The 57,987-nt window shown below is 30.4% G+C and overlaps 4 protein-coding genes, 1 long non-coding RNA gene and 1 pseudogene across 6 annotated transcripts; 3 read left to right on the top strand and 3 right to left on the bottom strand.

The window, feature by feature from the left end:
- Positions 1–4,305: 4,305 nt before the first annotated feature.
- On the bottom strand, positions 4,306–5,100 carry LOC121173443 (uncharacterized). Its single transcript, XR_005888339.1, has 2 exons — positions 4,889–5,100; positions 4,306–4,754 (listed from the first exon to the last, which is right to left on the bottom strand). It is a non-coding gene; the product is annotated as an uncharacterized lncRNA (long non-coding RNA).
- A 3,230-nt stretch (positions 5,101–8,330) lies between these two features.
- On the bottom strand, positions 8,331–11,314 carry LOC100785571 (protein trichome birefringence-like 33). The gene is made up of 6 exons (XM_014769996.2): positions 10,938–11,314; positions 10,328–10,547; positions 9,421–9,592; positions 9,128–9,327; positions 8,865–9,023; positions 8,331–8,718 (listed from the first exon to the last, which is right to left on the bottom strand). Exons 1-6 carry the CDS (start codon positions 11,128–11,130, stop codon positions 8,379–8,381), a joined length of 1,284 nt encoding a protein of 427 aa, XP_014625482.1. The 5' UTR covers positions 11,131–11,314; the 3' UTR covers positions 8,331–8,378.
- A 6,718-nt stretch (positions 11,315–18,032) lies between these two features.
- Positions 18,033–27,076, top strand: LOC100786099 (cytosolic endo-beta-N-acetylglucosaminidase 1-like; annotated as a pseudogene).
- A 1,907-nt stretch (positions 27,077–28,983) lies between these two features.
- On the top strand, positions 28,984–37,271 carry LOC100786609 (cytosolic endo-beta-N-acetylglucosaminidase 1). Its single transcript, XM_003518375.5, has 11 exons — positions 28,984–29,460; positions 30,867–31,004; positions 31,489–31,598; positions 31,697–31,808; positions 31,897–32,004; positions 32,422–32,534; positions 32,845–32,926; positions 33,690–33,770; positions 34,692–34,744; positions 35,216–35,351; positions 36,156–37,271. The coding sequence occupies exons 1-11, from the start codon at positions 29,083–29,085 to the stop codon at positions 36,954–36,956; spliced, it is 2,112 nt and encodes a 703-aa protein (XP_003518423.1). The 5' UTR covers positions 28,984–29,082; the 3' UTR covers positions 36,957–37,271.
- A 2,421-nt stretch (positions 37,272–39,692) lies between these two features.
- On the bottom strand, positions 39,693–40,671 carry LBD9 (LBD domain-containing transcription factor). Its single transcript, NM_001353963.1, has 2 exons — positions 40,428–40,671; positions 39,693–40,040 (listed from the first exon to the last, which is right to left on the bottom strand). The coding sequence occupies exons 1-2, from the start codon at positions 40,581–40,583 to the stop codon at positions 39,732–39,734; spliced, it is 465 nt and encodes a 154-aa protein (NP_001340892.1). The 5' UTR covers positions 40,584–40,671; the 3' UTR covers positions 39,693–39,731.
- Positions 40,672–54,051: 13,380 nt separating this feature from the next.
- FER2-1 (ferritin) lies at positions 54,052–56,540 on the top strand. Of its 2 annotated transcripts, NM_001354910.1 has the most exons (8): positions 54,064–54,422; positions 54,520–54,603; positions 54,708–54,768; positions 54,873–54,960; positions 55,784–55,845; positions 55,980–56,045; positions 56,183–56,246; positions 56,350–56,540. In NM_001354910.1, the coding sequence occupies exons 1-8, from the start codon at positions 54,151–54,153 to the stop codon at positions 56,400–56,402; spliced, it is 750 nt and encodes a 249-aa protein (NP_001341839.1). In that variant the 5' UTR covers positions 54,064–54,150; the 3' UTR covers positions 56,403–56,540. The 2 variants fall into 2 exon arrangements, with proteins under 2 accessions (XP_006575550.1, NP_001341839.1); XM_006575487.4 differs by having other exon boundaries at positions 54,052–54,422; positions 56,183–56,398.
- Positions 56,541–57,987: the final 1,447 nt, after the last annotated feature.

Consider the following 57,987-nt stretch of genomic DNA (forward strand, 5'->3'; position numbering starts at 1 on the left):
AAATATATTCAATAATATCAAATTATATTAAAAATCATTTAATACCTGATAAAAAATATTTAATAGATGTGTCTTTGTAATTAATAATTCATGAAATTTAACCACAAATGCCAAAAACTTAATAAAAAAAAGTGTTTGACTCCTTTAGCCTCGGTACAAGTCAAAAACTCTTTTTTTTTTTTTCAAAAGCTAAAAAAACATGGGTCAAATAAACTCTTGATATACTTTATTGTTAACTAATTAAAATTATTAAAACTCGTGATATTATGTGAATCTGAGTTTTTATTTAATAAGTCTTTTATACTATTTTGTTATTTTTTTTTGCAAATAATAAAAGATGTGTTAAAAAATGGTATTGCTAATTGTAAAACAAGAAACTACAAGAATGGGATTAAATTATATTTCGAAAAGTATTTTTGCAAATTCTTTTGAAAATGGATGAATCTTTGTAAGACGAAAGATGAGCTTTAACATACGACGAAAGTACATGACGAAAAGCGTTTATATAACTTGAAATGTTAAAACTTAATTGATTATGTTTTCTTTTAAATATGCAATCAAATCCCAAGAGTATGCACATGCAATCCTTGGTACACCACAAAATAATTCACAAACAGATTAAACCGTTATAGATATTCTTTAACACAAGTCTATGCAAGCTCACTAATAAATATTCTTTTTACAGTACTTTTTTCAAGCAACTTATTCAAGTACTGTTTTCAAACAAGTTTTTCCATACTCTAAACCTAAGTATTCTTTTAAACAAAGTCTCTTTAGGATTCATGCGATTAATTCACAAAATTAAAAAGGCTTAAGAATAAATCTCATAGACTATTATTTTTTACATTTGAAAGTAGTTATTAAGAATATTTTATTGAAAAAAAAAACTTTTTTTATATGTAGGAATTGAAGACACTGTTAACAAATTTACAATAATTCATATATCATGTTTAATTAATTATCATGTTCAATTAATTGAATTAGATTCACAAAAATAAATAAATAATATTTTAGCAATTTTATACAACATAAATAATATTTGCTTCGCTAATATAAAAAACTAAATTATTAGTTAAAATGTGTATAAATTGAAATATTTATGTACCTCTATCTATCAATTAAAAATCAAAGGAATAAAGTTTCAAATTTTAATCACATGAGACAAACTATGTCGTACATATAATGATATAGTACATATATTTGATTTTTTTTTTATAGATCATATACATATATCTTATGTGATTAGAGATTAGTTGTGTGAAATAAAATTATTATGTATGATAAAATTTTAAAATATTTTATGCAATTGACTTAAATTCGAAATTACTTATTAACTGAAATAATTCTAATTAAGTTCACTAATTAATCCACATTTATTTATGAAAATATTGGTTGTTAAAGTACATTACTATATTATATTAAATATTTTAAATATACTTCTATTTTTAATCACTATTTTGAAATATTAATTAACATTTGCTGGACCTTTATAGTTTCTATTTTTTAATGTTTTGGTCTCCTTCTGCATTAAGAAATTGAACAAGTACCCGTTCCAATTAAACTAATTGTTTATGATATATAATTCTATTGGCGAATCCATGCTCATTATTTTCCCTCGTCATTGATATATGCCCGCCGGATAGAGCGCTGTGAAGTTTGAGCAGTTACTATAGCAAGTGAAAACTGCCACAAAAAAACAAGATTAAATAAAGAAAAAGATAATGGCGAGTTGCAATTATTAATTTTGAAGAGTATGTTCAATTTATTATTGTATCATTTTGGGTTTAATATAATTTATATTTTTCCAAAAAAATAATAATGGGGAGTGTTTTAAAGTCACCAGATTTTACGGTAAACAAAATGTTATTGTTTAATGTACCAAAAAAATATAAAGAACTTTACTTTCATTTTAGTCTTCCAAGCCTTAGTCATGATCTCAATCGTCAACAAGCATATTGTTTTCAAAAGCGGCTTGATATGACTTAATTTTGTACAACTTTTAAAATCGAGTCTCAAATTTTTACAGAGTCCATTTATGCGTTTCACGGAAATGTAAATGTTCAGTGTCCAGATTCAATTAACGTAACAAGTTAAAGACATTGTAGAGAAGAATTTAAAATTATTCTAGTTTGATTTGCTTAATTTTATTTTTATGTACATGCATATATAGACTTTTTTTTTATCTGTAAGAAATATAAAAAAGATTATATGTACGTGCACATAATTAAACACATCACAAACCACTTTTGTTTACATGTACATGCATATAGTTAAACAAAGCACAAGCCACAGTGCTTCCGGCAGTAAAGTGTACTACCACGTAGCTATTAAGTAAAAACCTAAATCTGTTAAGAGACTTCTTAGTCTTCACATTTATATTCTCCACCTAAGTCTTCATAAATGTCGAATGTAACCTGGAAATTTTTTGAGCTTATCCATTCTCAGCGTGGGAGTCGGTGCGTGACGGTGAGCATGGTTGGTTATAAGTTTCGTTGAAGCTTCTCTTAATTATATTTTTCCTAGCTCTAAAGCATAGTACTTAAATACGTATCAGTTAAGAAAGAACATATCAGAATTGAAAACCCAGAAAACGGTACATTTAATTATATTGAATTAAGGGAACGTGCTTTGGATTTTAGTTTTCTGTATAATAAGGATTGTTCCGTGCTATATAAGTGTGCGTAGATTACGATGACGTCACTTTAGTATTAAATTTATATGGTGAATATGAACGAACCTCTATACAGCAACTTGGCTAGGTTGAACTCAACTTGGTGAGTAAAAAACGTCAAGTTGGGTTCTTTGCCTCCTCTCTAATTAATATTCTCTCTTTTTTTTCTGTGTTTATATTATAGTTACTATGATTATCATTATACAATTGTGAGCTGTATGGTGGAAGAGATTGTTGGAATGGCAAGTTGTCTTGCAAGTGGGCAAGAAGGGCTTTCATAATTTGTTTATCCATAACTATAGTTTGTCTGTACTTAACAATTATAATAGAAGTGTCCCATGGGGTCATTTTATGGCACAAGACTTTCCGAATCAACCAAGATTTTTCTTCTATATAGTAAACTCGATTAACCTTCCCTAATCCCAAAGAAATATTCGTGTCTGTGTGTGTGGTTGGAGAGTCAGCCTTGCAGGTAAAGGGTGCATAAATTAACAATAGTGGCATATCTCTAGCTACCTAGAAATTGATATTTTGCTTGTCGTAGGCATGCAAGTATAAAGTCTTTACTATATATTTTGATTTGTTTTATTTTGGTGAAAAATTCCAGTAATTTTCATAATAATTTTTTTACCATCGTATTAATGTAAAATATTCTTCACGATTAATTTATATTAGAGAATTTGACCCGTCATTTTAGTAAATATTTTTTTAATTATTTATAAAACTCAAATCGAAATTTTACTTATCACCAAGCGTATGAATTAATCAATGTAGGATTAAGATTCAAGTATTATACCTGTAATTATCTTAAATAATGAAATATTTAAAGAAATAACTTTGTTAGCTATAATTGTTTTTAATTGAAAAATATTTGTGGTGTAAACTAAAAAAATGAAATCTTATTTAAAAAAATTTATGAGCGTTCCACTTGTACCAACAATAACATGATATGTTGATATTTTCATAATTTGAATTAAAATGAATGCCATAAAATCCTTATGTTTCGATATTATTTGCACTCCAACCAAGAAAAATGCATGACAAGAACCGTCTACGTGTGTGTGATGGAGTGACAACAAGAACCCGTTTGTGGTGTTCCTTAATTATATATCAGCCACGTCTTATATATCAGCACTTATCTGCTGGTAGATTTGACACTACGTCAGTTTTTATTAGCAATCACCACATGTTCGCGCAGGTGCTCTCAGCAAGCACAATTTAAGAATTAAAAATGATTAATTCATACATTATCAGGTTTATATATATATATATATATATGTGTGTGTGTGTGACACAGAACCATCTCTCCCACTCCCATTGAGTGGGGGGCAAAAGGAAAAGCAGAATCTCCCCAACCGAACAAAATTAAAGGAGAAAGGCAATCACCTTTTTAAGGACAAGTTCTTAATTATCCATTTATCCTAAAAAAAAAAAGGGTAGGTTCTTAGCAGTAGTGTGTAAGGATTTAGCATTAATTATCCATTTATCCGTATTCATTACTCTGTCAAATTCAGTAATTATCTTTCATAAAGCATTTAGCAGGGATTTGTGATGGAAATGTTTCCTTGCTAAATATAATTTTCCAATTTTGCAAAAAATTATGGGGTAAGACATTTCCTACTATAATCCTTCGCTGAGAAATATTTCCCTTTTTTTTCCACAAAAGCCAATGGCATTTCATTGATAATCAAAGATTCAATACAACTAGTAACATGATAGAAAATTGAAAGACTAGGATAAGATTGTGTCAGCTCAAGACAACCTATGAGCAACATCATTTACTTTGTCTCTTTACAAAAGATAAATCTAAAGATTTATTTGAAATTAATTAAGAGGTTCCTACAATGTTGAATAACAGATCCTATATCGGAATCATCTCTATTGGAACTCTTCAAGTTGTATCCTACTTCTTTACTGTCCATCTCAAAGATAACATTAACATACCCTTTTGCTTGCATATACTCCATAATGCCATATATATTTGTTGTTGTAGAGAAGTGTTTACTGACTGCATAAGTTGAAAAAATAGTTGCGCCAAATTCTCCACTTGTTGACGAATTAATGTTTAAAAGATCCTACTAGCCTGCATTAACAAATTCACTCTATGGGGCACATTAATATTCTAGAGCAATTTTCAATCTCCTTCAGCTTTCAGCTCATCATAATTTATAAATTTATATATAATCATATAATAAGCACTACGGACAGTGTACATACCATTTTGAGTAAGAGCCCAGATGCATGAATCTCCTTCTACCATAGGCAAGAGAGGTGCTCTGACAATAGCTTGGACATCTTGTGGTGATAAGATGTGGTTGATAGTGTTAATGTGTCCCAACAATGGTTGATAGGGTCAATAATACTAGAAACTTTTATGTCTTGCCCTCCATCCATCATAGGTGTTATAACACAAGCATTGTCTTCCCTACGAATCCACAATTGTCCTCATATGTGAATATCCCTTTCGAAGAAACATTCCCTCTCAAATCTCATTAATTTGCGATTTTCTTATAGTAAAAGTCTTACAGATTTTCAAAATTATAGATAATATTTAAAATTAAAATAAAATTTTACAAAAGAAAATATCAATATTTTCAAATAACTAAAAAAATAATAGGAGATATGCTCATTATTAAAAATTAATATTTTATTTTATTATATAATAAAAATTTATAGACAGATAAAACATTTAAAATTGACAAATAAATTACCTTTAACTTTTTTAAGAAAAAATTACCTTTAACTATTATAATGGTGATACTCACTTTTAATCTCCACGTTTTTCTTTTTTTACTATTTTACCTCTTAACTAACATCATAAACTAAACTCCTACTATTATGTTTTCGTTGCACATAAAAAACCATCCAACTAGCTAATATAAAGTCTATTTTTAATATAATTATATTCTCTCATTTTCTATTTAAACTTGATTTTCTCTTCATTTTTTTAATTTTTTTTAAAATATAGAGAGGTAGGAGTTTTTATATTAACAACTAAATGAAAATAATAGTATTTATGAAAATAAAATAAACTTAATATAAAAGACCTAATGCGATACTTCTGAGGAGAGTAATTAAAAGGAAAAATATATATTCATCAGTTTTAAGAAAAAAAAACTTAAACATAATATAAATATTTATTTATATGATTAATTAATTAATCATAAAATTATATATTATTATATTAAAAACTAAATTAATATATTATATATAATTTTTCAAAAAAAAATGAAAAAGAAAAATCTGACCCATCCTTGCCCCCTTTGTGTTGGTATCTGTTTCTTTCCACTAAACAATAATGTACCAAGAGGAGTGATCAGGCCCATCCGTACCCCCTTTGTGTTGGAATTTGTTTCCCTCCTAAGCTTCACATCCAATTTCCACTTTCAACGAGTTTTTTTTATCCCAAATAATATGAAAAAATTAATTATTTATTCAAATAATACATCAAAAAATTATTAACATAAATAATACAATTTATTATTTATTTAAGTTAAACTAATTTCTTACTTTCTATTTTTTGTTTGTTTTGGTAGTTAAGAAATCCCATTTTCTAATCGATTTCTTAACTACATTTTTTTAAAAAAAACTCGAAATCATTTTTTTCTTAACTGAGTTTTTTCCAAATTTTTTCAAAAATATTTTTTAATTATTTTTAATTTATTTTTTGTATTTATATATATATATATATATATATATATTAACTTTTTTATATAAAAATAAATTTTTTAATTTGCACATGTTGTTAATTTTATATTAAATTTATTTTGTTTAAATTTTTTATAAATCTTTCTATCATGTTATTAATTTTTTTTACCATTGTTCATGATCAACAACTAAAAAAAATTAATATAAAAAGTTATAACAGTAAAAAAAATCACATTTTAAAAAATATAGGTAAGAAATCAGTTTCGGTAAGAAATCGTTTTTTTTTCTCTCTACCGCTGTTAAACATGTGTATTTAAGAATAATTTTCTTTTTCCCTAAAAAAAAGAATAGTTTTCTTTAAAAAATTCAGTCAAATCCAAATTTAAAATATTTTCAATTTAAAATGTATTAAAAGTATATAGTGTTAAATACCGACCGAAATTTCATCTATCATTCACATGATTCTCGTTTTCGTTGCAAAGCATTGTTTTTGTTCATGCATAATGCTTTTTTACTTTGGGTCTAATGACGTAATGCGTAAAACAAAGGTTCATGATATTGACACTTCGCTTTTTGATCTTCTCATCCGCCAGTTTTTTTTTTTCACAAAAATACTTTCGATAAAAATTAATTTCTATCGTCTAAATAAAATCTTGTTTATGATACTCAACAACAATTGGTTTCTGTTGTGTATCTTTACATAATAGAAATTAGTTTCTATCGTATGGTGATACGCAAAAATAAAAAAATAACAACTGAAATGCTGTCGGAGAAGGAGTAGTGACTAATGAAAGTGAAGTGATGAGTAGAATAGAAATTTCACAAAAATGTGGGGGGTGAGAACTGAGAAGATAAAAACTAGGAGTGTAAATTTCATGGGCCTAAAACAAAATAGCAAAATCTCTCTACTACTACGTGTACATGCTACTGGGATTTCTTTAACTCGAGAGAATTGAATAACAATGAGACTATTGCTTTCTGTATTTCCCATGTTATTTCCTGCATTTTTTTTTCTGGAATATTTATTCCAAAATGTAGGAAGCAATAGCCTAACAATTCGGAAATACACACTCCTTTTTTTTACTTTTGGAATAACCATTCCATAAGGTTAAAAAAATATTCTGAAAATATTGCAGGAAGCAATAACCTAACAATGAACAATACAGCAGGAAGAAAAGACTTAAGTTTTGGTGCTTAAATCCATCGTAATTTCTTTCTTTTACTAAATTGCACTTAGCAAAACGGCCTACTTAAAAGCGAATATTTTGAAAGCCAATATCAGGCCCAATCTTTGGCACAACAACACAATATGAAAGGCGAAGTTCACGAAAGTTGTGGACAAAGAATAATCAGAAATTCATGAATTTTTTTTTTTAACTAGTGGTCTTTTTTTTATGCTTCCATAAGCCATTTTTAGGCTTTTTAAACTAGTAGTCTACAACCATAATTTCATAAAAATATTTACAAATTCACATATTTTTCTTCTTGCACTGAATTTTTTATTTTTTATTTCAGAAGTATCGAAAGCAAAATAAAATACAAAACACTGATACTATTTATATTTTTCTCTTTTTTTTTTAATGAAAAATGGTGGATCTTATAAGGGAACTGGAGGAAGCCATCACCTTCTAAAGTTAAGAAGAATAAAATCTTATGTTATTTAAGAAAATTATATATATATATATATATATATATATATATATATATATATAATTTAAAACTAAAAATAACCAAACTAATTATATTTTTCAAGAAAGTTTTAGGGATGGAAAAACTAACAATTTTTTTGAACATTTCTTCCATAATATAGAAGAAATCAATTCAATTTTTCTCATATATTTCTACTCTTTTTGATTGGCAACTATTATTGTGCACAAATCCCATTTCCATTTCTTTGATTTTTGCTTGTGATCATCTCCAAACAGAACTTCCAAACAAATAAAGAATAATCGCCACAAGGATCATTCTTTCCCATTTACAACTTGAAGTACCAAATGTAGAATGATCCACGAGAACGAAAAAAGATCTATTGTATTAATATTTGAAATAGTTTCAACTTTCAAGGATAAAATAACTTGGCATACAAAAGCTCATTCCAAGTATCTTGAAGGCCAGGTAAGCACCAATGCACACAATCAGCATAACTAACAGGGTTAGCTAATTGCTCTGGAGTCAATGGACTCCATTGCTTCTTGTAGATTGAAGTGTGTGCATCTCTACGATAATTGGATAGTTGTGTGATGTTCAAAAATGTAATGGGCACTTTAGATTTGCTAAACACTCCTCCAATTACTTCCATTATACTCTTCCTACAATCAGAGCCCCAATATGTGGGATCATCAATTAGAGTGGTCTCATTGTAACAATTCCCTCCCGGTTCACCTCCCCAGTCTATGCTCCTGTCATATATTATTTATGAAACATTAGGTTATTCACACATTGGATGCTGGTAAAGAACATTGAAATATGACAACCATAGTCAATATGACCACATTTTTAGCTTAGAAAAATATGAAGAGAGAGAGAGAGAGAGAGCTATACTCACTTTCCATGTGAAGGTGACATGCTTGTGAAAAACACTCTTGTTTTCTTTGGATCCATATTCAACCTAACCCATCTAAGCATACTTTTCATAGCCATGCCGTAAGCATCCTCTGTTGAGAGCTCAACAATCTCTTTTACTTCATCATCGAAAGATCCAAGTCTAAAGATTTGAGGAACAAATCAAGTATTATTATCAAACTTCTTAGGAAAAAAAATGAAAGATGGAAAAGCCATTTCTGTTTTGAATAGAATAGAAAAACATACAAGATTTTCATCTTCAAGCCAGTCATCCACCAAAGATAGGTGTTGAATACCAAAATGTCAACACCTTTCCAATTTCTGCCATGCTTATTGATTGAACCTTTTCTCACAATCCTATCAGATATCCTATGAATGACAGCATTGTCTGAGTTTGATTCAAGAAGAAAAGGTGCCCAGTAGAACTCAATTGTAGCATTGTATTCCTAATTGAACACAATAAAATCAATAAAAAATGCATAATTACAAAGCTAAAACTAGAAACATCACAAAGTGAATCGACCAAAAAGTTCTTTTACCTTTATAGAGAATACCGTGAGTGAATCAAAGGTTTCCATTGATTTGCCATCCTCGGGAATGAGTTTATGGAGAAGGCACACGAAAGAGACATATTGACCGCGGTTAAGAGAATCACCAACAAACATCATCCTTTTCCCACGAAGTGTTTCGAGCACCAAACTAGCATTGAATCTACAATAAAGTTTAAATTAAACCATTATATTTGTCTTGTGTGAAACAAAAATACTGTTTACCATTGAATCTACAAATCTTTCTATTACTTTATAAAGAAAATAATAAATGAAAAAGTAAATTCATTTAATACTTTAAAATTATAAAATAGTTCAAATTTACCATACAAAGAAAGTATGATGAATTGGTGTTGATGTTGTAAGAGAATTTTTGGAATTATTCTTTAAATGATTAGGTATAACTTTAATCTTTATCTTATTTAAATGAGTATTACTGAAAAATTAGCCGAAAAATGAGATAATACACATTTTTTACACTGTATTTTAATTTAAAACTTTTATCTAATTTTAACTTTTTTTTTTTTCCACTCTACTATACAGTACCTTAATTGTTGCAAACTCTCTAACATGAGCCCATCACCACTAAATTCTAAAGCCGTCTCTCTAAATATAGAGTGAACGAGTAGGAGGGTCGTCTACCCTAGAATACGTTGCCCCGGCGTAAATAAAAGATAAAGGAAAGAGAGAAACTGTCCTACAAAACTACTACATAGGTGTGGTTCCGTCACGTACCACATAATCATGACTCAGATCAAGTGAAGTAAAGTAAAGTAAAACACACACAAATTAAGGACACGCAATAATACTATACGAAACTGTTACAAGCTTTTTTTTCAAATACTATAAACTCCATCAAAATGAATTTTGCCAAAAATTTAAACCAAACATGGCTTACTTGGGAAGATCGCAACCGTGAGGTTGCCACCTCCAATGCTGGTAATCCTTGTCGGGTCGTCCATGTTCTTGACAAGTCAATTGTGGCTGAATGTACGGACATTCCGATTCCTCGTACAACGGCCGAGTCAACTCGTCCCGAACCCAGCTTCCGCTGAACACGTCACACCCTTCCTCCGCCTTCCCCACCGCAAACGGAAGCTTCTGCCTCTTCACCCTCTCTGTTGTTTCAAAATTCAGCAAGCAAGAAATCACATCGCATGATACCACAAATTAAACAAAAAAAAAAAAAGAAGCCTTATTAGAAAATGTAATTCAGCCATTTTCATTCCTCATGTTTCATCAAATTTTTAAGTCATATTTTTTGTTGTCGTTAAATAATAATTTATGCAGTGAACATGCACGATATTATTATCGTATAATTAGAAGAGTGTCAGTGAGTGTCGTTAATATTTAGATAGAATTACGACAATAAAGCCTGGCTATAAATGAGAAAAAAGCTTGACGAATTTAATTAGGATACATAATCGCATGATGATAATCCTATGAACTAAAAATGTAACTGAGTCTGAGTAATTAAAATGAAAAAAGTGAGTGAACTATGAACTCACCGGTTGTGGAGGAGAGTTTGTGAGGGTAATTAGAGTAGTTTTGGAACTGTTGACCGAAGATGCACATGAAGTCTTCGCCATAGAGGATAGCGACAAAGAGGATGAAAACTATGAGGGTGAAGAGGTAGGGAGAGAGGCGTGCTTTGCCTCTGAGAAGGGAAGAAGAAGGTGAGAATGGTGGCTTCATTTGCATGAAACCATTCACCAAACCCAACCTAGCTACTAGGATTCTAATATTTTCTCCCCTGCCACTATGTATGTTTTATTTTCGTTAATATAGCCAACAATTTTTTGCTTTGACAGAAAGAACAGCAAAACAGAAAAATTAAGATAAGAGAAAAGGAGGAAATGTGCGAGTTAAGGAAAACGGTTCCGGGGGGGGGGGGGGGGGGGGTCAATTTCTGTCTTATTGATAAGCACTAATTTAATTAGTAAGGTTGGAAAATTGTGATTAATGATTAAGTATATCAGTATTCCTACAGAAAAGAAAAATAGCCGCATAACTGAACACCAAGAGCTATATTTTGTATTTATAATGAGTGTTTATACTACTAATTAAATTAATTGTTGACTGACTGTTTATTATATTATTAAAAACATGTCAACATATTTATTATATTGTTAAAAAATGTCAAAATAAAATGGAAATAAAGGGAAGTAATTAGTCAAGATATAATTAGAAACTGATTGTTTTTAATTTTTTACCAAAACAAAAGACTTATAATTAATACCATATTTATTGTTAGCAAGGTACTTTGATTATTTTGACAACTAATTGCGGTTTTTCTTTCTAAATACTTTTTTTTGGGTGAATTATTTTTTTCTTTCTAAATATTATGTCAACATAAAATGTAAATTTAATTAAAACATTCATGTCAATACTACTGAACTTTATTTTTTTATCAAATGGTAGAAAATAAAAGGAAGTTAAGGCATGCAAAATATACTTATAAAATTGATAGAGAAGAGAATCATATATTAGGATAAATAATTGAAAGAGATAAATTAAAAAAAAAACTAATATATGAGTACCACTTACTTTTTTTAAAATTTAATTAACAAAATATATTGACATTAATGTAACATTTGTTTGCGTCATCCAATTATAGATAATTATTTTTTTATCCATAGAAATTAGATACAGTACAATAAAATTTAGGTATAATACTCACATGCTTAACCAATTGAATTAGTCCATTGTATATATTATCGTATATGATTTTATAGTAGTCATTGCCTTTAATTTGTTTAATTACTTTAATAGTTTATAATTTGTAATTAGTTGACAATTTTTTAAATTAAAAATATATAAACATTACACTTTTATTTTTGTGTCGAAGTGTTCCTATTATAGTTAACAGACAAAATAAAACTGAATACAATAAAATTGTCAAAAGAAAATTACTACTAAAAGGATTTGACCTTCTTAAGTTACACATTTTTTTGACAAAAATCATAGAAAGTTATATTTCTTCTTCTTCTTTCTCCCTATAAGATATATCATATATACATGAAGGGCGTATTATTATCATTATAAGTTAATAAATTATACTTTAACACTGTCTTAGTATTAGGTAGAAAGACCGGTGAATGTTTTATATATATATATATATAAAAAAAAGAGACCAGTGAATAAGAAGCGAAAGCTATACTACACCACATGGCAATACTATAATGTGTAATTACGGCAACTTGTTCGTTTTCTTTCTAGCCATTAATAGAAAAATGTTTCGTGAATGTTAAATGGGATGGGACAATTAAAGTTACCTTTTTTAGAGTATATTTTGTGATGGATGAATATGAAATAAATAAATAAATATTAAGATAACTAGATATTACATATATATAATATGTCATTTTTTATGTCAAGTAATTAAGTAAATATCCGGAGTTGCTATTTTTTGAATATTGTCCTAATTTCACGAAACATTTCCTATAACATATTCAAAATACTTCAATAGTAATGGTATTCGCATATCCCAATTTTGACGGGTGTATGACAAAAAGAGATGATAGATGTGACAAAACAAATGAGAAATAAAGAGAGAAATATGAAAAAAAATAAAGTGAAAGTGAGTTGTATGAGAAATTGGATATATATTAAATATTCAACCAGATCATGCATGTAATATCAATTGAAAAAAGGAAAGAAAAAAAAAAAAGGTTGTAATTACAACCGTGATCTAGAAGGGGTGAAATGAAGAGATATGGTGGGTTGAGTAGGATCCATATGGTGCGATACTACGAGAGGAACACTATGTTTGGAGGTTATAAACATTGCTTGGCTTCAAAGTTAAGGACGCATGGAAGATTGCTAATCATAATCACTTGACTTCCCTTTTCTATATAAATGATTGTACCCAATAAAATAAAATAAAAAGACGTACCAATATGACCTTTTTATTCTTTAAGAATTAATTTTGTTTTGGACATTAGGTGGAGTGTGGTTAGGTATATATTCGGTCACATTTAGCTATCATTTGGAACTAACTTGCGTCGTTACTTTGATTCTCACCAAAACAAAGAAATTTCGGACGTTGCAGGTATGCATGTATTATGCAGTTGTAGCTTAATTTGTTGGACATTCATAAAAGTCTTAGAACGATGGATCACCTAAACACACAAAAAATATTTTTGTTGATCAATGCTAGTGCATTTTTGTGAAAAGATAAAATACTTTGTAAGATTACATGTTAGGACATTGGAGTCTAGCTAAAATTCTGGTTGCATCTTCTACGGCCTCGACTCTTCTACTGGTTGTTGCAATAATTGCTTTCTTAAGGAGGAATGTGGTGACAAGGAGAAGGGTTATGGATATTACTCTGTTCCAAAACTTAGGCATTAATTCCTTGTACCTGGGTTTTGTTTCTATGCATTAATAAAATTTTGGCCTTTTCAATAAAAAATATTACTTCTCTTTATTTATTCTTGTCACATCATGAAATCCTTAACTACCTATAACTTGTTTAATCCTATACAGGCATTAGAACTACTTATTCTAGTTTCAATATAAATGCCTCGACGCCTTATCATTTTGAATTTACTTTTCCCAATCCATGCTGCTAAATATAGGCAAGCTAAGTTCGGATAAGAGCCATTCAAATTTTCAGTCCAGTGTATTAACAATAAGGAAAATATGAGGAGCTGCAACATTAGAAAGCACCTCCACATAATGCATGTGAGCAATTAGTGACAGCAAGCTAATTTTTGGATAAGTCCACAAATGATCAAGCACACAACAAAGCCTACAAAGAGAAATTCTGCTTCAAGGATAGGATTTATATATATATATATATATATGGCATTGATCAAGTATATATGTTAGCTCTGTAATTATCTCCCCACTTGTAACAATATGGCATGATTGGCATCAGTTATGATTTATGAGTCTTTTCCAATTCCACCTAACCGCCTTATGAGTTATGAGTGCATCTGCATTCCACCACACGTAAAACCTATGCTTCTAATTTACTAAGGTAGATAATTTGTAACACGGCATGGATTCCAATAATTAACCCCAATATATTGAGTTGTTTTTTTAGAACAGAGATACCTTTCGTGGGAAGCAATTTTGTTTAAGTCTTGTAAGCAACAAACTCTCCAATTTGAGATATTGCATAACTAAGGTTAGCAGTAACTGTTATATAGTGCCGAAGGCCTAAAAAGCCACATAAAGGGTATTATAAGATTTACTATATCCTGCTCATTTGATGCAACAATTAGAGAATGATGATATTCCTTGAATTGATGTAACTCTCGAGGCAGCAATCCACACTTAATTTTAGCATGTGATACTCTAACATTGCCAATATCAACATCTATACTAGTATTAAGAGACAGATAATAAGCTGCTTCGCATGTGCGTGAACACAATGACTTATAATTCCCACCCTTCATATATTTAGTAAAATTAGTTTACAAAAGTTTTGCTCCTGAGTCCTGACATAAGCTTTCCTCCTTTTTTTTAATAATTTTTCATACACACCATAAAATTCAATTGAATTCTTAAATATTCTTTGTAAGTGATTTATATCATATCAAAATCAATGGCTAAAAAGGAGAAACATGAAACCTTAAAGAAAATTAATCAAATCTCCAAAGTCCTTACTAGCATGTACAGAGTAATAAGGTCGTTCAAAGATTAGAAAACCTTAAATGATATAAAATTTCTTTGGGAATTGCTTGAATCATGAATTATAATTTGAGATTCAAGTAATAAGGCTTCAAAATCAAATTTACGTGGTCATCTGACAAGAGCAGAAGTAAAAGTCATCTGAGCTGAGGTCTGCGTATGTCTATGATACAGCTTGTTATAAGTAATTTGAAAAATTTATCAGTGAGCACTGGTTGTATAACTATAAACACGTTCAAGAGATTATTAGCTATGTGGATAAGGGTTTTTCGATATGACGGAGAAGAAACTCAATAAGTTGTGTATATGTTGTAGCCTCACATGATTTACGTGGCATGGGTGACTTGGCCTTTCATCTGCACAGAACAAAAAGAGGCTAAGGTAGGGATTAAAAGATGTCATTCTAAAAATAAAGGGCACTATTTAGGGAGAAATTATTAATTGTAGTGTTGAACTATCATATATAATTCCAACCAATCTTTATATATATGTGTAATCAAGTGTTTTTTCTTAAATTAGAAAACTTTTTTTTTAAAAGGAAATTAGAAAACTTAAATAAGTATCAGTGTATCACTTAGAGATCGATTAAGATTATAGATAGAAGATGGTCCAAGACTACTTGATATCTTCTACTAAGGTAGGAAATTTTACACATTGAAAAGATTAAAAAAGAAATCTAATAAATATTTAAGACAAAAAGAGGATAAATATAAACAAGTTAGAATTAAAAAAATATTACTTCAAGTAGTGTCTAATAAAAATCAAGAATTTATTAAAAAAATTTGTTTATCAAACTGTCAAACAAACTTTTAGGTTAGTAAAAAAAGTTAAAAGCTAATTAAAATGTCTTATCAAACACAATCTAAGGAAATTACTTCCTGCACTTAACCCGGAATGTAAATTTTTATATTCCGGAAAGGCCTTTTCAGAATGCAATCATACATTCCAGATTAGGTGTTTAGAAAGCTTAAAAGGTACAGGAAACAAAAGTGAAGGTGCAGTAAGCAACTATTAAGTAACCATACTTCATTTGGGAAAACCCATCTTATTGTTTAGTGTCCGCAAATCCATATTATTGGTTGATGCCCAAGCCCATCATTTTGTTAAACTAGACTCCATCCAGCCCACACATCATTTCATGGGTGTTGCTACGCGCACCATGAAAATTGCTATTACACCCCGCATAACTTATGCAATTCCCATTTTGCCTTTCTGTAAAACTGATACGGAATGGACAATCTGTAAGCCTCTTACAATCCATATGAGGCTTATGGATTGGGCATGAATCAAATATGTGACTTTCGCGTTATTAACACGATACTCTAATCAATTGAGCTAATAAACCAATTATATTATAAAATAATTAATGTCATTATATGTAACACTAAAATTTCTAATGTATATTTAATGCACATGTATATTTAGATAATAAATTTTATAACAATTAATTTTGATCTAATAATTAATTTGATTACATATATAAATTGTAAATAAAAATCATAGGTTTATTAACATAAATTTATTAATATATTTTTTGACCTTATTACAATTAATTTTGATCTAATAATGTAATTTTTTACATATATAAATTTTAAATGAAAATCATAGGTTTCATAAAAATTCATATATGTAAACATATTAATTATTATATCAAAATTAATTGCCACAAAATTTATTACCTAAATTTTCATGCGCATTAAATATACATTAAAAATTTTAATGTTATATATAGCGACATTAATTATTTTATAACATAATTGGTTTATTAGCTTAGTTGGTTAAAACCTCATGCTAATAATGTGAAAGTCATAACTTTGATTCTTGTTTGAACCATTAATTTTAAATTAACTTGTAAAACATATTTTTGAAAAAAAAATTTAAAAAAATCATTTGAACCACTTATGGAAGGACAAAATGAGAATTACGCAAGTGATGTTGTACCAGCAATTTGCATACTGCGCGTAACAACACCCTCATTTCATAGGAAGACCAAATCCAAATGAGTTAAGAAAAAAAAAAAACTCATTGAAGCTGACTCGTCTAACAAGTTAAAGGGGGTGGAGGTTGGTAAGTCACTTAATCTATTGATTCATTATAATCCGTTTAATGTAACTCACTCATAAAACAAATTTGAGATGAGTTGAGTTGGATTAACATGCTGCTGGGTTGATTTTTTATTTTTCTTTTAACAATTATTTTAGTCCATGTAAATGTATATTTTTTCAGTAAATGACAATTTTAGTCTTTTAATTTATATGGCGTTTTTACTTTCTTCTCTGAATTAAAGAAAATTATCAAAAGTCTCTAAAGTTGCATTTTGAATTTTATATTAATCCCTGAATGCATGTGAAATATGTATAGTAATTAAACAAAGAGGCTCGCTAAAGTGCAAAAGTTTGTTTTTTTACTATTAATTAATCGAATTGAAAGCCTTTTATGTACAATATAGTTTAGCAATGAGCATTGCTCAATAGTGGAAAAAGATTTGGTTCGAAAACTTAACTGTAGTCTTTTTTATCAATACTAATTTAACTGTAGTCTAATATTGAGTTTTTGATATATAGTTTTAAGAAATTAATAACAATTTATAAATATTTCACTTGGCTAGAATATGGAAAATCCAGATGTGTCATTTCTAAAAATAATGAGTTGTAGTTAAAGATACTTTGTTGATTTCTATTTATCATATACTTCATCTAGGAAATGGAATATTTCACACGCTAAAATTAAATCACTCTACTATATGAGTAATGTTATATAATATACATTTTTTTGGTGGAAGTCTTCGTTCACGTGCGAATATTCCCAAATTCCTTTAAATAATCATATTTTAGTAATAAAAAAAAAGTTGTGATTACTCTCAAGAAGTAGTACCCCCCATGTGGAAATTATTAGGCAATAGTGAATTGTACTGATTATATATCGACCATAAATGTGTTGTCTTATGAAGTCAATGAGAGTAAACAGTGACTTGGTGTTGATAACTGGTAGCATATGGTTCCTCGTCTTCTTCGAGTCCATATTCTTAGACTGTCCGAAACATATATACTTGGTTTTTTGGTTCTACAAACAACTCAAAAGCTCTCATAATATTATTGTGTCACATACAATAATGTCTCACTCCATTAATTCAGAGTCGGAGTTTGATCCTAAGCAACCCTCCGTGCCCATATCGTATCCAATAAAGACCCTCAAGGATCTGGAATCACGCTCCTACTATGAGTCCTTTCACTACCCTTTCAACAAAGCTTCAGTTCCAATTGAAAGTGGCCATTCTGCACCGTTGCCTAATCGTAGAAGAATACTAGTGTGCCATGATATGGCTGGAGGGTACTTAGATGATAAGTGGGTCCAGGGAGGGACTAATGCTGAAGCCTATGCCATATGGCATTGGCATTTGATAGATGTGTTTGTCTACTTCTCTCATAATCTCGTCACTCTCCCTCCTCCTTCTTGGACTAATACAGCTCATCGTCATGGTGTTAAGGTACTAAGTAATTATTACTACTTGTTGCTTATGTATGATATTCACTTTAGCTTTGAAATTGGCTGATTTTTTTTTGAGAAGTATTTAGAAAAGAGAATAAGAAGATAAAATAGATTGAACCGGCATCAAATATGAGAGCTCAGAGCTGGCTGATAGTATAACCACAGTTGTAAGCTTTAAAAATGTGATAAGTTATTTTAATTTTGCATTAACCGGTGCTGGTTAAGGTCAATCATAAGCTTCTAGAGTTGGTTTAGTTTAACTGATCAGAGATTAGTAGAAGGTAAATCTAACCATTGTCAAATGTTTATTGCCATATTATTTGTTGCCAAATGTTTTAATCAGGATAACCAGATAATTCATTTTCTTTACCTGACTAAATTCGAATTAAATAAGCATCACATTATTTATTGCTAAATGTTTTATGGCTCTTGAACTTTCTTTGTTGTAATTGTACCCTAAATCTCTTAGGTGCTGGGGACTTTCATCACTGAAGGGGATGAGGGAGCGGTTGTCTGTGATGAAATGCTTTCAACAAAGGAGTCTGCCCAAATGTATGCAACAAAGGAGTCTGCCCAAACACTTGGCTGAGCTTGCTGTTAATTTAGGCTTTGATGGATGGCTGGTAATCAATTTTTCATCATTGAGATAAATATACATAATTAATCTTCTAATACTTTGAAGCATGCCATTTTTTAAAATTCTTTTCAATGATTCAAATAGCAACACTCAATTGCAGTTGAATATGGAGGTATCATTGAAGCCAAAACAGATTTCTAATTTGAAAGAGTTTGTCAATCATTTATCATTAACAACGCATTCTTCAGTGCCTGGATCACTAGTGATATGGTGAGCATTAGAAGACACAATTTTTATGATTTTTTTTTACTGAAATGGAAGGTGCCAGCAATTGACTTTCATGCCCTTTCTTGATCATGCAGGTATGACAGTGTCACTATTAATGGTGATCTATGGTGGCAAGATGAACTAAATGAACATAATAAGCCTTTCTTTGATATATGTGATGGGATATTTACAAATTACACATGGCAGGTATTGCTTATGTTCCCCTGCCATGCTGCTTCAATACTGCTGTTTAGTCAATTGTTATTTTCTGTGAGTTAATTTTATTGTTATCAATACAATGTAGGAAGACTATCCAAGGCGATCTGCTGCTGTTGCTGGTGATCGAAAGTTTGATGTGTACATGGGGATTGATATATTTGGAAGGAACACATATGGTGGTGGAATGTGGAATGTATGTGATATGTGTCATATACACATTTTTATTTGATAGTTGCATATTATGTTTTATTATACTAGTTTTAAACTTATTTGGAATTCAATGTTTAATTGTCCTGAATGGAACATACAGTATAACTGAATTTCGCCCATCACACTTGAATATGAATTGCATTATGTTTTAATGTTAATGTGACATTAATTAATAAAAATCACATGGTACATGAACTTCATATTTTACACTAGTCTATGCAATCTGTTTTTCAAAGTGTTTTCCTTTCTGATTTTCACTTGACTACACTACAACTGCCTCAGTATAAGAAAATTAAATCTTTTCAGTTTTATTAACAGGTTCAGGAATAGATATTGTGTTCTTTGCATTCAAATTCATTAATAAGGTAATAATTATCCTTAAGCGTGATTTTACATAGTAATCTAGAGATAATAATAGTCCTATAGCACTGATTTCGCTTTAGTGTACTATTGATATTATTGTGGATGTTCTTTTTAGTGCTATGCAACTGCATTCCTAGAAGTTCCTTATGACAACCTTCACATACTGAAGCACCCAACTTTTTCCCTTACATGAATTTTTGTTTCTTGCGTTAGTAAACATCCATGATTCACCTAATTTAATAGATTACTAGTGAACATCTATATGCATTATCTGATGTTACTGTTGAGGGTAATTATATTGAACTTTTCTAAAATTACTGGGTAATTATATTGAACTTTTCTAAAATTACTTAGTTCTGTATGACTCTTGATGCTTTTAATAACATTTTGCTTCAACCAAATGCTAATTAATATGTTTTGTGCCATATTGGTGAATTTAAATTATATTTACGATATGCCTTTCTATGAAATTTTGTGGGAGTTAAGTTTGTAAAAAGAATTTGGAGACAAATAATATTGAACAAGTATTAGTTTATGATTGGTAGAGTTGAAGGATACTTGTGTTTCTTGTGACACCCTCTACCCCATACATATATGTACTAATAATAAAAAAAATAAGAAATCAAACTTAATTAAAAAAATTTAAAATACATTTAAATACAAATCTTTCAAGAGGGTAGAAGACTCACATTCACCTTTCTAACATGATAATAAAACTTGTCCAAATAAATAATAAATTCACTTCGACTCAAAACAAGGTCGTTTAAAACTTTATACAATTAATATAAAACATATACTCTAATGTCACATCCTATCAGAGCATTGTGTTCCCATGTCCTCTAGCATCAGGTTTTTTATAGTCATTCACCTATTCATCTGCTCTCACGAACACAAGGTTCAAGATCATCACAGGATCCAAACACAAATAGCACACCGGGAGTGAGTTATCATATTTTTAACTAATGAAGAGTAATGAGACAACATGTAGGTGTAAATATCATAAAAACAAAATAAAACATACTTAAACATAGCTCACATCATTTCACTACTTTATCACCCAACATCACATCATAACACAACATGTCTCATTCATTTTCACCAAATTATCAACACACAATATCACCAAGTCAATCAATATCGATCAATACACAAGCGTTATACAACATATACATTAAGACTCAATCTTATATGCAATGCGGTACCATGTTAGTGAAAAATTTCGTCGGGCGCCTAGGAGTACATGACAAGACAAACCACACACTAGCAAGTCAAGTCACTCTCACTAGGTAAGATCATAATCATAGGAAAACCAGTCAGGGTCAGAGTGTTTTGCGAAAATGCTCCAACCATATGAGATCAACATAGGCTTAAAGGAGCACTCAAACCGGGTGACCCTCAAGGCCTACACTTTGAAGAGTTCGTCAGGGCCTCTCCCTCCTGATTCAGAAGTCCAACCCAAAAAAATATTTTAGCACACAGACTCTATCTATGAATTGTACAAAACACACGACTCCTCAGTTATTCTCAAAATAGTTTTAACTCGTCGCCCTTTAAGAGTCTTAGCATTAACTCATCACCCTTAAAGGGTTTTAGCATTAACTCGTCGCCCTTAAAGGGTCTTAGCATTAACTCGTTGCCCTTAAACGGTCTTATGATCGTGTGATTGTATAATTCATAGTTTATAACTCAATGCACACAACATCTCAATGCACATATATATCTCAATCATATACATACTCAATTTATCACTTACACTCAATCTCAATCACAATGGTATAATCTCAATTTAACACGTTATCACACCTCATGAATCATATACACTTTATCTATGAACGATGTAATACACACAACTACTCAATTATTTTTTTAAAATCATTTTATCTCGTCGGGTTCGCACAGTGGATTCCATTACAATACTCGTCGTCCTTAAATGGTCTTACAATTGTGTGATTGCACATTTCATAGCTCACAACTCAATACACACATCTCAATACACATTTATTTCACCATTCATCATAGGTTTAATTTATTACATACTCACAATTTGAATCATCATTTCATAATCTCACTATAATAATTTATACAAAAGGTTTATCACAACATGAACAGTAAAACCCCTCAAATAATTTCACACAATTATATCAAAATTATGGGTCAAAACAAAAAACATCAAGAACACTCAAATTTATCAATCAATTCTTATCAAAACATCAATTGGTACTAAGGACAATAATATTGTATTTATAATTGTAAAGGAAAAATTATAATTTAATAAACACCCCAAAATAAACCTCAATTTAAATCCTCTAAGTATCCCTATAGATGTTCTTACTAATTCCCAATTGTGAATAATTCATTCCTTACCTCTAAACGGGCTCACGTGTCTTCTGACAGCGATAGCGGAATCTCTAGCAATTTTCTGAGATTCCTCAATTTTTTCCTCTTATTGCTTTGATAGGGTTCCCAACATTAGAGAGAAGGAGAAGGTATTGAAGCCTCCATTTGTACTGTCTTCGTGTGATCCCATTATCTCCCTTCATGAATATTATCTTACAAATCCTAACGGTGAAGGTGTGCAGAATTGAATCTCGAACAACATATCAAAATTTTACGACAATCCAACGGTTAAGGAATCTGGAATCATAATTTTATCGAAACAATTTTGAGTTTTAGCGGAAAAAGAAAAGACTACGATGCGAAATATATTTCTCCTTGTTTATTTAATTATAAAAAACCTTATCATTTTATAAAACTCTATTTATTTATAAATAATAATCTTTTTTAATTTAGTCTACGAAAAATGGAATGTTATATTTTTTTCTAGTGTTTTCCTGATGTTATATTATGCATGTGTCAAACAAATGCTGCTCTTGATGTAATAAGAAAAGATGATGTTTCTGCTGCAATATTTGCTCCTGGATGGGTCTACGAGACTAAGCAAGCACCAGATTTTGAGACTGCTCAGAATCGGTAATGTGTAGCTGTAGCTGTCAATATTTTTCCTTTCTACGAATTGATAAATGTGTCACAAGGTTCATGCATTATAATTTATTCAGAAACAAATCAAGTTGCTCATTGTTGTTTCATATGGGTTGTGGTTGTGGATACCAAATTTATATGGTCAAATTTTCTTTTTATGTTAATGATGGAGAGATCACACTTTGAAGTGTTACTCACACATTAGTGCATAATCATGGCCATACATTTGGCATTGCAGTTGGTGGAGTCTCGTGGGAAAATCTTGGGGCATAACGCGAAAGTATCTTGGAACACTACCATTTTACACAAATTTTGATCAGGTTAAGAACTGTAACTGCACCCTTTCTACAAAGTTCCATGCCTTCTCTACTTGAATATGTGTGTTGTAGTGCATTTGAAAGCCTGCTGGTGCTGGTATGAAATAAAAGTCCTCCAGGATACTTTGTCCATGTTGAATTTGAAAGGATTTCTTTTTAATTTTATTTCTGTAAAAAATATTCTAAGAATAAAATGTGAATTCTGAGATGCAAATCATCAGTGGATTACGAAATTTTAACATCATAGAAGAGAGAGTTTCGTTTATTCTCCTTTAGCTTAACTGAGTACACAGAAAATTTTAGTTAAATTTAGTGGCTTTTAATGCCTATCCTATATATATATTACAATGACATCAGTATTTCTAACTTGTTACCTCCTAAGAGATTCCCTTTGGAGTTCCTACTGGTTTGTTAATTTTTTAGCTGAAACACTGCATTTTGGCCATGAGATTGATACGGGGTTGGATATTTTTTATAGAGCATTTGAGATTTGAGATGGGTATCAATCCCTCATACCTCAGTTTACCTATGACTAGAAATCTGGGCTAGACCCCTTTTGTTTCAAGGCATACTTTACATGTAGTTCACTCAATACAATCTATGGAGAAGCAATAGACTTCTTTATCAGATACTTTTGTGATCCTTATTATTCAAATGTACCCATTCTGTTACTTTCAGGGAAGCGGTTATCATATTTCAGTTGATGGAGACCAAGTATCAGATGCTCCTTGGTGCAATATTTCTTCCCAAGGTGTTCAGGTATGCACCTGATAAAGACTTTTTCTTGGTGTTGGTTCAACTATTTACAATATTGATATTTTATAACCTCAGTGCGGCCATTGTACTACAAGAACTTACCGACAATTTTCACTACATGGAAAAGATTACAAGACCTTTCTAAATTCAAGGAGAAAATAATGACACTCTTAAAATTGGAGAATACAAGCACTAAAAAACCTTATACATAGGAAAAATGGTTTTACTTTTTACATTTCTTCTCTAACAAAAAAAAAAAAAAAACTACAAGAGAAAAGATGAATAAGTTTGGGATCATCAAAAGAATCACCTAAGCTTTCTTTTATAGGTTTTCAAGGAAAAACAAAAGTCTACATTAAATCTTTAAAGGGAAAAACTTACCCAATGTAAGACTTCTTATTTCAAATATTATTTGAGCTTCTTTTGCAGGCTTTTAGGAAAGAAATTCACCTGGTGTGGGACTTCTAAATGGGGAATAACAAAAATTTATATGCACACCATTTTTTTAATTCTTTATCATTTCTGAGATTAAGGGTTGGTTTTTAAGTAACACCACTAATAAAGCTAATCTGGAATGACAAGTAAAATATTGTGATCATTTGAGAATACTCCAATATTTATTCCAAATCTTCAAGTTCACTGTCAATTGTCAATTCTAGTTGTTAAATGATGATCGAATGACAAACTTGTTTTCCAGTAATCACATACATATATCATAGCCATGTTTGTTTATCATGATACCTTCATTTGATTCATTTTGTGTGTGCAGCCACTCCTTGAGTTTGCCGATTCAACTGCAAATTCTATTCAACTTATTGTAAAGTAAGTGATAAAACATTCAATGCTCTATAATTTTCTTTAACTGGAAATTCCAACAGAATATGTATATTTCATATTTCATATTATTTGAAGTACAGCTGGCAAAATTAACTTTGATACAAAGATTCACTGCAGAAAATTCAGCGTAGGATATTAGGTTCTTTCTTTCCCTTATTGAATTTTGAGGGCCTATTTTGGTAACAAGAGAATGGAAATATGATTAATTATCAGATATTGCTACCGTTATGTTCTTCTGGAACTTATTTATAGAGTTTGATGGCTAACCTGATAGTGTGCAAACACTTCTCATATTATTATTTATCTTTAGTTTTTTGTAATATTACAACCTATGATAATTTTGTATGCCTCCTTTATAAACAAGTATTTGTTTTATTGCTTATAAAATGAAGCTTGAAGGAAGCATCATATAACGGAGGGGGGAATATTACATTCAAAGGATCTCTTGAAAAGGATACTTACTTCAAGAGGAGAATCTTTCAAGGAGAGTTCATTTTAAGCAAGCTGCCTATCCATTTCTTTTATTCTGTAAGCTATCACCTGATCACCTCTATTGAAATATTACATTCAAGTTTGAAGTATGATAGGGAGGTTGCATGCCCATCTCTTTCAAAATCTTAAACTGTTAGCTGAAGGGCATGAAACCTTTTTAGTCTTACATATCTCGAGCATGACCCTACTTGTAAGAATTCTTTGGGCTTGAACTTTAGACCTCTTGGTCATAGAGATTCTAGTACTACGTCATGAACCAACTCTCCCAAAGGTAAATGCACCAATGATTTTATACTTTTATATGTCTGACCATCAGAATCATCTAACCTGAAATAGCTGTCAATAAGCAGTCTAAATAAAAATTTACTAAAAAGTAGTTTATCTTTCTTAGGGAGCTGAATCTGGTTACTTATTTGAGGGAAGGGAACTGGGGTATATATATTTCCTTGGCCAATGGTATAGTGCACATGCTGACTAGTTCACCAAAATCATTATATACAATTTGAGATTCCTATCAGTACCGGCTTTTCTTTGTTTATTTGACTCCTGAAGTCTGTGACAAATGCAGGTGAAATCTGATAGCAATTCTTCATTGGGACTTGTACTTGAGTTCACTTCTACCATCAACAAAACAATGTCTGTACTACTCACTTCCCATGGAATGGATCATCTGTCAAGCGAATTTAGCAAAGTAGTCCTAACAAGTGAACACAAGGGAAATGCCCTTGGATGGGTTATACATGAAGGTACAATTGAAATGAATGGATACATTCTCACTGGAATCCATGCTTTGTGCTATAAGCCAAATGCTCCTTCTAAAGAACTGAAATCCAGACCATTTGGTCCTGGTCATACTGCGCCTTCCTCAACAGATTATTCTGCGGTTCTTGGTCATATCACAGTCAAAACTTCTAATTATAAACCAGATTTTCCAATTTCTACTTCCTGGCTAGTTGATGGTGAATACATACATTGGAAATCTGGTCCTCAGGATTCAAGGATCCTCAGTGTTAAAATTTCTTGGAATCTGAAAGGAAAGAATTTTGCATTTCCACACTACAATGTGTTTGTGGAGAAACCACCAAAGCTAGCAGATGGTAATTCAGGCACAACATTAGAACCTGTGCAGGAGTATCTTGGAGTAGCACATGTAAACTGTTTCTATGTTTCTGAGCTCAAAGTTCCTGCTAGCACTTCTAGTCTCAAATTTATTATACAGGTCTGCGATTTTGATGGGACAAATCGGAATTTAGAAGACTGTCCATATTATCAATTGGAGATAAAAGGTCTCTAAATTGTCATTTTGAATTTATCAGACCTCCTATTAAGGAAGTATGTATCTTATATTTAGATTTGGCATTGCATGCCACGCTTATGCTGCAATGAATAAAACTTAGCATTATTTGCTGCTTTCCAAGTTCATATTTTCTATACAAGTAACCAGGCACAATAAATCTCTTCAGATTATTTAAATCCAATGAAACTGTGAAGCCAAGTGCTTGTTTACTTTTTTATTTGTAGATTTAGTCAAAAAGCGTGGTGCATTTTCTAGCTATAAAACACTAAGCAAATGTAAATTAGTGTTCTAAGAGTATTTGTATAAAGTAAGAAGTTTTTATTAAAAGATATTATTAATGTATCCTAACATAATTTCTGATAAAAAAAATTTCATTATTAATTCATTACCTAGGCCCGTGTTAAAAGACAAAATTATCGTACACAACTTTCAACTTTGTGTGAGTTTGAACATTTGAATTTACACCAAAACGGTTTTGCTTGTATACATATATGGCGACGCGCAAAAATAATTAATAGATATATGGATAGCTTGAAGTTCAATATAGTGTAGCCTTTTTTGTGCATAATGTTTATTTGGCTGCTGTTGAAGCAGAGTTCCAGAAAATCTTGCTTCGACTTAAATAACTGAAATAATAAAATAAAACAAAGTCAAAGAGAAACGAACTGAAAGACAGTGGGTTAGTGGCATGAAGGCATCTGCTGATTTCCAAAACAAAGTTTCTTTTAGAAGTATTGTCCTCGAGCCCTCAAAATATAAATGTGGTTCCTAGCTACTTTCACTTTCCTTTGTCTCCACAAAGAAGCAAAATTTCAGATTGTCACATATTTGTCATTTACTGTATTTTAAATTACTATTATTGGTTTTGTTCTATTCAACTGCTGTCATACATAATTCAGCATCTTTTAATTTAAAAGTTCAAAAGAAGCAACAACGGCAGTTGCAATTCCTCTCATGTTTTCATTGTGAGGCTTCATGTCTTCATGTATTTTATTTTTTAAATGAGTTTTTTTGCATTCTCCTATATATGATTTACACATTAAAAAAAATTATTTTTATTTCCTTAACCAATATTCTTAAGACATTGGTTAGCAAGACCCTTTTCATATGCTCTAAGTGTAACTTTTTTAATTGATAAGTAATTAAAAATTACTCTAAATATATTTTTTCAAAACAAATATTAATGAAAAAGATAGAAACCACTAATCACTTGTTTTATGAGTGTGAGTGATTTTCCAAAGTGTGGTACCTATGTTTTGATTGGCTTGGTGTGTCCACTGTCGTGAATAATGATATGCGCAGTCAATTCCAACAATTCCAGGGACTAGCAGTTGGTGTTGGTGGAGGGTTGGAGGGAGAGGACTGGATGGTAATGGCTTAAGGTGAAAAAGAAAGGGGTTCTGGTACCCTTTAGCAGTGTGGATAATATTGAATCCAATTGAATGTTTGAGGTCCAAACCGAGATGATTCACTGTTGTTGGGTTTGAGGGGAGTGCAGTTATAGAAATATATACTACACGAATGGTAATATTTACCAAATGGGAGGATTGTAGTTAAGTAATAGGAATACACATGATACGAGGAGTCAAGGAAGGCTACTGGGAGTAAGTAAATGTTCTGCATCATGATATCATATTATGATATTAATTTTTATCTATCTATACTTGTATATCCAATACGTCCATATAAATAGTATATGTGGTCAGTGGAATGGCTTTAGAAGTGGATGAAGGTAGTTTAGTTACAGATTGTGGCACGGTGTTGCACAGTGTAGTGTAACTGCTGTGTATATATCTGTGATATATGGAAATATGATAATTGCTGGTGGTTTTGAAAGGAATAAAATGGTGCTAATGTAAGGAAGTTTGGGAATGGGTGGAAGGATAGGATAGGATACTTTAATTTTATTGGGCGATTGACCCTCTTTGTTAAAAAAAAAAAAGTAAAGGAATAATATTCATGTCTGGATCTAGAAGTATATATAGATAGATAGATTAGGCAATACTCTATGTAGATTCACTATAAATGTACGTTTTCCACTTGCCAAGTAAAGTCAATGAGAGTAAACGGTGACTTGTGCTTGCCGTGATCCGTGCGTAACTTGATAATTAATACGTTCCTCGTCTACTTGGAGTCCATATAACTTGCCAATAATATTCATAGACTATCCGAAACATACTTGTTTTGTTCTAGCAAAACCTCTCACAATAATGTCTCACTCCAACAATTCAGAGTCCAAGTTTGATCCTAAGCAACCCTCCGTGCCCATATCATATCCAATAAAGACCCTAAAGGAGTTGGAGTCACGCTCCTACTATGAGTCCTTTCACTACCCTTTTAACAAAGCTTCATCAGTTCCTATTGAAAGTGGCTACTCTGCACCATTGCCTAATCGTAGAAGAATACTAGTGTGCCATGATATGGCTGGGGGTTATGTAGATGATAAGTGGGTTCAGGGAGACACTAATGCTGAAGCCTATGCCATATGGCACTGGCATTTGATAGATGTGTTTGTCTACTTCTCTCACAATCTTGTCACGCTCCCTCCTCCTTCTTGGATTAATACAGCTCATCGTCATGGTGTTAAGGTACTAATTAACTACTAGTTAGTTGCTTATGTAAGATTTTCACTTTGGCTTATAAATTGCCCTTGTTTAGATATAACAAAATTCAGAAGTATTTGGGAAAAAAATAAGAAAAATAATATAAATTGAACATCTCCTGTAAACTAATATTAACCTATGCCTCTTAGCTTTTGAAAAAGTTAGATAAAACTAACTTTTATAAACTTAAGAAAAATATGCTTTTAGATTTTATATTTTTAGTTAAATGTAGTCAAAAGCTGTGCACTTTCATATAGATGAATTTATTTCTCAAACTTTAAGAATATGTAAATTTTTTATATAAAAAAATTATGTAAAGTTAATCCTTCCTAAATTTAAAAAAAAAAAGAATTGATATGACACATCTTTAAGTACCTTGAGTCTTATTCTATTTACCTTAAAAGTTAAACTTGTCGTGAATTGTGATTAGTTTACAGTGAACAAAATTTACACTGAATAACAATTAAACTCCTTTAAAAAAAAAACAATGAATTCTTAGATAAGAGTGATTAAATCCAAATATTTTTCTTTAAGAAAGAGGATCAAATTGATTGATATAAAAAGGTGAAGGAACGTATCACTTATTCTATAAAATTTAAGTTGATTTTAGTTTATGCAACAAGGTAAATTCCTTTTATGTTTTTTGTTTTTTTAGGCTTAATTGTACTTTTAACTTCAATGTTTCACAATGGCACAAATTTTGTTTATATTTTTTTTAGGAATTTTGCCCCCATTTTATAAATTAATCATGGTGAATTTTGTCCCCACATAAAAAAAAACTGCCATAATTAATGAAAAAACATCACAAAATCATCTTCATTGTGGCGTTTTTTATCTAGCTAGAATTTATCTAGAATATCCTTCTTTTTTTATTAATCAAATAAAAAATTAAAAAATATATAAAATTTAATCAAATAGGAGTGAAATTGAAACAAATGTACACTACCAGTTTGTCTCACTGTCCAATATGAGAGCTCGGAGCTAGCTGGTAGTACAACCACACTGGTAAGCTTTGTAAATGTGACATTATTTTTTTCCTTTGCATAAACCGGTACTTTTTTTAATAAGCTGCACTAACCGGTACTGTTTAACAGGTTAAGGTCAATCATAAGCTTCTAGAGTTGGTTTAGTTTAACTAATTAGAGCTTAGATAGTGAATCTAGCCAAACTTATTTTCTAATGTTTTTTGGAAGCATGATGGTTTATGGCGTTTGAGTATGTTTCTCACTCGGAGATTTTGTCTCATTATTTATTGCTAAATGTTTAATCAGAATAAGTATATAATTCCATTTCCATTGCATATTGTGACTTGTTTCTAATTGAACAACTGAAGAAACTTTTAACTTGAACTTTCTTTGTTGTAAATTGTAATTGTACCCTTGATCTCCTAGGTGCTGGGGACTTTCATCACTGAATGGAATGAGGGAAAGGCTGCCTGTGATAAACTACTTTCAACAAAGAAGTCTGCCCAAATGTATGCAAAACATTTGGCAGAGCTTGCTGCTAATTTAGGCTTTGACGGGTGGCTGGTAATCAATTTTTCAGCTCTGTTTGGTACTATTATTATAGTTTATATAAATATCTCTATTGATTATTTTTTCTTGCCTAAGTTGATGATTGATTTATATTCACATCATGATATGATATTATTTTATTATTCTTCTAGAATGGTTAGTGCGGGTTCTTAAAACTGAAATCCCATCAAGAGTTTGTGTTGCCTAAAGACTGCCAAAAATAGAAAAAGAAATAAATTTGGAAGAAAGTAAGAGATTATAAAATTTTGAAGATCATGCTATTAATAAAGCTTATAAAAAGATGTGTTTTCTTTGGCAGTTTTGTCATTGGCCACTGATACATACGTAGTTTAGAATAATTACATTACGAAGAGAATCATATTAGGGGAATCATGCATATTTGTACTAAAAATAGATGCATAATCGTCTAATACCTTGCAGAATTGCTTTTTTTTTTTTTATTCTTTTCAATTATTCAAATACTAAAACTCAATTGCAGTTGAACATAGAGGTAACATTGAAGCCGGAGCAGATTTCTAATTTAAAAGAGTTTGTCAAGCATTTATCATTAACAATGCATTCTTCAGTGCCTGGATCGCTAGTGATATGGTTTGCATTAGAAGTCACTCAATTCTTGTATTTTTTTTTTTTTACTGAAATGGAGCGTATCAGCAATTGATTTTTTATGTCCTTTATTGATCATGCAGGTATGACAGCGTCACTATTAACGGTCATCTATGGTGGCAAAATGAATTAAATGAATATAATAAGCCTTTCTTTGATATAAGTGATGGGATATTTACAAATTATTCATGGCAGGTATTGCTTAATTATGCTCCTTCGATACTGTTGTTTGGTCAATTGTTTTATCTGTTGAGTGGACATTATTATTATCAATACAATGTAGGAAGACTATCCATGGCAATCTGCTGCTGTTGCTGGTGATCGAAAGTTTGATGTGTATACGGGGATTGATGTATTTGGAAGGAACACATATGGTGGTGGAATGTGGAATGTATGTGATCTGTGTCATATACACATTTTTATTTGATAGCTACAAGTTATGTTTTATTGTACTGCTTTTAAACTTATTTGGAATTCAATGTTTAATTGTCCTGAGTGGAACATATAGTATCACTGAATTTTTCCCATCACACTTGAATATGCTCTGAATTTTTGTTTTAATGCTTGTTTCACATTAATTAATAAACTTCATATGGTGTGCATGAACTGCATATTTTACAGAAGTCTATGCAATCTGTTTTCTCCTCAATATTGCATGTAAAATATATTTATGGTATCCCTTTCTTTTCAAATTTTGTGGGGGAGATAAGTTTGTTAAGAGAATTAGGAGACAAATAACATTGGTAAAGCCGAAGGCTATTTGTGTTTTTCCTAGTGTTTTCCTGACTTTATATTATGAATGTGCCAGACAAATGTTGCTCTTGATATAATAAGAAAAGCTGATGTCTCTGCTGCAATATTTGCTCCTGGATGGGTCTACGAGACTAAGCAAGAACCAGATTTTGAGACTGCTCAGAATCGGTAATGTGTAGCTGTCAGTATTTTTGCCTTTCTGATGCACTATAATTTATTTAGAAACAAATGAAGTTGACCATAAAGCAAATAAGAGTTCATTAAAATCCTAGAAGTGAAAGCAAAAGCGAACACCCGAATTATTTGAAATAATCATCATAAAAGTCAATGACTAAAATATTTAAGCAAAAACTGTCTTAATTTTTTTACTCCAATCTTATTGTCACCTTTTTCTTTTAAGTTAATGATGGACAGATCTTACCTTGAATGTGTTACTCGCATTAGTTCCATAATCATGGCCATGCATTTGGCAATGCAGTTGGTGGGGTCTCGTGGAAAAATCTTGGGGCATAGTGCGAAAGTATCATGGAACACTACCATTCTACACAAATTTTGATCAGGTTAAGAACTGTAATTGTTTCCCCTTTCTACCAAGTGTCTTAACTTCTCTACTTTGGTTTGTGTTGTGGTGCATTTGGAAGCCAGTTGGTGCCGGTATGAATTAAAAACTGTCCAAGATACTTTGTTCATGCTGAATTTGATAGGAATTTTTTTAATTTGATTTCAGTAAAAATTGTAAGAATAAAATTAAAATGTGGATTCTGAGATGCAAATGATGAGTGGATTAGGAAATTTTAACATCATAAAGGAGGGAGCTTTCTTTATTCACCTTTAGGCTTTAGCTTAACTCAGTACACGGAAAAACTTTATTAATTTTAATTGCATTTAATGTCTATCCTGTATAATATAATGACATCATTATCTCTAACTTGTAACCTACTAAGAATTTTCCTTTGGCATCCTTACTGGTTTGTTAAATTTTTAGCTGAAACAATGCATTTTGGCCAGAGGGTTGAAATGGGGTTGGATTTTTTTATAAGCTAACGTTGCTGGAACATCCTAACAGAGCATTTGAGACTTGAGATGGGTATCAATCCCTCGATTTGTCTGTGACTAGAAATCTAGCCTAAGACCCCTTTTTCAAGACATGTTTTACGCGTAGTTCACTAAATACAATGTATGTGAGGAGTGAGGTGTTGCACGTCCTTTTTATTGTTGGATGATACTATTTTGGCAATCATATCAAGGAGAAGAAATAGATTTTTAGATAAGATACTTATATATTTGTATTATTCAAATGCCGCCTTTCTTTGTTACTTTCAGGGACGCGGTTATCATATTTCAGTTGATGGAGACCTAGTATCAGATGCTACTTGGTGCAATATTTCTTCCCAAAGTATTCAGGTATGCACCTGATTAAGGTGTTGGCTCAACTATTTACAATGTTGATATTTTGTAACCTCAGTGGCCATTGTACCAGAGGAACTTGCACACAATTTCACTACATGAAAAAGATTACAAGACCTCTTTCTAAATTCAGGGAAAGAACAATAACATTCTTAAAACTGGAGAATACAAACACTAAAAAACCTTATAATATGAGAAATGCGTTTTACTCTTTACATTTCTTCTCTAACAACAAAAAACATAAAAGAGAAAGATGAATAAATTTGGGATGATTTTAAAAGAATCACCCAAGTTTTCAAGGGCACTAAGCCACATTAAACCTTTAAGGGGAGCTTTGTCCAAAGTCCCACATCAAATAAGCCACATTAAACCTTTAAGGGGAGCATTGTCCAAAGTCCCACATCAAATAAGTTTTTTCTCGATAAATAAAGAAAGAAGTTTCACATCAAATAAGTTTTTTTTTACAAGGATAACTAAAATAAGAAATCTCACATCTAATAGGTTTCTTTTTTCAAAGATAACTAAATAAAGAAGCTTCTTTAACGTGTGATTTCTTACTTAAAATTTTACGCTTCGTTTTATAAGCTTTTGAGAAAGAAATCCAGCCTGTGTGGGACTTCTAGCTAGAATAACAAAAATGCATATGCACTCCATTTTTTTAATTCTTTGTCATTTCTAAGATTAAGGGTTGGTTTTTAAGTAACACCACCTAATAAAGCTAATATGGAATGACAAGTAAAATATTGTGATCATTTGAGAATACTCCAATATTTATTCGAAATCTTCAAATTTACTGTCAATGTTACTTGTTAAATGATGATTGAATGACAAACTTGTTTTCCAGTATTCACATACATATATCATAGCCATGTTTCTTTATCATGATACCTTCATTTGATTCATTTTTTTTGTGTGCAGCCACTCCTTGAGTTTGCCGATTCAACTGCAAATTCTATTCAACTTATTGTAGAGTAAGTGACAAAACATCCAATGCTTTATAATTTTCTTTAACTGGAAATTCCAACAGAATGTGTACATTTCATATTTCATATTATTTGAAGTACAGCTTGCAAAATTAACTCTGATACAGAGATTCACTGCAGAAAATTCAGCGTAGGATATTAGGTTCTTTCTTTCCCTTGTTGAATTTTGAGGGCCTATTTTGGTAACAAGAGAATGGAAATATGATTAATTATCAGATATTGCTACGGTTATATGCTTCTGGAACTTATTTATAGAGTTTGATGACTGACCTGATAGTGTGCAAGCACTTCTCGTATTAGTATGTACTTTTAGTTTTTGTAGTATTAGAACCTTCCATGATTCTGTATGCCTCGTTTCTTTTCTGTTCTATTTTAAATCAAGGTATTAAATTACTACATTCCACTAGTACTAGTTCAGATATGATATTAAGTATATGTTGTCTTGCTTATAAAATGTAGCTTGAAGGAAGCATCATATAGTGGAGGGGGAAATATTACATTCAAAGGATCTCTTGGAGAGGAAACTTACTTCAAGAGGCGAATCTTTCAAGGAGAGTTCATTTTAAGCAAGTTGCCTATCCACTTCATTTATTCTGTAAGCTATCATCTCTACTAAAATTGCTGAAATTTTTTTACATATCTCTATCCTCAGGTTTGAAGCATGATAGGGAGGTTGCATGCTCATGTCTTTCAAAATCTTAAACTGTTAGCTAAAGCCACATGAATATTACTTGTATATCTCAAGCATGATAAATTATTAGGTGGTATGGGACCATCACCTGTCCATGATCCCAACTAATCTCTACATGACATGTATTTAAGCTTTTCGATTTACAAGAAAAAATTAATAACACTTTATAACATGTCATGTGGAGATTAGTGGGGACCATGTGATACAAAACTGTACTACCTAATACTGTAATTTATCTTCAAGCACACACCACTTCGTGTAAAAAACCTTTGGGCTTGAACTAGGAAAAATGCACAAGCTTTGTATTGAAATTCAAATGTTTATTAGAAATTTGAGTGGCAAGGGTTGAACTTTTGACCTTCTGGTCATAGAGACTCTAATACTTTGTCATGAACCAACTCTCCCAAAAGGCAAATGCACCAATGATTTTATACCTTTATATCTCAGGCCATCAGGCTCATCTAACCTGAAATAGCTGTCAATACAAAAGTGTAAAAATAGTTTATCTTCTTAGGAGCTGAATCTGGTTACTTATTTGAGGGAAGGGAAGTGGGGTATGTATGTTTCCTTGACCAATGGTATACTGCACACACATGCAGACTAGTTCACCAAAATCATTATATAGTAGTATATACAACTTGAGACTTCTATCAGTGCCCTCTTTTCTTAGTCTAGTTGACACCTGAAGTCTGTTTTTGGCAAATGCAGGTGAAATCTGACAACAACTCTTCTTTGGGACTTGTATTTGAGTTCACTTCTTCTATCAACAAAACAATGTCTATACTACTCACTTCCCATGGAGTGGATCATCTGTCAAGCAAATTTAGCAAAGTAGTCCTAACAAGTGAACACAAGGGAAATGCCCCTGGATGGGTTATACATGAAGGTACAATTGAAATGAATGGATACATTCTCACTGGAATCCATGCTTTGTGCTATAGACCAAATGCTACTTCCAAAGAACTGAAATCCAGACCATTTGGCCCTGATCATACTGTGCCTTCCTCAACTGATTATTTTGCGGTTCTTGGTCATATCACAGTCAAAACTTCTAATTATAAGCCAGATTTTCCAGTTTCTACTTCCTGGCTAGTTGATGGTGAATACATCAGTTGGAAATCTGGTCCTCAAGATTCAAGGGTCCTTAGTCTTAAAATTTCTTGGAAGCTGAAAGAAGGAAAAGGAATTGTATTTCCACACTACAATGTGTATGTGGAGAAACTACCACAGCTAGCATATGGTAATTCAAGCACAACATTAGAACCTGTGCAGGAGTATCTTGGAGTTGCACATGTAAACTGTTTCTATGTTTCTGAGCTCAAAATTCCTGCTATCACTTCTAGTCTCAAGTTTATTATACAGGTCTGCGGTTTTGATGGGACAAATCAGAACTTAGCAAAGTCACCATATTATCAATTGGAGATAAAGGATCATAAATTGTCATTTATGAAGTATCCATCTTATATTTATAGTTGGATTTCGCATTGGATGCGATTCCTACGCAGCTAGTAAAACTAAGCATAATTCGCTGCTTTCCAAGTTCATAATTTCTATACAAGTAACAACGTACAATAAGTCTCTTTAGATCATTCAAGTCCAACGAAACTGCATGTGAAGACAAGTGTTTATCTATTTATTTGTTTGTTTATTTCTTTCTTTCTTTATTTATTTAGTTATTGTAGATTTAATTTGAAAGTGTGTGCATTTATTAGTTATGAAACACTAGGCAATTAAATGTACGTTATTAAAAAAAATGTTATTAATTCATTCATCAGTAACTAAGCACGTGTTAGCAAGACTCAAAACACTATTATCTTGCAATTTTCAACTGTGTAACATGTATTATATCCTACAATTACTTTCATCTTTGTGAAACCTAACATTCCACGCGTCTAGAATTAGGGAACTAAATTGACAATGGTTTTCCAAAAACTAGAAAATAGTAACTATGAGGTTCAACGCTCCAAGCTGCACAATTTTAAACCTTTGAATTTGCATCAAAACGGTTTTGTTTGTATACATTATGGCGGCACGCAAAAAAAATGATATATGGATAGCTTCAAGTTCAATATAGTGTAGCCTTTTTTAGCATAACGTTAGTTTATTTTTTTTAACAGACAGCATAATGTTAATTTGTTTGGTGTTGAAGCAAAGGGCCAGAAAATCATACTTTGACTTAAATTTACTGAACGAATAAAATTAAACAAAGTCAAATAGAAGGGAACTATGGAGGGTGGGTTAGTGGAATTCGAATTCCAAAACAAAACTTATTTTGGAAGTATTGTCCTCGAGCCCTCAAAATATAAATGTGGTTCCCACTATCACTTTCTATGTCTCCACAAAGAGGCAGAATTTCATATTGACGCATATTTGTCATCTACTGTATTCTAAATTTCATATTGACGCATTTTTTCTCATTGCATTGTGAGGCTTCATGTAAAAAAAAAATTAATTTTCATAGTGTAAGTGTAAAAAATTTATATTATTAACTAATTAAAAATTATTTTAAATATATTTTTTAAAAACAAAAAACTAAATAACAGTATTTTTTACATTATATATGTATTTAAAATAAATTCACTTTTTTGGTGTGGAAACTAAGCTCTTTCATGCATGCATGAGTATTTTTTTCACATACATCACAAATAATTGAATCTTAATTAAGATGCTTAAGGGTCCCAAAACCAACAGATTTTAATTGAAAATTCTTGTCTCTTAAAAACGTGTTTCAGCCAGAATAATTTGTTTTAATCACTGGCTCAATCATTGAACCAAGCATGCGTTTTTTAATCAAGTAATGGTTAATTTAGACACGTTTATATAGGGTTAGTTCGATTTTCTCTTTTCCTCTCTTTTGGAATACGAAGTTCGCGTCAGCTTCCACTGTCCCTGTGATTTCTGGTGTTCCTTATGGTCACAAGTTTACCTAAATGGTACGGCAAAGTTAAGAGAAAGGTGAGGGCTAAATGCATGATATCTAACTTCTAATAAACAATGTAAAGGCATTGTACGTCGTACATTTTCTTTATTCATGACGTTCGCATCTTTATTCATGTAATTTATCATGAGTTTTTACTTTTGTTAATATATTAGGAAATGTTATATGTGAGAGAGAAATAAAATCAAATGATTAAAGAGAGAAAAAGAAGTAGCAATTGATGAGTGAATAACTAATTTAGGTTTATGAAATTAAAAAAATGACAAATTAATCATTAAAAATATTAAGTTATCAATTAAGTTAGTCCTGAAAATTCTGATAATCAAAAAAATTGATCCATGAAATTAAAAAAAAAATATCAAAATAATTCCTAAATATGTAAATCATCAATTAATTTATGGCTTCTTTGCTTTGATGTCATGTCCCACAGATTCACGTCTTTTAGATGCATTTTATTTTAACTTCTATGTTATTTTAATGAATTTGACGTGATTATCGTGTTAAACATGGTCACATGATATCATTTCAAACATGCACTTAGTTTCTTTGTTGTTAACTGATGTTATCCAACATCGTAAAAAAAAAATAATTGCTAAGTGCCCGAATGACATCAACTAGGCACTTCGTTCTTTAAAATCAAAAGTACCTCATCCTCCTCTCTTTTTCAACAACCACATCCAATGTTCTCTGTTTCACAAGTATCGGGCCCTAAGGCCCAAAGATACAAAATATTTAACATCCAAACTCTTTTTTAGTTAAAATTTAAAATCCAAACAGATATTTATTGTTAATACACGCATAAGTAAAAATTGTTAATATTCATAATTTAGTTTTTTATGCTTATGAATGGTTTGATGATAAAAGGTTTGAATAACTTGCATAAGATTTAAAGTTCTAACTCTATTGCCATCACAACATAAAAAAATTCTAGCTAAAGAAACAAGAATGCTTATATTTTAGAAAAACAAAATGTTTTGATGTTCATTAGATATGTAAATTTTTTTTCCTGATGGTGAGATAGCCATTTTTTATAGTTATGAGAATGTTTGTAACTTTCTAAAACCGTTACTAAATTTGTCCTTGTTAAAAAATTATCAAATGATCATGGATCATGTCTTCACTAATCTTCCTCATACAATATATAATCAATTATTATTGATATTTTCTTGTAAGTTGTAAAATTTAAATATTATTGTATAAACATTAGTTAGGACCATAAGTATTTGTCCTCACCGGTTGCATTAACATACAAACACCTTAATTACTTGTTTACTTAATCAAGTGCCACTGCTAGGGTCAACCTTAGAAATCCCTTGGGTATCTCAATTTTCATTCAAGAAACTATGTCATGGGCAAAATTGCTGCATTACATTGCTAGAAGTGTCAAAGCCAAGAAACTGAGAGAGGTCATTTTGGAGAAAGTAAGACTTGTAGTCTAGATCAATTCCTGAGGCTGCTGGCATCACTGGCTCATGTTCCATCTGGATGCAGAGTATCTCTGCTTGAGCAACTGCAAGCTGCATTTGAAGCTCAGAAACTTGATTTTGCAAGTAGGATATTGCTCCAACACAACCATACACAGGGTCCCTCACTCTTGCATTTGCCTCATACACTAGACTGCTCACTGCATCTGCTCTCTGGTGAACTGGAAGTTCCTGAATGAATCATTGCATAAGAAACAACCATTTGGAGCCCTCAATCCACTAAAAGAATCACTACTTAAAAGCCTATGCATAAGAAAATTTGAAGAAATTCTCTCATAATTTTTCTGAAAGATTATTTTTAATTTATGCATAAGCTAGTTTTAGCTTATGAAGTAGTTCATTTAAAAAAAATCTTATTTTATTTTTCTAAAAATTCTTCTGAATAAGTTTATTCAAACAGGCCCATTAACAAATACTATCTGAAAGAGTTACCTCAATCTCCCACCTCCTAACTTCTTTGATTTTGAAATTGATCAAATAACTAACTAACCACAAAAGGTTTTTTTTTTATTATTTATCATCAAAATAAGGCAAATAGAAAGAGTAAGAGAAAAGTACCTGTAACATTTTGCTAACATTGCTAGCACCAAAAACCTTGTGAACTATAGCAAACTTTTGGGGGTCATCAGAAGGAAAATAAGGAGCGAAGATGCAGTCTTTTGTGCACCGACGCCTCAGCAATTTGCATGAGGCACAAGGGGAATTTCCACCCATTTTTACTTTTTTGGAAACAAAGAAAAAAGAACGGTTATGTTTGGGACTAAGAGGAGAAAAGGAGTGAACTTAAAACAGAGGAAGTTGATAGAATACAAATCAAAGAGTTGCACATAATGAGACTAAGAAGCATTATTGTGTATTTATAATGGATTACAGCAGATGAGGGTAGCCGCCTGCAAACTAATTCTGCTGCGGTATTAGCATTAAAAGGTTTCTTACATTAAGATTTCGATGTGATTACATCATCATGAGTGTAAACAATCTATTTTTATTTGGATTAGTTACAGTCACACAGCTTTAACCAGGTGAGAGTTAGAAAACACTGTTATCTTACTCTAGCATAAAAGTAGTATTAATTACATTTAACTACTAAAAACATTTATTAACAAATTAATAGATTAAGTTATTTAGCTCTCTTTTTCTTCCCTTTTTTGTACGCATTGCTTTGTTTAATTGCCACATCTAGAATTGAAATTGAAATAAAAAATTACTTTGGCATATTATGCCCTGGTCTTAGCTCTGTTTAGGAATTAGGATCTCAGGCCTTGTGGTTAAATGTAACTTGAAATTCGGACTTGTGAGTGTAAAGGTTACATAGGCTGATAAAAGTAAATGTTTTAAACATTTTATACCCAAACAAAAATATTCCATTTAAATAGAGAAGCACAATAGAAAACTAAAAATAAATATTGGCACAATAAAGAAAAATAATATATTCATGATAAAATAAATCAAGACATTATCCAAACTTTTATGCTTCTGTGTTGCTTCATTGAGAGTCAAAGTAAGAAAAAATTTCTGCTTCACGGAAGCAAAGTTGTATCACATATTGACTTATTGCTGAAATTGACAGGGTCCAATAGGTTCAAGTCTCTATATTGTTATTAGGTCATAGCTGAGAGAGTAAGTGACTTGAGAATTGTCATTATCTTATTTTGCCTAAAAAATTCCTTTAAAAGTAAATTTACTTTAAATATATATATTCTTATTTATTCACTTGAAAAATTAATTCACTTTAATGAAATCGTGTCTTACTCTGTCACTGCTTACCTATTCAGATATAAGAAGTTGACATGACGAAATTATATTGATATTATTTTAATCCATTTAGCAAATTAAGCTCTCCACTTTTATGCACTTGTGGGGATATATATAACTATATAGATGACTGAACAGATGATTAACTATTAAGAGAGTTTTAGATGTACCAGGAACAAGGAAAGCTATGATTAGTATCACCCTGTATATTATGTTAATTATCTTACTGCTGATAAACTTCATCATTATTATCCAACATTTAAGTATTATTTTCCTTGCTTAATAGCATATACATCAAGAGTTTAATGATTATACACTTGATCACAATATAAAACAGGTATGATCAATATAAAGCAGGTACTTTTAAATGTTTTTAAAGTTAATTATTATAAAAATTAACAAATTTATCATATATAATAAATTATAATTTAATGATTATATAAAATTATTTTATATTTTCTATATATAATCATAAATAACCCTTTTTCTGTCATACATAAATGGAAATTAAGCTGTCGATATTGTGAATGCCAAGTTAGCAATATAGTTGTAGAAGAGGAAAACAAAATTGACACTATATGGTAAGCTGATTTGGATCCCAAGGGGATAGAGGAAATAAAAATAACAATTATCATTGAGAAGCTGCCAATAAAAGTTATAGATTGTGACAGCCAAGTACCTTGTTTAGTTGAAAGCACCCCGGTCGTTACTAAGGTATGTGAAGCTTCAACACATGCTTATGACATATAAAAGCATTCACTGATTCACGTGAATGCACACACGTACGTTATCAATTCACTGGCAGCCACACCAAATGCACAAATAGCAACACTGATCATCAATATATTTTTTTAAATAAATATCAGAAAAAAATTGTAAAATAAAATTTGACAGAAACCGTCTCATACTGATCAATGTTTCCTTATATATCAATCTCTCCTAAGATTATAGTTTGACTGAATGCGTTGATTAGCTCATGATCAGCTAGCTGGTCAGCATCATCTTTTAGTTATAAAGAAATGTTTCATTTCATTATATAGTAAATTAAGGTGACCTTTTATAGCTGAACTTATAATTATCACGCCCAAAATCTTATAAGACTTGTCAGAGCCAATTATTTTTATATCTATACTGCACATATACATATATGCCTAATGAAAAATAGTTTAGGCGCAAATACTGTAAAAAAAATACTAATTATTCATTACAAAATTATTGTTTATCATTAATTTTTATAATAATTATTTTAAAGTTATATTTATTTATAGTTTCTTTTCGGTGAATAGTGTAAAAAAATTATATTAAATTAACGAGATCGAGCTGGCTCTTCTTGAACTAAAAGACAATGTTTTTATTTGGTTAGATTTAGATTTTTTTTTCTAACATTAAAAAAAATGAGATTGTTTCTTTCCTCAAAACTAGTGTTCATGCATGTATTTTCCTGCACTCAATATTTCTCCAATATACAATTTATTTTTTCTTTAATTTCAACATTATTTTTATATATAGTCTATACAAATTGGTAATCCGTATGAGATTTATGGATTAGTCATATGTTAAAAATATGTTTAATGAAATAATTTAAAATTGAACATGTGATCTTTATTAGTAGATATTTTAATTAACTGAGTTAATAGATCAATTATGTTAAAAAATAATTAATATTATTATATATAATACTAAAAATTTTAATATATATTTAATATACATATAAATTTTGTAACAATTAATTTTGATCTAATAATATATTTTTTTACATATATAAATTTTAAATAAAAATCATAGGTCTAAATAAAAATCATATGTTTGATAAAAAAATTATATATAAAAAAATACACTATTAGATCAAAATTAATTATGTAAATTTATATGTATATTAAATATATATTATAAATTTTAGTGATAAATATAATTATATTAATTATTTTTTAATATAATAACTTATTAATTCAGTTAATTAGGACATTGTCACATGTTCAATACTTACATGGGTGTGAGGAAATATGTCAGTGCATGCGAGGAAGAAAATCCCCTTCATAAAGGTTATATATCATGGTATGGTGTTGATTTTGTTTTCCTCTTCTATGGAACCCAAATCAGCTTATCATATAGTTATGATACTTAGACCGATCAATGAATAGAACGTTTACTTCATCTTCTCCGGTCAAATGGACAACTTTGAATAAGGTGGTATTAGATCCCCCATATTAAGAAAACTCTAACAAAGAAAGATATATATCAGCAACCATGATATAACAATTTTTTTCTGATCACATGCCAAATGGAAGAGATTCGTCTCGTGAGCCGTTATCGTTACAAACTAATATTAAAAATTGAATATGCATCGGTCACAAATTGATGTGTTGGATTAAGTTAATTAATCGCAATTGAATGTAGAAGCTAGCTAAGCAGCATCTGCGGCCTCATTGTAAAGCTTCAGACCCTTTCTAATCTTCTGTTTCTTTTTTTAACCACTGACATGCATGGCATATTTTTTCATCCCAAAAAGAGATTTTTTTTTTTTTTCTCTTTTGCAAATGATAGAATGCAAACTGTAGTCACTCCATTTTGACTATTTCATTCTTTACTTAAGCACCATATTTAGAATTTCGCTCTCATTAATTAACCTTCCTAGCTATTTATATGTGTATCAATATACGGTGAATAACTCTTGCTTATCTTTTCTACAAGAGCCATAGGATATACAGATTGGTATGTACTAATAATATACGTAATTTCATCACCAAGATACCTTGCCCATCTCATTGCTTGCTGTGTGTCTGTGGCATTTGTATTATATAACTATAGGTCAGTTTGTTTGGATATCAATTAATCAATTCTAAGAAACCAAAAATTATTAATATTTTATGACCTAACCCAAATGACAGAAATGTGAATGCCATGGTATATACTATAGCAATAATGTTTGTTGAAAAGCAAAGAAAACACAGAACCCACCACCAAGCTATTAATGAGATTCCTGACATTCAATTAAGTTGTAGGGATTATTATAAATGAAACTCGTTTTCATGGAGATTACTATTGAAACTTGTACGAGTTGTAGCTAGTGTGGTAGAAACCCTAAGCTTTCCTTGCATTAATTGCCTCACATGATTCAAAGCTTCCTTGTCATATAAAACAGCTCTTCTTTCATGGCAAGTCGGTCTCCTATACGTCTTTGTTTTCAAAATTAATGTGTAAGACTACCTTTGAATTGATTGGAACAAGTGAATGAAATTTTATTAAATTTTGGATACTTGATTAAAGAATATTAACTTGTCCTCCTAACATAATAATTATCTTAGATTATTGGATAAATAGTTATTTTTGTTTTTGAATGTATAATTGACTAAAAAATACATTGAGAAACATATAAAATTTAATCTTTAAAAGTGTAAAAAAAATACAAATAAATAAAAATATTAATAATTTTATAAAATTAACTTTATATATTTATTTTCTATAGATTTTGTAATTTATTATTAATATATAAGAAATATAAGTGAAAAAAATAATTAAAATTATATTGAAAAATTAAAATGACAACTATATCAAAGGAGAAAAAATTCTTACACAATAATTATAATGAAACCAAAAGAATAATAAATATTATTATTTTCTTAAAAAATAGATGTATTTTAAAAAATAAAAGTCATGAAAATATCAAACATTAATAAATACTTTCTCTTTTCTATTTCATAAAAAAAACTAATTTCACACTTATTAAGGAAGATAATTTATTTCATTCAAAAAGAAACTTTTTTTATATTATTCTTCATTAGAATTTGATATTAAACATAATTTTTTTTATTAAATAAAGGAAATTTTAAACATAATTTTATTAAATAAGACAAAAATAATTAAATTTTATTTAAATTTGGGAGAAAAATAATATTTTTCATATAAAAGAAAACAGAGATAGTTACACTTACTATTAGCAAAAACAAAAGTACTATTATAATTGGTATGAGGAGTGTATTTCTAATAAATTTCAATTAATAAAAAGAAGTGTGTTCAAAATAATGTATTAAAGAGTGTGTTTTTAATATTTTTCATAATATATTATATATTAAATGCATGTAAAATGGCCATATTATTATAAAAAGGAAAATACAACTTATACTAAATACTACGTGTAAATTCTGCAATAAATTATGGTCTTGTATGATAAAATCATTAAATTTGTGTTTTTCTTTAACATAAAGAACCAAATCTATTTTTTTACTGCAAAAGTGCATATCACTTCATTAAATAAACAAGTCACTGAGAGAATCAGGAGGAGTATAAAAAATTTGTGAACTAACATAAAATTAAGACGCCTAATAAGATGATGATTGACTGGATTTATTTGTCTACAGATCAAACTAATGGATGAGTTGTTAATTAAACTAATTTTTTTATTACATGCACTAGTCAACATGGATCCCAGTTCTGATTTCATGGACGCATTGGGGTGAATAGTTTCGATTAATGGTTATTAATTTAAAAGTGATCTGAATCCCTATTTTTAATAGATTTGGATCTTTAATATATCTGAATGTGATTTTTAATTAAAAATGTATTATTTATTTTTTAATTAGTGTCGTAAGTTGGCACTTAGCAAGAACCCGTTTCTATTTATTTGTTCACTTAGAAATTCACGTTAATGTTAATTACTATCTTTACAATTATGTCCTCATCTTTATTTAATTCCTAAATATTTTACACACTTTACTATAAATAAAAATAATGATTAAAGTCATATAAAAATCTTTGTAGAAAATAAAAAATAAAAACCCATTTTTTTGTTAAAAAAGAAAAGTTATTCAAAGAAGATTCAGTTTGACGGGACTTATTTTGATCAACGCCTCTATTGAAAGCAATGGTAACAGGTAGGGTCTAAATTTAGAACTCCAACCCCTCTCGGAAGGTGAGACCATGGAAGCTGAAGCTGAGAAACCTGTCGTTTGGTTTCTCTGATATCTCAAACTTTGAAGACAATAAAATATGGTTGAAGAAACAGACATCTCACCACGTTAGAAGGAAAAACATGAGACCTTCAACGCAACATTAAATGAGCATCGTTTCCATGAAGATTCATTTTCGAGATGCATGTTTTTTTAATTTTCAAGAATAATTCTAAAGGAGAATATTAACACATAAAGGGAGTGTGTTTGGTTAAGTTAAACTATCAGTGGTGTATAAGTTTTTTTCTCTCAAGACAACCATCAGTTTTATTATAAGTTAGATCGATGAAAATCTTATATAGAGAATAGAGTAATTTAAATGTCATGCCACGCATACTCAAATGCTCCTAAAATACTACTCTACTATTTTATTTTATTTTTGAGGAGACTAAAATACACTATTTAAGAAGTTAAAAGTGCAAACCTTTTACTAAAAAAATATTAATAATGCATTCTCATTATGTTGGAGGGAATACAACAAATATTTATAAACATACTTGTCATTTTCTATCTTATATTTTTATTTATTATTTAAGTGACCTTTTTTGTTGGATTTCATAGAACTTAATTATTTGTTAAGATAATACATAAAGAATATAAGATAACATATAATAGGAGAAAAAATGTGTTCGAATTCACTAAATTAATTAATTTTTTTAAAAAAAGATTAGGGAAAAATGAATCTGTATACTGATTTTGTAGAGATTTATTTGTATAAATAGAAGTGGTATGATAATAAATTACATATAAACTCCTTTTAGATTTAAATTAATTTATTTTGAAATTGCATTTGAAATCAAATTTAATTTAATAAATATTTTAATTTTTAGCTTAATGGACATTCAACTTTCAATAATTCAATTTGATTTTTACAGTAGTTTATATTGCACTTTTGTTTACTTTTTTTTATTTTCTATTTTCACTTTTTAATTATAAAACTATTGCTTTGTTTTTTTATCCATTTCCTGTTTTTAAATATTTTTATAAGAAGGAAACACTAGAAATATTTTTTTTTGTTTTTTCTGATTCATGTATAAATATTTAAAAAATATAATAAAAAAAGGTTGAAAACAATGTAACAATTAAAAAGTGAAAACAGAAAGAAAAACATAAATACAAGTAAACCCTTCGATAACTAATTAATTTATTTGATATAATGATATAGTCGTGTTACTTGTGTATGAAAATTCAGAAAAGAAGTTTCCAGGTCCCAACAAATCCAATATCTATCCTTTGAGCTTTGTTGATGCTTTCTATAGTTTTATATATGTAACAAATATTAACAACTAAGGCAGAATTAAATATATTTTTATGTCAAATAAATATTTAATTTTTGTATTTGTTCTTTAAATTTTTTTTGTTCTGTATTTAATCTTTAATAAAAAAATATTTTTTTCTTTGATACTTTTTTCTCTAATAAATTAATAAATTTTATATTTATTCTCTAGTAAAAAAAATTATTTGTTGTTAATCGAGATTAAAATAAAATTTGATAATTTATAAAAAAAAGAAACATAAAATTCCTTAATTTATTAAAGAATAAAACAAAATATCAAAAATTAAAAATAAAATTATTATTTTATTAAAAACTCAAAATAAAATAAAAAAATTACTAAAGACTAAAAATTTATATATATATATATATATATATATATATAAACTTTAACAATATACCACAGTCCTCTTGGTTCCTCCTCGTTCAACAAGAAGCCCAATAAAAGTATTGGGTTGTATCTTAGTGCCAATCAAACATCTCTTGGGTTCGTTTGGTCCAGCCTAATGAAAAGATGTTCTGAACAAAATATGAGATCCTTCTCGACAATCCTTACTTACTGAAAAGTTGAAGTAAAACTAAAAACACATCATTATATGCTACCATGAAAGAAAGAAAAAAATACATGATCATCATTTTCAGTATCGGTTTCATATGGAATAAATTAGTTGCTGAAATTATAAAATGTTATAACAATTTCTGAAATAGAAAAAAGTTAAGTCAATTTCTGAAATGAAATTTGCAAATCATATTAGTCTTTTGTCACTAGTTTCGTTAAAGACTATAATGTTAATAAATTATAAAATTTGAAGACTACGATCATAATTAGTTACAAATAATAGGGAATGAAATCACAGTCGATCAGAAAATTAGTTATGACCTAACTCATTTATGCTATAAGAATTATTTCTGTATAATTTATCTTGATATTATTTTTAGTAGATATAGGATTTTAATGTCTTTTTTTGTGCACAGTTACTCATCATGTGAAAATTTTTAATAACTCTTTTTATCTGATGACTATAATTTTAGGTGACTTTTCCAAGAGTATCTCACAAATTTATAAACTAAATGATAGTTTTTTTTTTTTTTATGGGGACTAAAATATACTTTACTCATTAGTCATTACATATGCGAATAGCAACCTTATCTGGCGACTTGACATTTTTACTCTCAATATTTCTTCTAATTTCAAAGAAATAAATGAATGGATCGGAAAACAATAACGAAGAGTATTGTTTATTTTCCCAGAATATAATGATAAAAGAAATAAAAAAAAATAAAGGATAACTTCTCCCTTATCTCACACATCTCATTGACAGTGCTATGCATTAATAGTTAGTAATTTAATAATGTGATGATTTGATTGCTTTCTAATATTTTCTGGTTTTAGCTTTTGTCGTGACACTGATCCGGATAAGCATCGTTTCTAATAAATAATTTCACGTTTATCTGTTATTATTAGCAATTTCACATTTTTCTTTCTTTCTTGGTTTTCCCTCTGAAGCTACTTTATCATATTGCAATGGAAGAAAAAAGAAGACAGTGCAAGGCATTTCTAACACTAGAACTCTAGAAGACATAGTTAGGAATAGTCAAATCAAATGTATAAGAGAAAAATAGACCAAATTAAATTTTTGGAGTGTGCTTATTTCACATATTAAAAACTCATTCCTAGAATTAGAACTTAGAGAATATAGGATTTTTATGTTTGTTTAAAATTTTAAAAGTATAGCTTTGTATTATTCATTCTCAATAAAGTAATTATAATATTTACTTTATTTTTATGAGAATAAAGTTGTATTCTAATCACAATATTAGAAGTTATTTTTAACCCACTTATAACTTCTATTTCAATTCTTATTTTTATTTTAAAATCATTTTAAAATATTCTTTAGAATTTTAAAATCTAACCAAATAAACTTTTAAATCACAATAACATTCCAAGTAATAATATTTTTGAGAATGTAATTTTTGAAAATAAAGTACCATTGAAACAAATACTTGTCTTTTTTTTCTTCAACTTATTAGTTTATTATTAAAATGTTCAACATGATTCTCTAATTATCAAAAAATACATATAGTATATCATTTTACATTAAATTCCACCAAGATTTATATAAAGTGAGCATAAGAAAAAAATAAAATTTTGAATATAATAAATAGGGAAACAAGTAAAAAAATTATCATAGATTGCATCTCATAACCACCAAATGTGTGAATTAATTTGGGGTTGTTATAGTTTAATCAGAAATTTCGAGTTTGAGTTATGAGTATACAATTGTATTAAATATTTGAAAGAAAATTTTTGTTACTCATATGAAGGATTTAGACAAAAAATGATTGCATCTCATAACATGTTTTACATTCCTTAAAAAAATATGTTTTTTCGTTACTAGCTTGATGCATTTTCTAGTGGTTTAAGTTTAGTTTTGTACACATTTCTTAGATTTTTCTTTCTAGAACTTTGTTACACCTTTTATGTGTTTTTAGTGACAATGAAACTATTTTGCGGTCTTTTGGGATGAGAGCTTTAATACATGAGAATCTTGGGAGAGATTTGAAAACCTTTGAAAGCATGGAAGTCCAGATGAAGAAGCATGGAAGTCATCCAAGTATGGACACTAGGGAAAAGTTAAAGAAAATATGAAAAGTTGGCCACACTAAACTTGATGTGATCTCAACCTTCCACAGGAACTTTTGTGTTTGATTTAGCATGAATACAATTATAACTGAATCCTTGAAATTGTATTTATTTTTTAATTAGATTCATATTAAAATTTAAATAAAAAATAAATAAAATTTTACGGACACTTTAAAAAAAATTTGAAGGACCTAGATAAATAATAAATTCAATTGTAAAAAAGTTCAAAAACTTAACTAAAAATTATAAAAAAAATTGATACTTGTCCCTGCATTGTGGATCAATTTATGAATTTCTTTAGACTGCGTTTGAACAAAGAATTTTAACTAAGAAAAATAATTTATCAGATAATTTATTTTTTTTTAAATCTAAAATTTATTATTTGGATTTTTTTATGAAGAATTTAAATTTTTAAAATTTCAAAATAGAATTTTAAAGAACTAAAAATGTTGAATTTTAATTTCCTTTTAAAAAGGTGAAAAATTAAAATTCTCTTCTTGATAAAAGAACCTTCCAAAAATATTTGCGTATTTTCTTTATAAGCTTCCTTCTTTCTTTCATCTAAAAATTTTTGAAATCTCGTTCTCGAACTTGCGACTCTTCTCTCATGCTGGTGATCCTTTTTGAGGTGCTTGTTGGCGCGAAGGGCTTAGGTTATGCCTTGCGCCATGAATGTTGTGGTCGAGTGTGGTGGTGTACGCCGCCACCATTTTTCAGTTCCCTTACGATTCCCCATGTGACATCCTTCTCTTCGGAGCACATCAACTATATTTTATCTTCTCTTGCATTCATTTTGTTTTATCCTCACAATTTTATTGTTTTATCCTCACAATTTTATTATTTTATCCAAACACAATTTTATCTTTCAACATTTAAAATTTTCTCATCTAAACATACCAGTATTTTCCATCTAACGCACTCTTGGATTAAGGAAATATGTGCCTATCAATTGTCCGTCAACCAAGCCTATTGCCCGACCATGATCGAACCAACCACTTTCTCTTACTTTGTGGCCCCCATTGCAGGGTCACGAATCTTGGATTTACTGTAACTACCTTGGGTGCGGCAAATTTACTATAGGGGGGTTATTTTAAAAACAATTTATCAAATATGGTCTGTTTTAAAACAAATTGCAAGGGGGGTCTGTTATTTACGTGGGTGCCGCCATTGTTACTGGCATGAAGCTTGTAACGCCAACGGCGATGCCGCCATTGGCAGCAGCGGAACGGGAGAGATGAAGAAGCCTATACCGCCATTCGTACTGGTGGGACAAGGCTGAGGAGAGAGACCCGCTATTGGCACTGGCGGGACATGCCAACGTGGGCAGTCCCGCCAATGGGTCCTGCGGCACATTTCAGTGGAATAATTTCATGTTTAAGTTAAATAATTTCTCTATCGAGAAGTTTTTGAGTTTTATTTGTCTTTAGCTTAGCAGCTTCGCAGATATTTTTATTTTGGCATCCCAAATTCTCAATGGCCATCTTTTCAACCTCTCTGGCCTCACAATACTAGATTTTTTAATCTGAACACTGGGAATAATAAGTAAATTAAAGGAATAAAATACTAAAAAAAACTTTTAAAGAGACACATAATTGTGCATGACATCAAGTCCTACAACAGCTTCCAAGCAGATAGACTTGAAGGGAGCAAACCTACATTAAAAAAAAACATCATTTATGATATTTTAAAATGGGGGATCCTTCCAAACGAGATAAAGTTGAAATACTAAACAAAATGGGGCATGTTTCTCTGGGTCTGGAAGATCTCAGGAAGGATCTCCTGAGCTTAGAAAACATTTTAAGAGATAATTAAATTATATAATATTAGCAAACTTTCGTTTACTATACGGATATTTTTAAACTAATAAAATTTTAAAATTATAAATAAATAAAAATTTCAGTGTTATAAAATAACATTGAAATTAAACATCTTATTGAGGAAGTATAAAATATAATAGGAAATATATTTATTTTTAATATTATTTTATTTTACTAGATGTAAATAAATTACAGATATAATTTTTTTAAAATTAAACAATAATTATAAAAATATTTTTTTAAACCTTTATTGGATTATGAAAATGAATGACCAATTAGTTTAATAAACATATTTGATTTTATTTTAAAAACAAAACTCGAATAACTCAATTACTTTAATAAAATATATAACTCTCATGGTAGTGTGCCGCAGGACCCATTGGCGGGACTGCCCACGTTGGTATGTCCCGCCAGTGCCAATGACGGGTCTCTCTCCTCAGCCTTGTCCCGCTAATACGAATGGCGGTATGAGCTTCTTCATCTCTCCTAGTCAGACCTCGTCCCGCTGCTGCCAATGGCGGCATCGCCGTTCCCGCCATTGTCAGTGGCGTTACAAGCTTCACGCAAATAACAATGGCGATACTCACGTAAATAACAGACCCCCTTACAATTTGTTTTAAAATAGACCCTATTTGATAAATTATTTTTAAAACAACCCCCTACAATAAATTTGTCCCGTGCGTGCTCCAATATCTTAGAATAATGACTAGATTACAGTACAAAGACCAAAACCCAAGAATAACAAAGCTCAATGGTACGCATCAAGGGTGGATATAACCCAATATTTAATCTAAGATTAGCCATATTATACATATACACTTAAATGCTTCGGGCCTATATCTCCTAATCCTGGAACGACCTATACTAGAACACCTATAGATTAATTTAAGCTAATAAATTACATGTTCAATTTTTTCAGTAAATAGTAAATTTAAAATTATAATTCATTAATGTGGTCCTTAACAAATCTCTCTTTTTTAAATTATGAAGGTTTTACTTTAAATTATAAAGGTTTTAAGCACCGGTTAAAGAATTAAAAAAAAGTTATTAGAAATAATGTGGAAGCGCATTATTTTACTGCAACGTACTTAACTGATTTCATTAATTTCCTTAAAAAAACTCATTTAATTAATAATAATATAATCAATATTAAGAGAAATATGCTCAAATACCTGAGAACGGGTGAAAAATATAAACGCCCTAAATAAGATAAGTGACTTTATTCTCTTGTCTTCCAACAAAACTCATAAAAGAGTGGCTAATGAGATGGAGTTGTTATTTGCATTTATGGAGAATGTGATCATACTTACTCTGAGGTGGATTAAAATCACAAGCAAGTGCATTTATGCGTCTTCCAATAAAAACTTTTCATATTTTACTTCCTTGATGAGTGTACTAAGGATTTGACAAATTATAATAAAGAAACCTCTTTTATATTAATTCGCACTTGATTCATTATTTTGATATACATGCCTTTTCGTCCTCTTATGGGGATATATACAACTAGAAAAAGGAAACCGAACAAAAAGGCTCCACTTAAAGTACTGTAATTGGAACCAGAAAAGAATAATTTCAAAGATAAAGGATTCTAGACATTTGAAGGGACAAGGACAGCACAACAATGATAACAAGCTAGACCACGAGCACGCCACGCGCCCAGCCACACCTTTACATCTCAACCCTCCACGTTTCACTCCATCCAACGGCTCTCACATCACCAACCCCTCCTTTTAGTCCCAAAAAAAAAAATACCCATCTTTATCCACACCCACACTGTCACCTTTCCGTTCATTTCCTCTGTTTTTTCTTCAAATCCATTGTTTCGTGGAAATCCCGAAATTTAACCATGCTTCTCCGAACCGCCGCCTCCGCCGCTTCTGCTTCGTCCCTCTCCCTCTTCAGCCCTACCTCCGAACCTCTCCGTTCGGTTCCCGCTCGTGGATTGGTGGTTCGCGCCGCGAAAGGATCCACGAACCACCGCGCCCTAACCGGCGTGATCTTTGAACCGTTCGAAGAGGTGAAGAAGGAGCTCGATCTCGTTCCCACCGTTCCACAAGCTTCTCTCGCCCGCCAAAAATACGTTGACGAATCCGAAGCCGCCGTTAACGAACAAATCAAGTTGCTCCTCTCTCTCTCTCTCTCTCTCGCACATCGGTTTTATTTCATTTTCTTATTTTTCTCCATCTGATTATTATTATTATTATTTTTTATGCAGTGTGGAGTATAACGTTTCCTACGTTTACCATGCTATGTTTGCGTACTTTGATAGGGACAACGTTGCGCTGAGAGGTCTTGCTAAGTAAGTAACGGTTTCGTTATTTTTGGATGGAATCTATCATTTTATTTTATACTAATTAGGAGTGATTATTAGTTATTAATAATGGTTATGTGTGGTTGATGAAGGTTTTTTAAGGAATCGAGTGAAGAAGAAAGAGAGCATGCTGAGAAATTGATGGAGTATCAGGTGTTTGACTTTGACTTATTTTTCGTACGATGCTTTTTTCTTTTTTGCCTATAGAGTGATTTTGACGTTGAATTCTGATTTTTTATTTATTTATTTGTTTTCAGAACAAACGTGGTGGAAGAGTGAAGTTGCAGTCAATTGTGATGCCGCTTTCTGAGTTTGATCATGCAGATAAGGGAGATGCGCTGCACGGTTAGTGTTTCTGGCCTTGTAATTTCCCTTTAGTGTGTTAATTGGAAATAGGTTTATTTTCCTTTACTGTGTTGTTCTGTTTATCTAAATCTTAAGTGTTATGCGTGTGTTTGGTTTCTGGATCATTTTTTGTTTTTTTTGCATCATAGTGCTTTGTGGTTTTGATTATTGAAGGTACTTGATCGAGCTTTTGAAATCTTACAGTTTTGACATCGTTTCTAGAATTGGCATTCTTAGTTGTTAGTATCATATGATGAATCAAAAATGTTTTGGAATTATGCAGTACATGAAGGAATGTTGTGAGACCATCAATTTATTTATTTACTCTCAGAAGTTCTCATAATTGGAATTGAAAAGTTAAATGAGTAGTGACTTATTAAATGAAAAGGAACTGAAGGAGCACTAAAGAAAGGCAAACTGCTCTGTTTTCATTCTTACGAAACAATGATTTTATGCGGTCACTCAATCACTCGTTTTATTGCTCGCTTCTTATTCTTCTGAAATAGAAGCTCAACCTACTTAGCTGTGATTTTTGTTTTGTGGGACTTATGGTCAAGTTCTTTTTTCAATTCCTAGTTTAACATTATGTATATAATGTTATGTAAAATAAATCAAATCGTGACTGAATGTTACATTAATATAGTACTGATTAGAAATACAGTATATAATTATTATATATTACAAAAATGGTAAAATACAAATAAAGAAGTCACAACTTTTGCAAAAAATAAAAAAATGAAATCGCTTCTTTAGGCTTTACCTGTTGAAATTCTCAACTGGATTCTCTATAAGTCAGAGTTAATCATTTTTTTTCCTCTTTCAGCAATGGAACTCGCTCTCTCATTAGAGAAGCTAACGAACGAAAAGCTCCTTAACTTGCACAGTGTAAGCCTCCTTTGTTGGATCTTAGTTTTGGTTTGGCTGCTTGTGTTTTGTTTCATTGGAATCGTTCGTGTTGACATTGATATTGTTAAAAATGGAAGTTCCTTACTTTAAACTAGATGTATGTTGTTTGACAGGTTGCCACAAAAAATGGTGACGTGCAGTTGGCTGACTTTGTGGAAACTGAGTATCTGGGTGAACAGGTATAATATAAATTTCTTGTTGCAACTATCAATTTTTAAGTGTGAGAGGTTGTACATATGGTGTGCTATGCAATTGCATTTGGCAAAAGACTGCAAAGAAGTTCAATAACTCTAATGTTGAATGGTTTCTTTCTTAGGTGGAAGCAATCAAAAGAATATCCGAGTATGTTGCTCAGCTCAGAAGAGTTGGCAAAGGACATGGTAAGAATTTCAAATTCTGCTACGCATCTTTTTTTCTCCCCAGGTTTTTACTCTGATCAAAGGAAGGTAGTCATGTTATGTGTTTTCCTTGATGAACTTTCAGGTGTTTGGCACTTTGATCAGATACTCCTCCACGAGGGAGGAGATGCAGCCTGATGATTACTATATTACCTCCCCCCCCCCCCCCCACCCCACAAGTATTTTGTATCTTGCTCATTTAGGTGGCTGCTTGAAGGTGGATCTGAACTAAATGAATGAATGAAATAAATGTGGCCTGGTTTCGGTCCTTTCGGAGATTATTTACTACTTGATCAATTGATTTTTTTTCATAAAAAGAAAATAAGACTTGAATCTTTTCCGGAGGGGATAGATTAGTATGAAAGTACTGTGTGATTGTGATTGTGATTGATAAGAACATTTTACGTAATGAATATATGCACAAAAAATGAACTCAAATGATAGGATTAAAAGCTTTCTTGATAAATATGTCTTGCATAAACAAGAAAAGATGACAATTGTGAGATTGAATTTTCAAGTAACAAAATCACAAAAATTAACATTTATTAATAAAAAAAAAAGACGATGGTCTAACACTCCAAAAATAATTAGCAGAAAACTTCTATTTGATTTTATTAATTACTCCCCATTCTCAAAGAAAATACTAAAGCAAATAGAAATCCCTACACCTTTGATCGAAGTAACAAATGTGCATGCATTTACATTGCAAGTTGACCCATAACTAAATAATAAGTTTATCTATGGCTAGGGTTGCAATATAGCTAAGCGACCCCATTTGGATGTTAAGATTAGAAATTTCAAAGTTAAAATAAACAGTTGTAGCAGCCAAGGCTGTCTCACAGGAAACAGGACCATTACCAGCATCTCTGGCATAATGCTTAGCAGTTTTAGGATCGTCTTTCAACTTGCTTAGAGCACTCTTATACGCTGTAATCACACTTTCATAGTCAGAGTTTGCACATTGTGCAATGGCTGGAACATTTTCTGACTTCATCAATGTCCTAAGAAACTTCTGTCCTTCTATTGCCTTGTATAAGGACAACTGCAAGATGGCCTCTGCAAGTTCAAAAAAGTTATTTGCATGCATAATTCTAGGATAAGCTGTCAGGATGTCCGTGCATTCTTTTTGGTTTACTGAGGCCTTGCAAATTTGGGAAATTAGGTCAGAACCATTAGCATTTGTCAGCGAAGGAGAATTGGTAATGAGGATCAAGCAAAAGGAGAGAAATAGCGTTAAAGAATTCATTTTGTGGTTGCAATGGGATGGGTGGGAGTAAATCAATTCTTTGAGGTGATGAATTCTTTATAGTGTTGCTCACATTGCATAATTAATTCAATTATATTATATTTTCAGTTTCAAATTTGTACAGACCAAAACGGAAGGATATACACTGATAAAAAAAATGGTAGGATATCCCATCCCCATTATAACTAAATAAGTATGTAAAATTCTTTATAAAAATATTGATACTGAATATCAAATCAAATATTATAAGTAATTAACATATCTCAGAAGTCCTTGATATAATCTTCGAAATTAATAAGGAAATATTATACCTACAATTCCTACAATCATTTACATGAGAAATAAATGAAACAGTTTTTTTTTAGAAAAAAAAAATTATTTAAGAGATAAGGACAATATAGTCAAAGCATTTATTACTCCAAAATATAAATATTTTTTTTATATTTAGACTAACAATATTTTATAATTAATAGTGAG

This window comes from Glycine max, chromosome 2 (genome assembly GCF_000004515.6).
Source record: "Glycine max cultivar Williams 82 chromosome 2, Glycine_max_v4.0, whole genome shotgun sequence".
Classification (NCBI taxonomy): Eukaryota; Viridiplantae; Streptophyta; class Magnoliopsida; order Fabales; family Fabaceae; genus Glycine; species Glycine max.

Coding starts and splice junctions, on each gene's coding strand:
- LOC100785571 (XM_014769996.2), bottom strand. CDS start 11,130: ATGCAAATGAAGCCACCATTCTCACCTTCTTCTTCCCTTCTCAGAGGC. Junction 9,328..9,420: donor TCACGGTATTCTCTATAAAG/GTAAAAGAACTT, acceptor GTGTTCAATTAG/GAATACAATGCTACAATTGA. Junction 8,719..8,864: donor ATGTCACCTTCACATGGAAA/GTGAGTATAGCT, acceptor AATATATGACAG/GAGCATAGACTGGGGAGGTG.
- LOC100786609 (XM_003518375.5), top strand. CDS start 29,083: ATGTCTCACTCCAACAATTCAGAGTCCAAGTTTGATCCTAAGCAACCC. Junction 33,771..34,691: donor TTTCTTCCCAAAGTATTCAG/GTATGCACCTGA, acceptor TTTTGTGTGCAG/CCACTCCTTGAGTTTGCCGA. Junction 34,745..35,215: donor TCTATTCAACTTATTGTAGA/GTAAGTGACAAA, acceptor TATAAAATGTAG/CTTGAAGGAAGCATCATATA.
- LBD9 (NM_001353963.1), bottom strand. CDS start 40,583: ATGGGTGGAAATTCCCCTTGTGCCTCATGCAAATTGCTGAGGCGTCGG. Junction 40,041..40,427: donor ATGTTAGCAAAATGTTACAG/GTACTTTTCTCT, acceptor TGATTCATTCAG/GAACTTCCAGTTCACCAGAG.
- FER2-1 (XM_006575487.4), top strand. CDS start 54,151: ATGCTTCTCCGAACCGCCGCCTCCGCCGCTTCTGCTTCGTCCCTCTCC. Junction 54,604..54,707: donor GCGCTGAGAGGTCTTGCTAA/GTAAGTAACGGT, acceptor TGGTTGATGAAG/GTTTTTTAAGGAATCGAGTG. Junction 56,046..56,182: donor CTGAGTATCTGGGTGAACAG/GTATAATATAAA, acceptor TTTCTTTCTTAG/GTGGAAGCAATCAAAAGAAT.